Source organism: Helianthus annuus, chromosome 7 (genome assembly GCF_002127325.2).
Source record: "Helianthus annuus cultivar XRQ/B chromosome 7, HanXRQr2.0-SUNRISE, whole genome shotgun sequence".
Lineage (NCBI taxonomy): Eukaryota > Viridiplantae > Streptophyta > Magnoliopsida > Asterales > Asteraceae > Helianthus > Helianthus annuus.
This window is the reverse complement of record NC_035439.2, coordinates 105,571,071-105,643,159: the sequence shown is the minus strand read 5'-3', so window position 1 is coordinate 105,643,159 and position 72,089 is coordinate 105,571,071. Positions and strand designations below refer to the sequence as shown.

The following is a 72,089-nucleotide window of genomic DNA, read 5'->3' as shown; positions in this document are numbered from 1 at the left end:
AGCGATGGATTTCGCTAAGTTAACCAAACTAGTGGAAATAACGAGATTACATTATTTCGAGTTGCATTAGTTCGTATGAATTACGTATATGCTTTATAACCAAAAAGATATTACCATACTTTTCTGGTAATACTAACAATTGGTTAAAGTATGAGTAATGCTTAAAAGATTACTCAGATCAAATGCATTGAGTTTAAAAATCAATGGATTATGTAAGAAAGGTTTCGAGAACGAAACCTCTTTAAGGGGGTAGACTTGTAACACCCCGAAAACGGGTTTGGTAATCAAACCACGTTAATACTACAAGACGGGTAAATTACCGTTAGTGGTAAAAGTAACCCGGTGAATATTAGGATTTTTAAATAAATAAGCCTATTCTTAAATTAAAAGCTGAAAGAAAGCTTTTGAGAAAACAAAGTTTATAAAAGGTCCGAGTTAACGGGACTTAAATAAGTTATAAATACCCCGAACCCACTAAGTTAACTAGAAATGTTTAACCTAGTTAAGAAGCGAAAATATTGTTAGAAATAAGTAGGTTGTGGCCTACTTAATAACTAACTAAACAGAGGGACCAAATTCGGATAACTTGAAAGTTGTATTATAAAAAGGAAATAACAAATTAAAACACACATGGTGTGTGTGTTCTGGGTTTTCTGATCGAACCCAGGAAGCTCCTAGGAGCGAAAAACCCTAATTCTTGCTAAATCATCAAATTGAAAGGCCAAATGACTCCCAAATTCATAATTGAACGTGAATTAATGATCACCCAAGCTAGGGGATCATAAGGTATGTCAAATTTCGATGATTTGTGAAGTTGTGAAATTTGAATAATCATCATAATCGCGAATTATTAACGAATTATTGAAGCTATGATTGAATTAGTGATGTATACTTGCTTAGAAACAAAACCCTAAGTAAAAATTATACATATGATGCTATGAATTGAATGATTTGATGAATTACCACACTAGAATAAGTGGGTATTAATCATATGATGAATTTGATGATATAATTATGATTAGAATCATCATATCTGATAGTAATCAGGAAATACTTGAACAAATAGTGTGTTTGAGTACATGATTATACTTGCTAGGAAATGAATTTGTATGATAAAATCAAAATGATGATATATTATGATCAAAATGATGTTTGATATCATCATGTGTTGATCCAATGAAATTCGATTACAATAACTTGATTTCATAAGTAGTTAAAACGGTAGCATAATAAGGATGCTTACCGTATAGTGGCAAAGTAATAAAACGAGTAGTTAAGCTACATTTTGTAATTACTTTTATCAATAGGCAGATTGACTTTTTAAAGCCAAAATGACCTTTTATATGATCGAATGATAATTTCGACATAAAGATCATAAGATGGAATAGTCGTGAATGATTATAACTAGTCTAACCATCTTACAACTCAATGATAGTTTGACGCTTGACAAGCTAGGTGAAAGCTTGGGAAGGAAGCGAGTCAAACGGAGCAAGAATTAAGGAAAAGCATAATCTGGATGCTAGGTAAGTAAAGCTTACACCTTTTATTTAATACCTATTGGTTTTATAGGTTATGAATAATAGAAAGTCATCTTTGAACTATAATGTTCCGACACGACATGTGCGGTCGGAACAAAAGAAAATGATAATAAACCATCTTTAATGGTTAAAACGGACTAAGACGATAATTTGGTCATGCAATGACTAATAGATATTAAATTTCGAGTGGTTACCTTATAGGGTAAACCAACATAAATAATAAGGGCAAAACGGTAAATTGGTCACACGTTGACAATAACCGTTAGTTTTAAAAATACTTTGTGGCGTAAACCATAATGGGTCAAAAGTATTAAGAAATAGTTTATAATTAAAATGATCGTACGGTGTAAACCGGAGCGAGTCGTGTAGACGAGATGATAATAAATACCATCTCGCAAAGATACACGGTCATTTAGACCAAACGGGTCAAAAGGTGAAAATATCACCCTTTGACAATATCGACTAATGATTTTGTCGAATTATATGATTACAGAAGTAAATATAGAATGGATAACTTGCATCGCTAATAAGTAGCGATTATTAAAGCAAAGGTATTAAAACGGCTCAATATATTGATCCAAGTCAGGTATGTGTAATAGGTTAAATACTCATTTTGAATGAAAGATTCATTGAGAGTTAAATGAAGTCAAAATAGACATTTGGTTACTTCAATAACTAAACAGAATGGTTCAAATGATGGTCATTGTGATTTGAGAACATAATGACTTCTCAAACAAAATCATAACTAAAAAGAGGGATTTTGGGTTAAACATGCTTTCAAAAGTCCTTCATCGTAAATGAAAGGCTAAAATGGACCAAACGCCCTTGTAAGCTAAATTTACCGGACGACTTCTAAAGGTTGTTTGGAAACGAGTTTTATGATTAAATAAATACTGATAATAAGTATAAAAACAGAAAGATGTAAGTCTTTGGTCAAATGACTGTATAGGAGTTTTTGCCAGAAAATACTGATCCGAGGGGTAAACTCGGAATTTATAAATTACCACATTAAATCTTCCACAAATATAGTTGTGTAGGAAGATTATTTGATAAGAAATGTGGTAATATAATGCTAGAAATGAAAGAAAGTGATTCGTGTTTAAAATATGATTAAAATCCCCTTAACGGGTCAAAATAAGCATATGAGCGAAAACGAGTTTAAAATACTTATAAAATCCATGATTTGAACTTAATAAGATAGACAATATTGAACTTGTGAAGTTCATAAGAAATTGGGATCAAACACACATGTTTGTTTGATTAATACACGAACGGGTCAAAAGTTCATAATTACATTTTTAAGCCAAAGGCTTAAAAGTCTAAATTTTTTTAATCCGGATGTTGGATGTTAACTCCATATGATGGAGAATTCAATTACGATCACGAAGGAAGAAACGTGAGTCAAATCGGATAAAAAATGAGCAAGTTATGCACGTTTTCGTAAAAATGGGAGTATATTCTAAGGTGGTACACACGAATAAGTTTAAGTCCATTAAAACTCTAATTTCGTATCTCGAAACAGTTGAACTTTGTGTGAAAATTTAAGTGGATCAGTATACTGACAATCTAAGTGAATCGTTTAGAACTTAAAATGTTTAAAACTTAATGGTGTTAGTGATTTGTCTCAAAAGCTGATATGATCCTCTTACACAAACTCACAAAAATATTGTCTGTAAATATTTCTTTACAAACTTTCCTTTAAAAACAAAAATCCAAAAAGATTTTCAGAGTGTTTTAGCATAAATATTTGAAAATACAAAAAGATTTTTGACAACTGATGTTGGAAAGCTGATTTTTAAAATTCCGAGTGCTAAACATGAAGAACAACAGGTTTGGGAGAGTGTGTTTGAAAATTGATATTCTTACAAGAGATCATCTAAGATTATAAATGTTAAATCATTTTGGATGATATCTACAAGTGATGTTGTGAGATTGTTTTTACAAGTGATAAGCAAAGATTTAAATTTATGAAAATCTTACTTTGAGGTAGAGATTGTGCAGGCGGAAGCAGCCAGGTTTCGACTCCTGAAAGATATGCAAAAGCCAGGTTCCGATTCCTGTGGACTTTCAGCATGAGGATATGCAGATTTAAGCCAGGTTCCAGATCCTGTTGTTACGGAGAACCAGGAGACGGTTCTGAACCTATGAAAGCTGCAAAGCGTGATGAGCAGAGTTTGAGCCAGGTTTCCGATGAAGATTGTGAATTCCAAACAGTGATCCCAACTTATCGAAAGGGGGAGTCTGAAGTCATAAGAGCCAGATACAGATTACGAATCAACATTCAAGGGGAAGTTTGAATGGTAAAGAGCCAGGTTTGAATCCTGCTGTTCACGCAAGCTGCTAATGCTAAAGAACTTAAAGAATCAAGATCTGATCAAGAGAAGATAGAGACAGGTTGAGATTCTGTAAGAGAGAGAGAGAAGAAGAAATAGAGATTGAAGGATGCTTACAATGGAGAATACTTTAGAGAAAGCGAGAAGACTGATCAAGACTAAAGACTTGTCATTTTGAAGACTCGACACCTAAGACTTTGTCAACATCCAAGGGGGAGTCTGTTGGTGCATATGTCTGTCAACTTTGTCTTGTATCGAGTCTTGTAATAGGTTTGATAGATAAGGTCACATAGAACGAGAAAACTGAGAAATATGTGGGATATAGCCTTTTCGCACGAAATGGTCTTGCCATTTCGCACGAATTGGCACTGGCCAATTCGCATGAGCCATTCCATGCGAAATGGGCTTCCCTATATATACATGACTTGAGATTTCATTTGTTACTTTCTGATTCCGGTGCCGAGGTGTTGCCGAAGTGTCTCCAGCCTGTAAAACGTTGTGAAATCAATATAAGAGACAATTAATGTGATTCTAGTGTGTATACAGCTGAAATAACTCTGATACGTCTGTTTCCGCCTTTCGTATTGGACGAGATCTCTTCTGAACGACTCATATAGGTCGAATCTCGATCCTACACCTTCTCTCTCAAATGCAACAACATACAAAGAGACGACTGCAAAGAAAGAGAAGCAAAGCCAAATTCAAAAAAAAAAAAGAGAAAAAAGAAATAGGGCAAACCCCAAATCTTACTTTTATCGCCTTCCGTATACACCGGCTTCTCTTCCCGATTCATCTTCCAATTCAGACTCATGCTGGCACCAACAAGGGCTTTCTCTGGCAAAGCAATAGACGGAACGTCTTTCAAATTCTGGTACCAATTTTCATCGACAGGAGTCTGAATAGTCTCAGTGGGGACATCCTCTTTTCCCCTAAACATCATCCTCATCAGAATAACCCTGTAACGCCTCGTAATTTACTATTTCTATTTTAGACAATTCATATTCGTACCATGATTCGAGGCGTTAATCACAATGAAATATATATATATATATATATAAGGGGCTGCTAGAATGAGAACCACCCCGAGTTGTAAGAACCGCGAGAACTACACCCCACGGAGCGCCGTTCGCCATGATTTTTTTTTACAAGTAGATGTGTGTATTATAAACACAGCCGTAAAAAAATCATCGCGAACGGCGCTCCGTGGGGTGTAGTTTTTTACACCACAAGTTTGGTGTTTTTTAATTTTTTTTCTTTTTTCTTTTTTTTTTTTCACCAAACTTGTGGTGTAAAAAACTACACCCCACGGAGCGCCGTTCGCCATGATTTTTTACGGCTGTGTTTACAATATACACATCTACTTGTAAAAAAAATCATGGCGAACGGCGCTCCGTGGGGTATAGTTCTCGCGGTTCTTACAACTCGAGGTGGTTCTCATTCTAGCGCCTCCCTATATATATATATATATATATATATATATATTATCACCTATTCGTTATTCGTACGATCGATCATCTAAATAAGTGATTTATGCACTAACCAGTGCTTTTCGGTTTGCAATTACGCGTTCAACGTCAATTACCGACCCTACTCGACATATTTTTCATCCTAAAACAAAATAATACGACATGCTACGGCGATCAGGTTTATAAAACGAATGCGTAGCAACTTTCAGGCCGCTTAAACACGCGAGATGGGCTTGTGGGCCTTGGGCCCAAGCCTAAAGCCCACTAACTAAATAAACCCTACGAATATAAGACTAGACCCTAATTCTTATCAAAAGGCAGCCGTTATCATCCATGGTTTCCTCTCAAAAACTCTTGTCTGCAACTCAAAACATCACACACAAAAGTCACGGATCAAACAAAACGCAAACAAACATCATCATCTTCACTCCCTTTTCCTCTCCATAACTGACCGGGGAGCACAGGGAAGTCCGACTGGACATCGGTGACGAGACCAGCAGATTTACCGGTCGACCAAACACACCAGCTCCCCCCTTGACTCCCTGACCATACGCGATGGCGGCCGGCGGTGACGGCGGTGGTGGTGCTTATCTCCGACGCGGTTCACCGGTAAATCCCCACTCCTTCCTTCTCTTTTCCTTTCAATAGATCCGATGCAGGTTTTGTTTTGATTATTCTCAATTTAAATTCCGGTCAGTTGTTCTCGGTTCGGTTTAGGCTCGTCTCGGGACTATGCAATATTCATCAAGCACATCAGTGGTTTCGGGTCAGATTCTGGACCAATACGAGTCAGGTTGCGGGCCTTATTTCGGGTGCTCAGGTTTCAGCTTAACGCGGCGTAACTCGGGTCAGTTTCTGGTTACGACAGAACTAGACGCGAGCCGCCGTTTCGTCGCCGGAACTGAATGGAGATCGACGGGAAGCCTTACGACTCGTTTCGGTACACATTTCTCATGCCTTTGTTTTGTTCGTTAATGCTCCGTTGAAATAAAATGAATCTTCATTCAAATGAATTGAAAAAAAAATATGGAACCTTGTATAACAGTCCGATGGGTACTTTGTTGAAGAAGATGACCAAGCATATTTTTTTTAATTGAACTCTCTTCTTGCAAGTTACATAGTCCAATGCGTTCATAATTGTAGTAGTCTTATTTTAATCTTTCAACATGGTTCCCGTATGGAAATACAAGTCAGTAGATTGACTACATTTTTTTATGCCATGGCACTAATGGTAATGATTTTATATGATATGCATTAGAAATTTAAGATAAAAAAATGATAAAAAAATATAAATAAAAGAAAGAAAGAAAGAAGCATATGGATGCACCATTACGTAGTAACTGGTGTAATAATATTCATAAATTTAATTCTTGAATTTTATGATAATCCACTTTTGCATACTATAATGTTTAGTTATCTAAATATTATGTGTCACACCCCCAAAAATCCACACGCGGAGTACCACCGCTTGGAGGCGTGACATGACCAGGATCAAGCCACCAATCATATTGAACGTAGTATATAAATAATAAAAGTAATCAATTCAACCCATCACAATATAACTGGTGTTTAACAAAACATAATTTGAGTAGCGGAAGCATAAGTATGTAAAACCCAAAGTGATTCATAAGTTCAAATGTTTTAACGTTTAACATGGCGTCCACGATCCATGTCCCACAACGACCTGCTCCTCCCTGTGCAAGCTCCATAAGTACCTAAGGTCCTGCAAGCCATGCAGCAGAGAGTCAACAACTAGTTGAGCGAGTTCACAGAAAGTAAGTTCGTAATAACAAATAGTATGATCATTTAGTGGGGGCTTCCCATGTAGGTACTACTAGAGGGGGGGTGTTCCCATGATTATATTTACTACTAGTGGGGGCTTCCCATGGTTATCCTTACGAATGGGGGCTACCCATATTTATACTTACTAGTAGTGGGGGCTTCCCATATTTATACTTACTAGACTATTTGCAACCATGTTCTCTTCTTAGCCCGAGAACAGGAATACGTACAAGGTCACGTAGGTTTTACGTGAGTGCCCTTCCCCGAGGACAGTGTTACGCGTGGGGTTTACGTAGGTTTTACGTAAGTGTCCTTCCGACCCGGAAGACAGTAGTAGGTATGAGTTTACGTAGGTTTTACGTAAGTGTCCTCCCAACCCGGGAGACAGTGGTAGATACTAAGTTACGTAGGTTTTACGTAAGTGTCCTGACTAACCTGAGGACGATGGTATATAGTCTAGCAATAGCGTAAATACGAGTAATTATCCAATTCAAATCTTTCAACCCAACTCCCAACCCGGGAATCCCATGCCTTGGCTGTATGAACTCACCTTGGTTTGCTCGGCAGATACACAGAAAAGTTCAATCAAGCTATAGGGTGATCAACCACGTCCTACCATGGTTACCATACAAGTCAGGTTCATATTCAAGTAGTGCACATATATTCTACACGTATTGGTTACAAGTGTGGATCATGTTAGTTCACAGCAACAGGGCATGTATGAGGTTAACAGTACAATTCACGTAGTCAAAACAAAGTCCAAATAACATGGCCTAATAGCTTAGGCCCGTGGCAGTGTATAAGTCCAACAGTGTATACGTGCTTACGGTCTCGAGTCGAGACTAGGGATCTCGAGTAGAGGTCTTGGTCTTCTCGAGTCGAAATCAAGAAGGTCTCGACTTGTGCATATAATACTCGAGACAGGGTGGTCTCGAGTCAGGTCTCGAGTCGCAACAGGACTCGCAAATGCTGGTCTCGAGTTGTGCTGTTTTGTGTCGGTATGGTGGTCTCGAGTCGAGACAGTGAGATCTCGACTCGCAATCTGTGTCGCAACTGAACATGTAACAGATTCCTAATTTACAGCTCATTAATTCTGTAACAATTGCTAACAATTTTTGGCAGTTTCAACTTGGATCAAATCAACGATTATTCAGCATTCAATCATATTCATATCACCGTAATCATCATCAATTCGAGAACAATTAATCAATCTTATACAGAACATATGATCGGATCATGTGATAAACAAATTCATAGACTATCATGCAACCTAAATCATTCCAAACTGATTTCTTAAACACGATCATATGCATACAACCGATTATACATATCCATTCGGTTCTAATCATGCAATCCGATTTATAAAAACATCACCACATATCACTTAGTTCTAAACCAACACATAATATCATCGATAAGCATCACTAGCATGAAACCCTAGTTCGTAACATGACATCAAACATAGCAAGCAATCAAGAAGTAACACTAACCAGAAAACCGAGAAGCCTAGATTGCTCGAGATGGTTGGTTTCGGTTGGGGCTGCCGTTCGGTTCCAAGGAAAACGAGAGAGAGAGAGAGAGAGATAGAGCTCCTAGGGTTTGTGTGTGTGAAAAGTGTTTTGCAAGTAATTAGAAACTACACCCCCTGTGGTTCATGTATGCGTACAAGGGGTGGGTGGGTCGAACCCATCATTGGGCCGCCCTTGGGGTCTCGGGTTGGGTAAGTGGTTGCGAGTGAGGTTGGGCCGAGTAAAAGGTGTGCGGTCCAAATGGCTTATGCGATCGGGTGATGGTTGTTGTGCGATCGGATCAAACAAGCATATACACATAACATAACATTCGTACATTACACAATTTACACAAGGCACGTATAACATGTTATTCAAATAAAGTTCACATAATCACGTAACGTTACACAAGTAGGTTCGAATTACGAGTTGTCACACTATCCCCAACTTAAAAGAAATTTCGTCCCGAAATTTGGTACGTACTCACTGAGGAAGCTAGGTAAGTTGTATCGTTTACTGGTTTTCCTGGGGTGTCACATCCTCCCCCCGTTGATCTGGAATTTCGTCCCGAAATTCCGTGGTAGCTTCAGCCTCAGTAGTGTTTGTACTGTTCGCGAACAATTGGGGGTACTTCTCTTTCATCTGATCTTCGCGTTCCCAGGTGAACTCTGGGCCACGACGGGAGTTCCAACGAACTCGAACAAGAGGGATTCTCTTGTTCTTGAGGACCTTGACATCGCGGTCCGTGATTTCAACTGGTTCTTCGACGAAACGCAACTGCTCGTCGATAGTGAGCTCCTTCAGAGGAACTATGAGGGTCTCATCTGACAGGCACTTCTTCAGATTCGACACGTGGAAAACGTTGTGAACTGCACCGAGTTCAGCTGGTAGGTTTAGTCTGTAGGCTACTTTGCCTAATCTTTCTATGATTTCGAACGGTCCGACATACCACGGATTGAGCTTGCCCCGTTTGCCAAAACGAACCACACCCTTCCAGGGTGAGGCTTTGAGTAAAACCCGGTCCCCGACCTGAAATTCCAATGGCTTCCTACGCTTATCAGCGTAACTTTTCTGACGGTCGCGAGCTGCCGCCATGCGTTGTCGTATTTGTGCAATCTTTTCCGTGGTGTCCACTATAAGTTCTGGACCCGTGATCTGACTATCCCCCACCTCTGCCCAACAGAGAGGTGACCGGCATTTACGCCCGTACAATGCCTCGAATGGAGCGGCTTGGATGCTGGTGTGATAACTGTTATTATACGAGAACTCCACCAAAGGGAGATGCTTTTCCCAGCCGTTGCCGAAATCGATAACACATGCCCGAAGCATGTCTTCTAGAGTTTGTATCGTGCGTTCAGACTGTCCATCCGTCTGAGGGTGATAAGCCGTGCTCATGTCTAGCTGTGAGCCAAAAGCTTTGTGCATTGCTTGCCATAGTTCTGAAGTGAATCGTGCATCGCGATCCGAAATGATAGAGGTGGGCACCCCGTGCCTTGAGACTACTTCCTTCAAGTATATGTCTGCTAGTGTGGAAAACTTGTCCGTTTCTTTGGTTGCCAGGAAATGAGCAGACTTGGTGAGTCGATCCACGATCACCCAAATAGTATCGTTCCCACGCTGGGATCTAGGTAGGCTTGTAACAAAATCCATGGAAATTTCCTACCATTTCCACTGTGGTATCTTTGGTTGCTGAAGTAAGCCCGCTGGTTTCTGGTACTCTGCCTTGACTCTTGCACAAGTCAAGCACTTGCTGACATAGGTAGCGATGTGGGCCTTCATGCTTGGCCACCAATAAGTAGTCCTGATGTCGTGGTACATTTTATCCGACCCTGGATGTACCGAGTAGCGAGACTTGTGAGCTTCATCCATCACTAGCTCACGCAAGTTGCCATAAAGTGGGACCCAAATATGCCCTGTTACATAGTAGGCGCCGTCTTCCTTCTGTTCTAGTCATTGCCTTGAGCCGCGTAAGGATTCAGCCCTTACGTTTTCTGGTTTCAATGCTTCTACCTGAGCATCTCGTATCTGTGTAGGAAGACTGGACTGAATGGTGAGCTGCAATGCTCGTACGCGCCTAGGTGTAGTATCTTTCCGACTGAGGGCATCAGCCACAACATTGGCTTTGCCTGGATGGTACTTGATGGCACATTCGTAATCATTCAGTAGCTCGACCCATCGACGTTGACGCGTGTTCAATTCCTTCTACTTGAAGATATGCTCAAGACTCCTGTGATCGGTGTAGATAGTGCACTTGGTACCGTACAGGTAGTGTCGCCATATCTTAAGCGCAAAAATAACAGCTCCCAGCTCTAAGTCGTGCGTCGTGTAGTTCCGTTCGTGAACCTTGAGTTGGCGCGAAGCGTAAGCAATGACCTTGTCGCGCTGCATTAACACACATCCAAGTCCCTGGATGGATGCATCACAGTAAACCACGAAGTCGTCTGTGCCCTCTGGCAATGAGAGGATAGGTGCACTGCAAAGTCTATCCTTTAAGTGCTGAAAAGCGGTTTCCTGAGTATTACCCCAACGGTAGGTGACACCCTTCTATGTCAGTAGCGTAAGCGGCTGTGCGATCTTTGAAAAGTCCTTGATAAACCGTCTGTAGTATCCCGCCAAACCCAAGAATTGGCGTATTTCCGTTGGTGTACGCGGTGCAGGCCAGTTCCTGATCGAATCTGCCTTGGATGGATCAACATGGATCCCATCCTTGTTTACCACGTGGCCTAGAAAATGGACTTCACGAAGCCAGAAGTCACATTTTGAAAACTTGGCGTACAACTGTTCCTTTCGTAGAAGTTCCAAGATAAGTCATAGATGCTGCTCGTGCTCCTCCTGACTCTTGGAGTAGATCAGAATGTCGTCGATGAATACAATCACAAACTTGTCTAGATAGGGTTTGCACACCCTGTTCATAAGGTCCATAAAAACTGTCGGTGCGTTCGTTAGCCCGAAAGGCATGACTAGGAACTCGTAGTGGCCGTAGCGAGTTCTAAATGTTGTTTTGGAGACGTCCTCATCCTGGACTCTCAGCTGATGGTAACCTGACCTCAAGTCTATCTTGGAGTAGTAGCTCGCCCTTGCAACTGGTCGAATAAGTCGTCAATACGCGGAAGAGGATAACGGTTCTTCACCGTCACCTTGTTCAGTTCACGGTAGTCAATGCACATACGGAAGGTACCATCCTTCTTCTTCACAAATAGTACTGGGGCTCCCCAAGGCGAAGAGCTAGGACGAATAAAGCCCTTTTCCAAGAGATCTTGTAGCTGCCTTGATAGTTCTTCCAATTCTGTTGGAGCTAGTCGATACGGTGCACGAGCTATTGGTGCTGCTCCAGGAGCTAGCTCGATTTGAAACTCGACCTGGCGATGAGGCGGTAAGTCGGGTAATTCTTTAGGGAACACCTGAGGAAAGTCGCGAACTATTGGAATGTCCTCCAATTTCTTTTCCTTTGCTGATGCTTCGGTGACAAGTGCCAGAATGGCAGTGTGGCCCTTTCGCAAACACTTCTGAGCCTTTAGAAAGGAGATGATGCCAACCACAGCACCACTCTTGTCGCCTTGAACTTCGAGAGGTTCCTGACCAGAACGAGGGATACGAACAATCTTCTCTTTGCACAAGATCTCTGCGTGATGTTGGGATAACCAGTCCATACCAATGACGATGTCGAAACTACCCAAAACTATGGGAATGAGATCGATGGAGAAAGTCTGACCCGCGAGGATAAGATTACAACCCTGAACTATGTGCGTGGCCTCTAGACTCTTACCATTAACTAACTCTACGACGTGTTTGGTGTTTAGGGGAGTTGGTGCACGTTTTAACAGTTGGCTAACTTTCAAAGATATATAACTTGTATCCGCACCCGAATCAAACAAAACAGTAACGTAAAATTCGTCGAGAAGAAACTTACCCATGACCACGTTAGGATCGTTCCTTGCGTCACCTCGACCCAGCACAAAAGCACGACCCCTAGCTTCATTGCCATTATTGTTCCCACCGTTGTTACCATTGCCTTGATTGTTGTTGTTGTTGCGATTCTGGTTTATTTGGGGGCAATCCCGCTTGAAATGGCCTTCAGCACCACACTGAAAGCATCCCCTGTTGCCTCGCTGTTGCTGTTGTTGTTGGTTCTGTGGAGCTGGTAGTTGCGGTTGCTGGTTTTGATTTGCAGGCCGTGGGCTCCTACAGTCTTTGGCCTCGTGGCCCATCTTGAGACACCTTTGGCAACGACCCTTGTTGCACTGGCCGCTGTGGTGCCTGTTACAGTTGTGGCACTTTGGGAGATTTCCTTGATACCTTCTCTGCCCACGACTACCAGAAGGCTGCTGACTAGGACTCTGGTAGTGGTCAGTCTTCTGTTGCTGAGCTTGAGACTGAAATGTTGCTGAACCTTTGCTAGAATCCCCTTCCCACTTTCTTTTGTTGTCACTGGGGGTAGCAGGAGTAGCGGCTGATGTGGTAGCAGTAGTAGCGCTGATACGTTTCGGTAGTTTGTCGTGATCCACTGCCTGATCAGTGAGATGATGAGCTAGGCGTTGAACATCCTGGATGTTGTTATGATTAGCCGATGTCACGTGGCTCTGAATCTCTGGCGCTAATCCCTTGAGATATAACTCAATTCGCCTGATAGGTGGGTCCACCATAGTTGGACACAGAACGGCCAGCTCATTCGACCACTTGATGTAGGCCTCGATCTCCGACCCCGTCATCTTTAGATTGAAAAACTCCACCTCTAACTTGTGGATGTCGTCACGTGAGCAGTATTCCCTTTTAATGAGTTCCTTAAAATCGTTCCAAGGGGTGGCGTTAGCAGCTGCCAACCCTAGGAGTTGAACTTGTGTGTTCCACCAAGTTAGCGCAATTCCTTCTAACGTGCCAGTGGCGTACTTGACCCTGCGAGCCTCAGGGCATTCACACATCTCGAACACTGACTCGAGCTTCTCAAACCAATGGAGTAGTCCCACTGCTCCTTCCGTGCCACTGAATGTGCCTGGACGACAGTCCATGAAGTTCTTGAAAGTGCAAACTGGTTGCGGTGCGGGTTGACCTATTGTGTACGAATAGGGCAAAGTTAAACACAAGAGTTGGTTTAGGAGTGTAGGACCTAAAGATCCTAGTGCGAGTTATGACTACAGGATATACCTCCTGCTTGTGCGGCTGCAAGTGCCGCAGCAACTTGTTCGTTAATGAGAGCCGTCAACTGGGCTTGAGTCATGTTAACACATCCAGACATGATCTTCATAGTAAAAGTAGCATAAGCGAGAATGGTTCGCGAGTAGTGCGATGACAGAAGAGTGTAAGCACATAGGTATTCTCATGTAATAGTGTCATGTGTATCTAAGCATACTACGAGCAAAGTTCTATGTAATCGAGCAAGTAGGTAATAAACATAAACCATATTACCTAGGATGTTGAGTCTTGCACGTGGAGCGAAGCGTCGTTGTGGATCGTTGAGAGCACTGTTCTGGTTATAGTCTGGTTTTAATAAAAACATTTTTCCCATATTAAAACCAAGTTCTCAATAACCAATGGCTCTGATACCAATCTGTCACACCCCCAAAAATCCACACGCGGAGTACCACCGCTTGGAGGCGTGACATGACCAGGATCAAGCCACCAATCATATTGAACGTAGTATATAAATAATTAAAGTAATCAATTCAACCCATCACAATATAACTGGTGTTTAACAAAACATAATTTGAGTAGCGGAAGCATAAGTATGTAAAACCCAAAGTGATTCATAAGTTCAAATGTTTTAACGTTTAACATGGCGTCCACGATCCATGTCCCACAACGACCTGCTCCTCCCTGTGCAAGCTCCATAAGTACCTAAGGTCCTGCAAGGCATGCAGCAGAGAGTCAACAACTAGTTGAGCGAGTTCACAGAAAGTAAGTTCGTAATAACAAATAGTATGATCATTTAGTGGGGGTTTCCCATGTATGTACTACTAGAGGGGGGGGGGGGGTTCCCATGATTATATTTACTACTAGTGGGGGCTTCCCATGGTTATCCTTACGAATGGGGGCTTCCCATATTTACACTTACAAGTAGTGGGGGCTTCCCATATTTATACTTACTAGACTATTTGCAACCATGTGTTCTTCTTAGCCCGAGAACAGGAATACGTACAAGGTCACGTAGGTTTTACGTGAGTGCCCTTTCCCGGGGACAGTGGTACGCGTGGGGTTTACGTAGGTTTTACGTAAGTGTCCTTCCGACCCGGAAGACAGTACTAGGTATGAGTTTACGTAGGTTTTACGTAAGTGTCCTCCCGACCCGGGAGACAGTGGTAGATACTAAGTTACGTAGGTTTTACGTAAGTGTCCTGACTAACCTGAGGACGATGGTATATAGTCTAGCAATAGCGTAAGTACGAGTAATTATCCAATTCAAATCTTTCAGCCCAACTCCCAACCCGGGAATCCCATGCCTTGGCTGTGTGAACTCACCTTGGTTTGCTCGGCAGATACACAGAAAAGTTCAATCAAGCTATAGGGTGGTTAACCACGTCCTACCATGGTTACCATACAAGTCAGGTTCATATTCAAGTAGTGCACATATATTCTACACGTATTGGTTACAAGTGTGGATCATGTTAGTTCACAGCAACAGGGCATGTATGAGGTTAACAGTACAATTCACGTAGTCAATTCAAAGTCCAAATAACATGGCCCAATAGCTTAGGCCCGTGGCAGCGTATAAGTCCAACAGTGTATACGTGCTTACGGTCTCGAGTCGAGACTAGGGATCTCAAGTAGAGGTCTTGGTGTTCTCGAGTCGAAATCAAGAAGGTCTCGACTTGTGCATATAATACTCGAGACAGGGTGGTCTCGAGTCAGGTCTCGAGTCGCAACAGGACTCGCAAATGCTGGTCTCGAGTTGTGCTGTTTTGTGTCGGTATGGTGGTCTCGAGTCGAGACAGTGAGATCTCGACTCGCAATCTGTGTCGCAACTGAACATGTAACAGATTCCTAATTTACAGCTCATTAATTCCGTAACAATTGCTAACAATTTTTGGCAGTTTCAACTTGGATCAAATCAACGATTATTCAGCATTCAATCATATTCATATCACCGTAATCATCATCAATTCGAGAACAATTAATCAATCTTATACAGAACATATGATCGGATCATGTGATAAACAAATTCATAGACTATCATGCAACCTAAATCATTCCAAACTGATTTCTTAAACACGATCATATGCATACAGCCGATTATATATATCCATTCGGTTCTAATCATGCAATCCGATTTATAAAAACATCACCACATATCACTTAGTTCTAAACCAACATATAATATCATCGATAAGCATCACTAGCATGAAACCCTAGTTCGTAACATGACATCAAACATAGCAAGCAATCAAGAAGTAACACTAACCAAAAAACCGAGAAGCCTAGATTGCTCGAGATGGTTGGTTTCGGGTGGGGCTGCCGTCCGGTTCCAAGGAAAAACGAGAGAGAGAGAGAGAGAGAGAGAGAGAGAGAGAGAGATAGAGCTCCTAGGGTTTGTGTGTGTGAAAAGTGTTTTGCAAGTAATTAGAAACTACACCCCCTATGGTTCATGTATGCGTACAAGGGGTGGGTGGGCCGAACCCATCATTGGGCCGCCCTTGGGGTCTCGGGTTGGGTAAGTGGTTGCGAGTGAGGTTGGGCCGAGTAAAAGGTGTGCGGTCCAAATGGCTTATGCGATCGGGTGATGGTTGTTGTGCGATCGGATCAAACAAGCATATACACATAACATAACATTCGTACATTACACAATTTACACAAGGCACGTATAACATGTTATTCAAATAAAGTTCACATAATCACGTAACGTTACACAAGTAGGTTCGAATTACGAGTTGTCACATTATGTATGCTTAAATACACACTTTGCTACGTACTACAATTTTAGCTAGTCATATAACCTTTTGTTATAAAGCTAGAAACTAAGTTTTATAAATAATAAATGGATTCGTTATTTATAAATTTGATATCTGAATGTTATAATGTAAGTATAGTCTTGGCTCACAATAATCTATTTGACACTAAATGTTATAACGAGATAAATTCTAACGTTAAACTAATCGATTTGAGAACCATTAAACATTAGGAATATCATTTATTAATGAGATCGTTATGTGCCATTTCAAATATCTAAGTCAAACCCTCTCGTTCGTTCTCTTGAATTGTTCCAATCTTTACTCGTGCGTTATTTCACTAGGAGTCTCAATAGCAACCACTCATAAACTCGAGACTTCGGTGTTCCTTCCTCCTAACCTCTTACGCTCGTCAACACTTGGATAATCGGAAGACTTAGCAATTTTGTGAGTATACTCGCAACCCCCTTTTTATGTTTACCACTTTTTGGGGTGTAACATGTTTTACTATTAAACTACACTTAAACTTATTCTTTATGCAATGCACAAAACAATCCTTATACATGAATACTATGCTATGATACTTGATGCTTACGTGGACCATACTTATGTGATATGTTTTAGTCATTAGCTCTCACGAGCCTCCCTTCGACATGTATAGCGCTATAGGAGTAACGCACCGCCCCCTTAAACTTGGGTCATGTTGAATTAATTAAACTTTCTTGCGTAAACAGAGGTTGGATAGAAATATTGCATGCCGCGTTAGGTTGATCTCGTATAGACTAAGTTGCCATGTGGATTCATTTTAAACTTTTAAACTTATACTTATACTTATGCTTAAACTTGTATACTCGCCTTTGCTTTTGCATTGAATTGTATTTTAAACATGTTACAGGTTGATGATGATGATGCTAGGAAAAGAAGTAGCGTTGATGCCTAGATACACATATAGACGTTTAGGTTTAATATGTTGTATCAATTTTGCTTATATTGTTATGTACTTCTTTGAACTTGATGTATTTGAATTTCTTGTAATGTTGGCAATTTACTTCATGAAATGAAATCGGTTTATTAAATATTGTCACAAATAACGTTATGAAGTCTCTTGCAATCTTCATTCTTCGTCCCATCCCGATGTTTCCGCCATTGGTTGGGGTGTGACAGATTGGTATCAGAGCCATAACTATAGGGAATTAGGAAGAGTAGGAATGCTTTAACCTAGTCTATAGTTTTAGAGCTTTATTATCGTGTATTGCTTGAAACTACTTGCACGCTACTTTACTCGCTTCTCATTTATTCGCTTTGACTTTTTAAACATATAAGTCGCTTGTGTGTTAATACTTGACGTGCTATTCTTATGTGTCAATACTTGTCTTACTATGTGTCGATACTTGATTTATTGATCTATTCTTTGTGTGTTATTCTCGACATGCCTTTTATGTGCTTATACTTGTTCGTTATTTCCTTTAACATACGCCTTTTTCCAAGGCATTTTACTCGATTTTTCTTAAACTCGAAAACACTCATATTATACAAACGAGACGAGTTTACCAAAATAGGCGTGAAACCCACAATTTGGTAAACGACTCTCATCCCGCTTAATTCTATTTTTCGCACGAAATTCACCATTAAGTTAGGCGTGAAATCCACATCTTAACGGAAATTTCAAATTTAAATTCTAGTGGACGCTCATCAATGTGTCGAAATTTAATTTGACCCGACGAGTGCCAGCTACACTTAGGGTACGCAGTCTTCAAGTTAGGGGTGAAACCCGCACCTTGTCGACTAGTCCCGCTCCTTGATTTTCAAAAAATCCCGCCAAATCTCGAATTTTCGATTGATTTGGAACATGTAGTAACCGGAAGGGTAAATATCGTTAACCGATGTGTCGGCGAGAGTATTTCACCTATTAGGCCAAAGCATGCTCTCAAATTCAAAAGACTCTTCGACCACTTTGGTTAGTCAACGTTCAGTTTTGGAACCATCCGAGTTTCTTTTATCAAACTTATGCTTTATTATTCCGATCTTTCATAATGAAACTCTCTTTTGTCAAGTTTGAACCATTTCGAGATTTCACTTTTGCGCATACATCATACTATTACTTTTCATACGATCATACATTATTAGCATACATAAGTTTACGAAATTTTATTTACACTTCTTGCAACAACAAATGGAGACATGTCATCAAGATAGGAGTGATTCCCTTACCTTGACGACTTACTCCGTTTTATTTCTCACCTTACAACGACCTCACCAACGAGTTAGGGGTGATTCCCTTACCTAGGTGATCGTTACCAACGCTTTCTTTTAATAGGCTATATTATGTAAACACGATCATGTTTATACCTAAATCATTTATCATGTATTTCAAAATGCTTCATTTATTTAAACGTACCTCTTATTCTATAATCTATTTTCACATCATTCGCATACACAAAAATTTTAATGTTACCATAAACGCTTGTTCCTCGATTTTCAAAATTTCATGAAATACTACTTGTCAGCCTAGTCGGTCTAATAAATCCATTGCCCACAAATTCACCAATCAACGTAAATATTGAAACACGCTCCTCTCACACCATTAAACTAGAGATTGTTATTTTCAATTGAGAATCAAATCAACTTTGTCGCGCATACCTATAAAATATTACCAATATTATTCAATCATTTACTAAAATTCCTTTTCAAAACCAATGAAACATTTTTCAACAATCACTAAGTTCATGTACCAAATTCCTTTTTCTAAGGATCAACTTTTTCACAAGAAGCTGTAAGCTTCAAAATTTTCTAACACAAAGTTACTTAAAACGATGCAAACTTATTAATCTCTAGAACTTTTTCAAAACCTCACTCGATACGTCAATTAAATTCAAAACACGTGGGCAAGGAAACTTCATAAGAACCGACAAATTTTCAACTTATGTAAACTCTTTTAAAACCGAAGTAGCATTTCCATTCCTTTACAAAGTGATTTCCACATAACAGATGTTTTATACTCTCTTACATTCACAAACTAGAGTCTATATTTCGTGACAACTCAATCTATTTTAACTTCACATTTTGCGCAAACCACTATATATGCATATCATTTTACACGTTTCAGTCAATATCTCACAACAATCTCATGCGTGTCACTCGTTCCCTTTTTCTTTCTTACTCAAAACTTTTAAACCTTTTACGCACATAAACTCATGTATTGCGATTTATACTATAAACAAAATCATTATTTCCTACGTCCATACTTATACATTTTGTGCCTTCACTTATGCTCACACTTACACATTTATGTTATACTAGTGATTCAAAAGTCATACGTTTTACGTTTATGCATACACATACACTCACAACTATACATTTACGTTGTACTTACATCCATGTTTATACTACATTCATATTCATATTCATATTTATATTCATGTTCCTGCATTTTATGTTTTCAAATACACTTAAACAACTTTGTTTACACTTATATTCATACACATATATCTTATTCATACTTAAACCTTCATGTTTTACACCTATATTCACGTTCATATCTATGCTCATACATCTTATGTTCACACTTATACTCGTATTCATACTTATACGCTTTGTGTTTGTACCTATACTCATGGTTGTATTCACATTTTATACTCACTTTCATACACGTTATGCTTATACTTGTGCTCACTCTTATCATACATTTTGTGTTTATGCTCACATACGTATTCATATTTAAACTTATACTATGCTCATGTTTTTTACTCAACATTTATACTTTCGCGCCTATACGCGAGTGAAACCCGAGGGATTTGCTTACGTTGACCTTATACTATTTCGAACGCAAACATGCTTATATGCTACATTTCTATACGCACACAATCTTATTTTTTCTCAAAATTTATGTATACCTTGATTCATACGCAACTGGTACAAGCTATGCGGATCATGCGATGATTGGTATAATCGCGGGTGCACACGGTATTATAGTAATAAGCGCATGAGAATCATAGAGTGTACTACTGTGTATGGTAAGACACGGAACGTAACATGACACCGAATACGAGACAGACGTAATGTGGTCAAAACATGGTGGATACGCCCCTGGTACTTCCTATATATAAGTGTTTCCACCATGTTACCAAACTTTCGTAAAACGTGCCATGAGAAATTCAGTGTTTTGCAGACCTATTTAGACTTAATGCAACTTTAAACAACTCACAAACGCATTATATCCGATTATGCACGACGAGGCTTCATTCTTAACACGCTACTTTCATCTATCCGATACTTATGCTATTCTTATAATCATAATCGTTATTAGATCAATCGTTCACCTATACCTCCATTATTCTTCGCTGTCCTTCTTACAAGCCTTAATTTTTTTAAACAATCCTCTGCTGTATGCCATCCTTCCCAAGGTCTTCCTCTTAAATAAATTTCGGGACGAAATTTCCTAAAGGAGGGGAGACTGTAACGCCTCGTAAATTACTATTTCTATTTTAGACAATTCATATTCGTACCATGATTCGAGGCGTTAATCACAATGAAATATATATATATATATATATATATATTATCACCTATTCGTTATTCGTACGATCGATCATCTAAATAAGTGATTTATGCACTAACCAGTGCTTTTCGGTTTGCAATTACGCGTTCAACGTCAATTACCGACCCTACTCGACATATTTTTCATCCTAAAACAAAATAATACGACATGCTACGGCGATCGGATTTATAAAACGAATTCGTAGCAACTTTCGGGTCGCTTAAACACGCGAGATGGGCTTGTGGGCCTTGGGCCCAAGCCTAAAGCCCACTAACTAAATAAACCCTACGAATATAAGACTAGACCTTAATTCTTATCAAAAGGCAGCCGTTATCATCCATGGTTTCCTCTCAAAAACTCTTGTCTGCAACTCAAAACATCACACACAAAAGTCACGGATCAAACAAAACGCAAACAAACATCATCATCTTCACTCCCTCTTCCCCTCCATAACTGACCGGGGAGCACAGGGAAGTCCGACTGGACTTCGGTGACGAGACCAGCAGATTTACCGGTCGACCAAACACACCAGCTCCCCCCTTGACTCCCTGACCATACGCGACGGCGGCCGGCGGTGACGGCGGTGGTGGTGCTTATCTCCGACGCGGTTCACCGGTAAATCCCCACTCCTTCCTTCTCTTTTCCTTTCAATAGATCCGATGCAGGTTTTGTTTTGATTATTCTCAATTTAAATTCCGGTCAGTTGTTCTCGGTTCGGTTTAGGCTCGTCTCGGGACTATGCAATATTCATCAAGCACATCAGTGGTTTCGGGTCAGATTCTGGACCAATACGAGTCAGGTTGCGGGCCTTATTTCGGGTGCTCGGGTTTCAGCTCAACGCGGCGTAACTCGGGTCAGTTTCGGGTTACGACAGAACTAGATGCGAGCCGCCGTTTCGTCACCGGAACTGAATGGAGATCGACGGGAAGCCTTACGACTCGTTTCGGTACACATTTCTCATGCCTTTGTTTTGTTCGTTAATGCTCCGTTGAAATAAAATGAATCTTCATTCAAATGAATTGAAAAAAAATATGGAACCTTGTATAACAGTCCGATGGGTACTTTGTTGAAGAAGATGACCAAGCATATTTTTTTTTAATTGAACTCTCTTCTTGCAAGTTACATAGTCCAATGCGTTCATAATTGTAGTAGTCTTATTTTAATCTTTCAACATGGTTCCCGTATGGAAATACAAGTCAGTAGATTGACTACATTTTTTTATGCCATGGCACTAATGGTAATGATTTTATATGATATGCATTAGAAATTTAAGATAAAAAAATGAAAAAAAAATATAAATAAAAGAAAGAAAGAAGCATATGGATGCACCATTACGTATAACTGGTGTAATAATATTCATAAATTTAATTCTTGAATTTTATGATAATCCACTTTTGCATACTATAATGTTTAGTTATCTAAATATTATGTATGCTTAAATACACACTTTGCTACGTACTACAATTTTAGCTAGTCATATAACCTTTTGTTATAAAGCTAGAAACTAAGTTTTATAAATAATAAATGGATTCGTTATTTATAAATTTGATATCTGAATGTTATAATGTAAGTATAGTCTTGGCTCACAATAATCTATTTGACACTAAATGTTATAACGAGATAAATTCTAACGTTATACTAATCGATTTGAGAACCATTAAACATTAGGAATATCATTTATTAATGAGATCGTTATGTGCCATTTCAAATATCTAAGTCAAACCCTCTCGTTCGTTCTCTTGAATTGTTCCAATCTTTACTCGTGCGTTATTTCACTAGAAGTCTCAATAGCAACCACTCATAAACTCGAGACTTCGGTGTTCCTTCCTCCTAATCTCTTACGCTCGTCAACACTTGGATAATCGGAAGACTTAGCAATTTTGTGAGTATGCTCGCAACCCCCTTTTTATGTTTACCACTTTTTGGGGTGTAACATGTTTTACTATTAAACTACACTTAAACTTTTTCTTTATGCAATGCACAAAACAATCCTTATACATTAGTACTATGCTATGATACTTGATGCTTACGTAGACCATACTTATGTGATATGTTTTAGTCATTAGCTCTCACGAGCCTCCCTTCGACATGTATAGCGCTATAGGAGTAACGCACCGCCCCCCTTAAACTTGGGTCATGTTGAATTAATTAAACTTTCTTGCGTAAACAGAGGTTGGCTAGAAATATTGCATGCCGCGTTAGTTTGATCTCGTATAGACTAAGTTGCCATGTGGATTCATTTTAAACTTTTAAACTTATACTTATACTTATGCTTAAACTTGTATACTCGCCTTTGCTTTTGCATTGAATTGTATTTTAAACATGTTACAGGGTGATGATGACGATGCTAAGAAAAGAAGTAGCGTTGATGCCTAGATACACATATAGACGTTTAGGTTTAATATGTTGTATCAATTTTGCTTATATTGTTATGTACTTCTTTGAACTTGATGTATTTGAATTTCTTGTAATGTTGGCAATTTACTTCATGAAATGAAATCGGTTTATTAAATATTGTCACAAATAACGTTATGAAGTCTCTTGCAATCTTCATTCTTCGTCTCATCCCGATGTTTCCGCCATTGCTTGGGATGTGACAAACCCCTACCTTGATAAAAAATAATTTTTGTTTCCAATCATGGAAAGATTTCGGGGTTTGAAGCAAAATCTTCTTCGCAGACGCTCTTTGCACAAAGGAATAGAACCCTTGAGAGCAATGCATTTGATGGAACACCCGAAATCGAGGAACAATTGGTTCAATGTGCATCGTACGACACACAAATTCAAAGTGACGAACCCTAACCATACCAATAGGGTGCATCTGGGAGATGTGAAACTTGTAATAATCAAGAATTTCAAGGAAGAACTTCGTTGCAGGCAGACGGAAGTTGCCTGCAGAAAAGAAATCCCAGAATAAGGTTATGTACCCAGCCGGAGCGTCCGCCGCCGTCTGACCCTCGTTAGGGTATCGCGCACCCCAATTTTCCGAAAACCTGAAATTCTGAATCAGACCATCAAACGTCGCCCTGGACCTCTTCAACGGTGGAAGTTCGGCAGCCATTTCTTTAGTAGAGTCTTCTTGATGATCCCCGGTTGACATAAGAAAGGAAAATTGCAAATTCTTTCTGAATAACTGACAAAGAAGGCGAAGAAGAAAGGGGTTTTTAAGAAAGTAATGATTACCGAAAATAGGTAACTAAAAACACTTATATACTCACCGCCATAAATAGCATAGATAACTGTGATAACACCTTTTTCGGGATAGCACGGTTATCCAAGCGTCAGGGGCGAGTGGGAAAGAGAACAAACGCGAGTTCACACGCGCGTGCGAACACGGTCAGTAACGTACAACTGACAATGACAGCTGTCACACGTCAACAATCATTACTACACCTTTTCATAGACCCAAGGTCAAGATTTTCAAAATCAGAATAATGAACAAGAGTATCTTCTCCTAGAAGATTCTCCACTTTTGCGCCACAAACTTTGCAGCAAAAAGCACATCTCTCTCATAGTCCAGTGCTCCACTTATTTGCATAAGAGCAACACTAGACTGGGGGGACTTGAAGGGGTAAGGTCCCAAAAACCTCGCTTTAAGTACTTGGGACCATACCACAACCTCATCTTTTAACCCTCTTTAGACTTTGCGCAGCCGCGCACTGGTCCTACAAAGAGAACTTAGAACAGAAACAGCAAGCAACACAAGCGCGCCAAAAGGGAACTAATAAATCCTTGTGCCTCTCTCTATAACAGACATGGATAAAAATCCCAGTAAGCACTCCCGCTTAAATAATACCGAGACTTGGGTATTATTTACTTCACTGATACCACACGATAAGGAGTCACACTGGATTACGGCTGTAATCTTCTAGAAGACTCAATCGTGCACCACCAGACAGTTATAACCGTCTGGCCACGTGTCATCATCCCGGGCTCCCTTGAAGTCACAATGATGGTATGGAATTGAAGAGAAATCTCCACTTGCCCACTTTCCACGTGGCAATACCCCAGCCGTTGATCTAGATCGCGATCCATGTGCACTCACATCCGATTAAGAGAATTAACGGAGGGAAAAATAACCGCTTACGGAGTTAGGATCTTCCGTCAATATTTCAATAACAGGTTTTCCCGCCCAAACTTCGGCTATAAATAGAAGGATAATTCGGGTATAATCTTCAAGTTACAATCACTTCACATATACTTCTTCTTCTTCATATACCGATACTTATTCTCACGCCGGAGGGTGGTCACGAAGAGAACCCCCATTCTCCCCGTGGCGAGTCTGACGGTGTCTGTTTTGCAGCTATCGAGAAAAAGGGAAGATCTGTTCCCCTGAACCGAACGAGAAGAAACCAACCCTTTTATACAGAACCTAACCCCCTGGTTTATCTGATTCCGGTCATTTAACCAGTGTTTCGTCATCCTCCTACCTCTATGCATGACTTCTATGACAATCCTTGATATACTTGTTGGACTATACTTCTGAAATATACTATATAGAATATATAAAATATATAAACTGAACCCTTGATGATAATCAAGTGATTACTTGACATGGTACTAAGTTGCATCGTCGAAGTACTTAAACTCACGTTACGATTCTAATGGGTATTTTAACCCATGAAATCATTCAAACCCTAAGGATTTTATAGTGTCAAGAACGAGTATTAGGTACTAGAGGATTATTTTCTTGTATACTTACTTTCGTATATTTAAACTCTGAATCCTATTCCTCCATTAATCATCCAAATACTCATACACCTATGTTCCTCATGTAGAAGGACTCGGTGTTCTACCTACAAACTAACAACTCTTCACGGACTAACAAGTGGAAGCTTGCAAAACCATGAGTATACTCGAACCCATTTTACTTTTAATCACTTTTGGGTGCAACATGTATGTTATACAAAAACGCACTTCACATGAAACTATTTTAATCACACTCTATCCATGCTTTAACATGAGACTGTATGATGCTTGTTAGACTTGTATGCTATGTTAACTATTTGTGTCGATATATGCTCATTAACTTTGCTAGCCTACCTTAACAATTATAGCGCTATAGGATTAATGCACCGCCCACGAAACTTGGGGTATTGTTAAGTTAAACATCTTAACCTCCCGTTACTCTTTGGGATAGGCAAAATTAACGCGTTGTATTCTTGGGTTTGAACATATAGTACACCGTTTCAGCATATTAGTAACTTGCATAATATTATTCATGTTGGATATGAGCCTTTAAACAATTTTATTCTATATTATACTATGTATGAAAACTTGTATACTCGCCAAATTTTTGTTGATATATTTTAATACATGTTGCAGGTTGATAGACGAGATGATGTTATGAGAAGAAACGCAATTTAGGTGGACTTAGAAACACACCTAGATTAAATTGTTATTTCAACGTATTGTTTGAAATAATGTTGTCTTTTATTTGGATCTTTCTATGACATTTTTAGTCTTGATATAAAATTTGAGTTTAAATTATATTGTCACATAGTATTATGAAGTTTTGAGCAATTTGTTCGTCTCATCCCGATGTTTCCGCCATCGGTTGGGGTGTGACAAAAGGAGTGTCAGAACTCTCAAGGGTGATTTCTGAGAGCATGAGACCAGGATTCTATGCACACGTCAACATTATTCAAAGTTGGGGCATATCCTGAACTATGAAGAAAGATACAAGGCTCCAGAATCACCCTCAAGATTATTTTGCACACAAATAATGCTGGTAACTCTTTTGCTATATTTAATTAATGCAATTATATTATGAATTTGTTTTATTGTTAAAAATGTGGTTCCTCAAAATTACAGAATGCGCCCGCGTATACAAAGACAGCGTGTTATTGATACAAAGAATTCAACAACAACATGGAACTGGTTTTGAAACTCTCCTGTTTCAAAGAAGATCGGAAAGATAGAAAGATAAATGAATATGATCTAGTCTTCCTGATGTGTGTAAAATGCAACATATAAATTACATCAAATGAGGCATAAAACTAACCCTTTTTTAGTACTAATGCTGGAAAAAGTGTGTTTTTGTCTTCCTTTTGTATTTTCAGGACCAAATGAGCTTAAATGAACAGAAGGAACAAATATGCAGCAAAATATAACATAAATACAAAGAAAAGGAATAGACGTTGCATGCCCGACCCCTCGACAACATCTTCTCAAGCAAAAACAAGAAACAGAAGGCTGACCACGGCCACGTGTCCAGCGAACACGAGGGCGTGGCCAGGTGTATGCAGAAGTGACAAAGTTATAGAAGCTTCTGTTCCCAGCACGGGGGCGTGCCCAGCTCAACACGAGCCGTGGTCAACGCTAAGATTTGCAGAATCTTGCAAATCTTGATAGTACATATACGCTTCTGCACACGGGGTCGTGCCCAGCGAACACGGGGGCATGTGGAGCCTAATGCAGACAATTGTAATTAATGAAGAAAGAGAAAGAGGATGGCCACGGGGCCGTGTCCGGGCTTCTGTACAGGCTATAAATAGGGGTGCTTGGTTCACTTCAAAGGCATCCCTTGGCAAACCACATCTCTCCCACTTCACCACCACTCCACCACCAATACAACACCCACATCCACCACCATCATCCATCATCCATCTTAGAGTATGTGTAGTAGTCTCGGAATCCAAGATTGATCGTAAGAGTTCTTGACAATCAAAGGCCATGTTTGCTTAAGTCTCTTACATCACTTGGTGAAGACAAACATTTAATGTAATACTTTTCATTTTTAATCTTTTCGCACTTTTTATTTGGTTTTGTATTAATGGTTTTAATAACTAGTTTCTTATGTTGAAGGTGAAACTTCCTTATCATTTGTCCGTGGTGTCTTGGCGTTATTTTACTGTCTATATAAAATAAAAGATTTTCACCATTCATATCTCTACGGTCTATATAGAGATATGTTGGCTACCTGGTCAGGGTTAAGGGAATGGTTTGGTAAGGTTCTTGCCTTGTTCAGTGTATAGATCCTGCGATGATCTGGGTCAAGCTTACTAGGACCTCCTTCAATACCCACTGGTATTGGATGGCGGGGGTGCGAATGGCTTGATCCCCTCATACGTAAACTACTATTAATACATTAACCTGGCTACTTGGGATTGTATCCCTGCTGACTCAAACCACTTAGCCAAGGGTAACGTCACCTTCAAAAGAGGGGCCTACCACATTACGCATTAATAACTTAATTAATTATCTTTCAATATTCCGACCCTTTGGGATTGTATCCTTGCTGACTCAAACCACTGGGTTGAGGGTAACGTCACCTTCAAAAGAGGGGCCTACTACTATAACTAAGATAATCTCTTAAAAATTGAAAAAGTGCGGAAATCATCAAAGGTTACGTTAAAGGCGAGTCGGATCCAAGTGATTCATCTTGCCTATATATTTTTATTTTATTTTTATTTTTCAGCATTTTTAGTTTTTATTTTCATGTTTAAAACCTTTTCTAAAAAGTTTGATTTGATTAGACGTTGAGGATAAACCGGTACTAAAAACTCTTGTGTCCTTGGACGACCTCGGTATCTTACCAACGCTATACTACGTTCACGATGGGTGCACTTGCCCATATGTGTGTTTAGTGTTAGTAGAATATCGTGTTTTATAAATTTAAAACTTGATTAATGTGTTAAAAAGGGCTTAAAATATAAACAAAAATATATAACGCTACAAACGTATCACTTCCTGCCAATAATATGGCAAAAACATTTATATGTTGTCTGCTTCAATCTAAAACACAGTAGAGTTGATGTATTGGATAACAGCGCTGGAGGGGATAAACTCAGCATAAAAAAGTATGATGGATGGGTGGAAAGTTGGTGCTTTGTATGTAGAAACTATGTTGAAAAAACGTCATACTAATATTTGCAAAAATGTGAAACTACAGCAAGATGCTTTTGCAAACTACATGCTTATTCAAAAACACCCAATGGCTAAGATCATGAAGACGACGCCTAGACAAAAGATGGATTGGAGGACAGAGTCTAATGGGATCGACTATGGGATTTTTGCAATGAGGCATATGGAAACATATATGGGGTAGTTGGCTGCTTGGGAATGTGGTCTGGCAAAAGAAAATGCCCCAAATGACCTACAACAAAAACATCTAAATGACCTCAGGATCAAATACATTGAAAAAATCCTGCTGAATAACCAAAATGAAAACAGAAGAAAACTGGTCAAATCTTTAAATAAATTCTGGAATTAGGAGCAGCAAAAATTACTGAATTGTATTAAACAGGGTACAAGAGAATAAATGAAAGGATGAAGGAATATGTAGATTAACTTAAACGCCATGAATTGATTTCATTTTATAATTTTCATGTTAACTAATGTATTTGGTTTAGACTATCGCATCTACTTGTTTCTTAATAAAACATATTAATGAAAACGCCATGATGAATACGCCATAATGAAAACGCCATTAGTTGAATAATAAACAATAAAAAGAACTGATGTTATTGTTTTCCTAAAACATGTTAATAAAAACGCCATAAGTTGAATAATTAACAAATAGTAACAACTGATGTTTACAAATTAACGCCAATATTCACAACCAATCAGATATACGTAACCAGGTGTAAAACGCCACTGATCGTAAAATATAAGCATATATTAGAACCCAAACAACAATTAACATTAATAATGAAAACGCCAAATATTGAATATATGAAGAACGCCATTGAAACGTAAACGCCATTTTCAAATATTACATGGAAAAATGCCATTGAAACAAGCATAAAGAACAAAATGCCATATCTGTTGGAATTTTGAAACGAAATTATCACGCCATTTATTGTGGGGGACTTGGACAATGACAATTGTGCCCCTGCATATCATTTAGCACCCCCTAGTCCCCTACCACGTGTTCGACCATGATTCGTTCTCACCGTTTTCACACTTTCAACCGTTTTCTCCTAATCCTGTTTATATATATATATATAAAATCTGTCTATCACATTTTGATAAATATGGACAATTCCATTTTGATATGTATAATATGTGATCACATTTTGATAAATATTGATCATGGTGTAGTCTATAATCACAGGTTAATGATCACAGTTTGATCATTGTCAGAGATGGTTTGATGATATACAGGTCTAAGTTACGATGCATTGTGTATTTGTGCATTGCATGTAGTCTAGGTCATTAGGCAATTGATTTAGTCACATATTGCAGTAGGCTTCAGGCAAAGGTTGATCACAGGCCAGGGAGGATTTGAGGGGATTTGATGACATAGTACAGGTTTATGCATTAGGCATTGTTTGTTGATCTAGTCCAGGTTTGGTAAGAAATTACATTGGGCAGTTTTTGTGCTGGTTTGATAAAATGGTCATTAGGCAAGTTTAGTAAAGGTTTGATCATTAGGCATTGTTTGTTTACTTGTCATGGGATCACATAGTACAGGTTTGTGAATTAGGCATTGTTTGTTAATAGAGTGCAGGTCAGTTGTGAATTAGGCATTATTTGTTCATAGAGTACGGGTCAGGTTTGATGATTGATAATTGTATTAAGTAACATATTGCATTTGTTTTGATTTGATTTTGGTTCACAGGCTTGGTTCATTAGGTGACTAAAAGTCATAGTTGGTTCACAGATAGGCAGTTGGTTTAGTGTGGGTCATTAGGCAGTTGGTTTAGTGCAGAGAGGCAGTTGGTTTAGTGGAGATAACCTAATTAAATTCAAATGATTTTAGTCACATTTTTTGTTCATTATTTTTGACTAATTAAAGTCAAAGCTTAATTTTGGTTTGATTTCTACTACAACTTTGATTGGGTTTAATTTAATAAAGTCAAACCATTGTGACATTACGTTGATTTGTTTGACTAATTAAGGTGAAACCTACAAACGTTGTTTGATATGTTTAAAGCGGGTAACAAATTTAGATTTTGGATGGAGTTTCAAAGCATTATCGTGATAAAACTACTGGGTGGTATAATGCAATTGTAAAAGGGTAGGATTGCCTTTTCACGTGGTTTTTAAACAGGCATTAATGGTTGGATGTCAATGTGTGATTGAATGTCCACCACAGGATGTCATTTGGCAAAAATTGGAAGATAGGGTGTTAATATGCAATCTGGATCAAACCATACAGTGTCAAATTACACTTTACTCTATTTTGTTTGATTTCAGTCGGGTTAGCACATCCTCTTCAGTGTATTCAAGAAAATTAACTTCTATAAACAATTTCACCAACCTTGTTCATTTATATACATTATTACAAGGTGAAGCTCTTTAAATGATCTCAATCGTAGGATTGAAACCGGGTTGTAACCTTATATCTTGAAATCTATTTGAACTTGGTCAAACCCAACCCGATCAAACCCAATCCTTTGACTCTATATAACACGGTTCCAAACCAAACTGGTTCCAAAAAAGATTGGTTTTGACTTTTGTTGATCCAAACCGAAACTGTTTTCAACCGAAACAAGTTTGGCCATAAACCATTTTGTATACCTCTAGTTAAATAATAGCCCTTAAATTAAAAAAAGTTAAATGTCATTTTAGTCTCTGTGATTTGGGCCATTGTGGCAGTTTAGTCCAAATGTTTTATTTTTGGCATGTGGGTCCAAAAAGGTTTCACTATTGCCATCTTAGTCCATTGGGTTAACTTCATCCATTTTTTTTGTTAACGAGAAGAGCAATTCGGTCATTTTATATGGCCGAATTGCCCTTCTAGTTAACAGAATTACATATAAAATGACCGAATTGCCCTTCTCGTTAACAGAAAAATGGATGAAATTAACCTAATGGATTAAAATGACAACGGTGAAATCTTTTTAGACCCTCATATAGAAAATGAAATATTTAGACTAAACTGCCAAAATAGACAAACCACATGAACTAAAATGATATTTAACTCAATTAAAAACTGCCTAACCTTTAGCTTCAATTAAATCAATTTAGTAAATTAAACTAGGGAACAACTGTATTTGAATTTGGCAACTCTATATATGAGAATATGACATACCCCTAGAAGCTATGGACCCTATGGTATTTCCAAAATATAAACAGTTCGTATTTGAAATTTTACCAAAATAATAGAAGTTTAATAAAATAAACAAATAAAAAGAATTTAAAGAAATCAGTGTTTGTTCCCACAAGCGTAACAGTGCGATTATAATAACCTAAGGTGAAGTGTCTCCTTGTTGAACGAACCGTCAGAACTGTTGATTCTCCGGCACACCGTCGTTTTCCGGCAGAACAATGTCACCATAAAATGCCATATACTCCGGCGACCAAACAAATCTCCCAGTTATCCCTCTCTGACGTGTCCATACCCTGGTCCCCTTGTGGAGTCGTGTCAGGACCAACTCGTTAGACTTACCAATCTAGGCACGGACATAGGGTCACCAAAAATCAAGGGCCTCCAATTTTTAGTAAAGTTTTATATATAGTATATATATGTATCAGACCCAAATAAAAACAAAACTAAACCATGTTTTTTTAATATAGTTACACAAATAAAAATTGTTTAGGAAAAAAAACTCACATTCAAGACCCAGTTTCGAAATTAAACCGCAGACATAACTACACTATCGCAACCATCGACCACTCGACCTCATCCGAATTCAGCGAATTAGTGCCTAAAATCCCTAAAATTGAGCCGCAGTCAACGTTCCCACTTCCCATCGCAACCTACTCTTTCGATTTTCTAGGTTATCAGCTATAATACAACGGTAATCACTCATGGCGTCGGGTCCGCCGGGTTTGGAGGAGAATTTATGGGCAAAATTAGGGCTAATTACTCAACGTAGGTTAACTTTAGCGACTAATTTTTATATTAATCTATGTAAGTATCCAAAGGGGCCTCCACTTCGTAGTCCGCTTAAGGTCTACAAAAACGTTGGAATGGCCCTGAGTCGTGTCCAGTCCCGACGGTAATCTGACGTGGCGGCTGACGTGACATGTTTTCATCGGTTACCATTCACCACCAGTGGAGAACCTTTTAAGCGGCAAAGGGTGCATCCGCCCCCGCCAACGTTTCTGTTAGTGGTGTAATTTTTCCGATTTTTTGTTTGAAATTTTTAAAATTAAATAGGTCTGTCCCCGCCAATTATTTTACCTAAAAGTTCTCTGCCCTACCAAATTTATTGTCCAAAAAATTTATACATATTTTCGTATTGAGTTAAAAAAGTGAAGAACAAGGCTATTAGTAATTTTTTTTTATAATTGTCTTAATCGAAAGATGTTTAAACAAAAAAAGAGTAAAATACCAAAATGGTCTCTGAGTTTAAGCCACTTTAGCTCAAAAAATGAAACTTTTCGTATCTGAGTCTCTAAGATTTCATTTTTGTTGTCATTTTCATCCAATTGGTAAATTGGGTTAAAAATTTCTGTTAACTTTTCCCATTTTTGTCATTTTACTCATCTAAATGAAGGGTACAATCGTCATTTTATGCCATAATATAATTTAATATAATGAGGAAAACGATAAAAAAGGGAGAAGTTATCAGAAAATTCTAACCCGGTTTGCAAATTGGATGAAAACGACAATAAAAATGAAACATTAGGGACTCATATACAAAAGGTTCCATTTTTAGACTGAAGTGACATAACCTAAGGGACTATTTTAGCATTTTACTAAAAAAACCATACGCGAGGATAGAGCCGTCACATCTGTGTTATTCAACTTCAATAGAAGAAAAAAAGAGTTTTGTGTTCTCAGGGTTCTTGTAGCCTTCAAATTATTCAACTTCAATAGAAGAAAAAAAGAGTTTTGTGTTCTCAGGGTTCTTGTAGCCTTCAAATCTTCAATCTTTTATACATATTTTCGCATCATTACAAATATTTTGGTTCTTTGTTTGTTAAACAATATTTAGTTTTTTTATATTTAAGAACGGGTCTTTTGAATAATTTTTTTTTTAGTTTTATTTAGAGTTATTATTGTTAGACTCGACCTGAATCGAATAGCTGGCCCGAACATATAACCTGAAATATAGCGATAAGGAAAAAGTTTTTTGGGTCCCATGACTTTCTGTCCCTGTGGAACTTTTGGTCAAGCTCCGCCACTGTTCACCACCCTTGTATTCTTTTTTACTGATATATTAAAGAGCTTATAGTCCAATGGTATCAAGGTGTGATGGAAAGGACTCATTTGTGAGGCTGGGGGTTCTAGTTTCGAGGTGGACGCTGGCGTATATTAGGAGGGTAAATGGGCTGAGACGCTCGTGAGCTACTCGAGATTGGCTCGTTAAAAACCTGAACCGAGCTGAACTTAAACAAGTTCAAGGTTATATTAAGGCTCATTTAATAAATGAACTTAGGCCCAAGATTTATATATCGGGCTCGAGTCAGCTCCCCAGTCTAAACAAGCTTATTATTTGTATAACTATTAGTAATACATGTACTATTTTTATATGATAACTATTATATTATAATTATTGTATACAAACCTAGCATAAAATTAATTAAATAATATATAATTATGAAAATATATAAATAAGGGAGTTAATATACCCATACCTTAAAATTTTATTTTCAGACCCTCTATACGAGTCGTATAGAATTATACGCCTCATATAGAATATCCTGACATGACAAATATCGAGTCGTATAATGCTATATCAGGTCCTATAACATTCTATACAACTGGTCACCATTTGCTCACCACCCTTATATATACCACCTACAAAGCACACATCAAACACACTCATTCCACGATTCCCTTTCTCACTTCAAACCATGACCGTCGATTTAGTAACATCGTCGCCGCTGGGACCGGCGGCAACAGATCAAGACGCTAAAGCACTCCAGTTCATTGAAGACATGACCAAAAACTGTGACTCCATTCAGAAAAATGTTTTGAGTGAAATTCTAACTCAAAATGCCAAGACTGAATACATCCAAAAATGGAACCTCAAAGGCGCCACTGACCAGAAAACTTTCAAGTCGAAAGTTCCAGTCGTGTCGTATGAGGATCTCCAGCCGTATATCCAGCGTATCGCCGATGGTGATCGGTCTCCCATCCTCTCCTCCCACCCGATTTCCGAATTCCTTACAAGGTTACATTTTGTCATTATTAATGTTTTATTTTATTAATTTGTATCAATACTAGCAAACTAATATATCGGGACAGAAGGCAAACGGGCAACATACTAGTCCTTTTTCGAATAACAAAACTAAGTGTTTTAAGAGTGTAACTTGTTGAAGGTGTGGATTGATATTGCAGTTCTGGGACATCTGCCGGAGAAAGAAAACTTATGCCGACCATTGCGGCGGAGATGGACCGCCGGCAGAAGCTGTATAGTCTTCTCATGCCTGTCATGAACCTGTACGTAATTTTAGTAATATAATCAACCCTCTCATCTTCCTCATAACCTCATTAATATAAAGTATCTGAATATAATATGCATGATAAACTGATAGTGACTAGAGTGACGGAAACCATTTAAAATCTTGCACCTAAGGTTTTTTTTTTAATTATTTTTTAATCATTATTGTTGTTTTGTTTGATATAAACATATGATTATTTTAGATGGCTAAGAAGGTATTATTAAATAAAATAAATAAATATAATTGCTTATCGTAATTTAAAATATTAATTTCGTGTTTTACTTCTGGAAAAGGAGAAAACAAAATAAGTTAAACCGTGTTTTACTTCTGGAAAAGGAGAAAACAAAATAAGTTAAACAAAATAAGTTTATATTAAGTATTATATTTTCGAGTATTTGATACAGGTGACAATCGTGTCACCTGGGTGGTTTGTGTTGCCAGGTTAAGTTTGATGGTATCGCAAACCATCTATGATCTATATATTTATTTTTGTAAAAATAAATCATGTAATCAAAACACTAATTATGTACCCATTTAATAAGATGAGCCCAATGGTCTGTAATCGGGTTGATCGGTTGTAAACGAGTTGATGAGCCCATTTAGATTTGTTCATTTTTTAAAACTGAATAAGGAAATATCACCCCTGTTACTTACTAGTAGCATATTTTCTAAAAAAAAAAAATTAAATTAAAATAATAAAACACTAAATTTCTAAAAATAATGAACTTTTATAATTGATGAATGAATTATTTTGTTATAATATTGCAGTTACGTGCCCGGTTTAGACAAAGGAAAGGGTCTATACTTCCTCTTCATAAAAGCCGAGACCAAAACCCCAAGTGGTTTAGTGGCCCGGCCCGTTCTCACCAGTTACTACAAAAGCCCACAATTCAAAACCCGGCCCAATGACCCATACAACATCTACACCAGCCCAAATGAAACCATCCTTTGTGTCGATTCCTTCCAAAGCATGTACTCCCAAATGCTCTGTGGTCTCATATACCATCAACAAGTCCTCCGTTGCGGTGCGGTTTTCGCTTCCGGTCTGGTTCGGGCCATCAAGTTCCTCACAATAAACTGGAAACAACTTGCCCTTGATATCGAAACCGGGTTCCTGAACCCGAAAATCACCGACCCGGATATCCGGGTATGCATGTCGAAGATTCTGAAGCCCGACCCGGACCTGGCCCGGTTCGTTACGGCCCAGTGTTGTGAAGGGAAATGGGAAGGGATTATAACCCGGATTTGGCCCAATACCAAGTACCTTGACGTCATTGTTACCGGAGCCATGGCCCAATACATTCCTATTCTTGATTTTTACAGCGGTAATTTACCTCAAACTTGTACAATGTATGCTTCCTCTGAGTGTTACTTTGGGTTAAATTTAACCCCTATGGTTAAACCCTCTGAGGTTTCTTATACCATTATGCCTAATATGGGTTACTTTGAGTTCATCCCACACGACTCGGTCAACTCGGTGTCCAACTCGGATGACTCGCCGCCTCAACTCATTGACCTTGCGGACCTCGAACTCGGAAGGGAGTATGAACTCGTGATCTCGACCTACTCGGGTCTCTGTCGTTATCGGGTCGGAGACATTTTACGGGTCACGGGTTTCCACAATTCCGCCCCGCAGTTCAAGTTCATTAGAAGGAAGAATGTTTTACTAAGTATCGATGCGGATAAGACCGATGAAACTGAGTTGCAAAACGCGGTTGAAAAGGCTTCGGAGCTATTGAAGGCATTCAACACTGCGGTTGTGGAGTACACGAGTTACGGGGACACGAAAACAATACCGGGTCATTATGTTATTTACTGGGAGTTGTTGGTGAAAGATCCGGGTTATGGGCCGAGCCAGGAGGTGTTGGATCAGTGTTGTTTGGCAATGGAAGATTCCTTGAATTCGGTTTATCGACAGAGTCGAGTTGCGGATAATTCTATTGGTCCGTTGGAGATTCGTGTTGTGAAGAATGGTACGTTTGAGGAGTTAATGGATTATGCAATATCCCGAGGTGCATCTATAAATCAGTACAAAGTCCCGAGATGTGTTAGTTTTACACCTATCATGGAACTTTTGGATTCTAGGGTCGTATCGACCCATTTTAGCCCAAGTGCACCACACTGGGTCCCGGAACGACGTTTCTAATATGCAAATGTTCGTGTCGAAAGTGATGGGCGTAATGTGAAGTTTCTGGAAGTGATGGATCTAATATGTAGGTTTCGAAAGTGAAGGGGGCAATGTGCAAATTTCGAAAGTGAAGGGTGCAATGTGTAGGTTTCAAAATGAAGGGTGTAATGTGTAGGTTCAGAAAGTGAAGGGTTCGTAGGTTTAGTAAGTGTTGTAAGAATTTGTGATTGTTAAAAAGGCGATTTTGTATCTTGCTTTTAGCTTAGTAAGTGTTGTAAAAATTTGTGATTCACTTGTTTTTAGTTGTTGGTGTTTTGGAGGGAGGTTGTTGCTAGGTAGCATTCTTTAAGGACTTTTATTGTAAACAAGTATTGTGTCCGCATCGCGTACATAAAACCACAAAAGAAATTAACGTCCTTAAAATGAAATCGTAAATATTCTAAAATACTTTATAAAAAGGGAACGGTATATTATTACTCACTCTATGAGAGAAATTACACGTCAAAACATTGGAAATGTAGTTTTCTGTGGGTTAAAAATCATTCAAAGGATCCAACAATAATTTGGGAAAACTAGAGGAAGTTCAATCAATTTCGCTGAGTTTTGTGTTTAGTTTTCATTTGTTCCCACTTTGTTCTGGGTTGTTGGTGTGCCATGCGGTGGTGGTTATGTATATTTGGCGTAACACTTGCTAAAAAATAAAAATAATAAAGCGTCTTGTCGGCTGTTCAAAAAAAAAGTTTATGATAGTTACCGAATATATGTGTAATTAACACTCATGTCATCAATCAAAGTGACTCAAATTAGAAGTTTAAGGAACCAATATATAATTATATAATAAATTAACATAAGAATTAACTTATTGGGTATTTTAATAAACATTAAATCTTATTTACCTTAATTAGTATGAGATTCCAATTATTGTCACGTGTCACTCTCTTCTTCAACCTTACAATTTAGACATATATTTTATTTAAAAATATTTTTTAATCCTTATCCTTACTAATATAATAAATTTAATTTAAATATGTTAATAACCATATTATGATGCACTATGTAATTAATTTTATAGATAAATACAATGTATTTTATTATATCTTATCGTAAAATAAAATAATACAATAATTAGATCTTTTTTACTAAACCATCCTTGTATTAATACCAATCGGAAAAACGCAATAATTAGATTATACCATTTTTACATTTATTTTAACTATATGATCAGTATTATATAGAAGTATGATTTACATTTTTTTTATTTTACGTGCGTAATAGACGGGTTTGTAATACTTATAAATTAAAATATTATTCAATCTAAGTTTTTTATATTTAATTCGTGTAATATATAGGTTTATAAACTAGTGGATAATATGATCTTAAGTTCACTAAGCGAAATGACAGCGAAGAGTTTTAAAGTTTTGGGAGCATGTAATGATCACTAAATCCGAATATAGTATTATATTATCTTGTGCTTATTGACTTCTTTATTTAGACAATGGGGTATGGTGGGGCGGAGGTTTGGAGCATGGGTTGATACTAGGGGTGTTCAAAACCGGATATAAATTTCGGATATCCGAAATTTTCGGATACTAGATTTCACTATCCGAATCCGTATCCAAAATTTCGGATCCGAAATTTTGGATACGGATTCGGATAGTGAATCGGATATCCGAAAATCCAACTTTTTATTTAATTTTTATTTTTTTATTATTTTTTTTACATTCGGAAACGGATATTTTGGATAGTTTCGGATATCCGAATATAAGTTTTCGGATATTTTTCGGATATTTTTCGGATATTTTCGGATATTTTGGATATTTTCGGATATTTGGATATCCGAAAAAAATGAAAATTAAATTTTCGGATATTTCGGATATCAGAAATATCCGAAAATTTTGAAAATCACTATCCGAATCCGAATCCGAAAAATCCGGATATCCGAATTTCGGATATCCGTTTTTCAGATATTTCGGATTCGGATATCGGATATTTCGGATCGGATTTTCGGATACGGATACTTTTGAACACCCCTAGTTGATACGTGGACTTCGACGGGCACCGATGATCAGTTACATGTTGGGTCGGTATGGCGGGGCGTGGCTAGCCCGCGTAGGTTGGCCACGTGTTATAATTTTTTTTTCAATTATTATAAAAATACACACAAATTAAAAAAAAATAGCCTAGCCAACCCAGTCAATGAGAGCCAGCCACGGAAGACCGCTAGGCCCGCCCAACATCCGGGCTGAAACCCCCGCTCAAAGGGTCACGCCGAAGCCCAAGCCCACCCGAAGTGACATGGGCGTTTGTACCCAACCCACACCCCAACCCCCGCCTCATACGTCATAGTCTTAATGAAAGGAAAAACTTCTGTTGCATAACTTTGAGGTGTCAAGAATCTATTTGTTGGTATTATGCAGTAGTTGAAGAATATGATGTGACTACGACTCATAAGGCTAAAGGGTATGGGAATGGCCATCCCCATGAGGATGGGCCGCCATGTAGAACGCTAAATCACCATCCTTCATGGGATGATCCTTCTAACAAAATGAAGGGGTGGAGGATGGGCCTACCCCACACCAATTATTTTTAATTTTTTAACTTTTTTTTTTTGTTAACTTGATAAAAACATCTTAAAAATTAAATAAAATTAAAACATAAAACAACATAATTAAATCCATTACATAACATAAAGAAAAATTACATATCCTAAAAAATAAAATTACCAATCCTAGAAAAGGAAAACGTAAAAGTTAGCTTGATTCGGGTTCGGGTTGGGATTGTTCAGGTTGAACGGATTCATGATTTTATAAAAAGATGGAGTTTTTTTATAAAAATGGATGAGAGAAGGGAGAAGTTCGGAGATTTTGGATAGAATTAATTTATAAAAATGGTTGAGGTAGGGTGTTTATTTAGGGTATGTTTGGCAAAAGTAGCTGGAAGCTGGTAGCTGGTGGCTGGAAGCTGGTAGCTGGTGGCTGGAAGCTGGTAGCTGGTGGCTGGAAGCTGGTAGCTGTAGCTGGTAGCTAGTAGCTGGTAGCTAGTAGCTGTAGCTTTTTAGATATACTTGGTGTTTGGTAGAGTAGCTGGAGCTTTTAATAAAATGTATAAAATGACCAAAATGGACATAACTAAAAATTTAGAAAGTTGGTGCATTAAAAAGTTCCTTATTTTTAGTGGTTAAAATAGTCATTTTTTCCCTAAAAGCTTGTAGCTCCTTCTAAACGCTACTAGTAGTAGCGTTCAACCAAAAGCTTCAAGCTCCTAACCTAAAAGCTTAAAGCTCCTTCAACCAAACAAGACTTTTTATTGAGTAAGAGCTTTTTCTTAAAAGCTTAAAGCTAGAAGCTTCTAAAAGCTCCATGCCAAACAAACCCTTAAAGTGAAAAAATCTTTTTTTTTAAATATAGCCGTTGTTCAACGGCATAATTTCAAAAACGAGGCCCGTCGCAGGCGTCCTTGGGCCGACGGAGAAGACGGGACGGGGCAAGGGGGCGGTGTGGGGGTGCGGCGTCGGCGCTCGCCGGGGCAGGGCCGACCACCATACCGGGTAGTCTAACGGACCAAAATAGTTCGTGTGTAGGGGTGTTCATGATTATATCTCCTCAATATTATTAATTTTTAATAATTAATATTAGCTATCTACTTACCTATACTTTAATAAATAAAAACATATCCGTCACTATTTGACGTAACCAAAAATTTAAAACCTCATTATGTTTATAATTTATTATTATCGTTTTCACAAATGCTAAAGAATTTTATCAAAATGCCATGTGACAATTTATTATACTACATCAGCTATAATAAATAATAATAATAATAATAATAACTAAATTAATATAAATACCATTCTCCACCTTAATAGATAATTTTTTTATGCATTATCTCGCTTAAAAGAAATTGATATGCCATGATTCTTGGGTTACTAAATTATACAATATGATATATAGATAAAAATATAAGAATTACTTTATCTCTTGAATATACTTATTTTACATATTAAAGATCAAGATTATCTTCACCTCTATGACATACGATAAAGGGTTATTATATTTTTTTAATATGTTTGTATTTAATATGAATATCCTTTAAAAAAATAAATAGTTTTCGGATATCGGATAATCGCATTATCCGAAATTTTTGAAATTCATATCCGAATCCGAAAATTCGGATTATCCGGTTTTCAGATATCCGAATTTTTGGATGTCTGAAATTTCGGATATTTCGGATACGGATTTTCGGATATATCGGATTCAGTTTCAGATCCGGATTTTTTTAAACACCCCTATTCGTGTGTGTTTGTTTAATTTTAACCGACAAAAGAATATTTGTTTTAAATGTGTTATTTTAGATAGTAAACGAGCATAATTAAATAGATGAACACACAAAAAAAGTATTTGTATTTGTATTTCTATATGTTTGATTTTGTTTACTTATAAATGCAATTACACCGTGGTTCTCTAAATAAGGCTAAGAGTTGACTAAAAATTTCAAATAAAAAAGAGTAAAAAGTCACAGAACACTAAAATGTCAACCATAAAACATATTCAAAACCCACAAATAACAAAATGAAGATTATTAAAAATCATATATGTGGGTAATGTTTTGTGTTTTGAATGATAAGGCTCTCATTATCAAATGACAAACATTATTGTGTTTTATGTTGATTAGCATGTTGTGTTTTATATTCATAATTTTACGATTATGTGTTTGAAATTTTAATGGACTATTATGTTTTGAATATGATGTTTTAGTAATCTTCATTCTGTTATTTGTGGATTTTAGGTGTGTTTAATGACTGAAGTTATAGTGTCATGACTTTTTACACTTTTTAATAAATTTGGACTTTGTAGCCAAAATAATATGTGTGTACTACGATGTAAAACATATGAAGTAACATAAACATACTTTTACACACAAATTAGCAAAATTCTAAGAAAAAAGATTAAATGAACGAGAGATTCTTTCATGTTCATTATATAAAACAACATAAAAGTAAATTAATGTTACTTCATTCGGTAAACAAGTGAATATTAACAAATTCCAATCAATGGATTCGTTGAACATTCACTTACATAAACAAATTTTCATTATCATATGACAGTTCACACAACTAACTTGAATTTGTCACAAAAACTGACATATGTTAATTAGCAACACAACACTGAAATACCATGACAACCCGTGTATTACGTAGGTTGAATACTGAAAAACATGTACTACACAAATATATATATATATATATATATATATATATATATATATATATATATATATATATATATATATATAGGGTAAGGATAGTGTAAAAAGGGCTTAAAGTATGAGAAGTGTATTATAACACTATATATAATACTATATAATACCATATAAACACCGTATAACAATATGTAACACCATATAATACCATATAACACTATGTAACACTATATAACATTATATAACAAATATAACACTAGTGGAGAGTTCAAATGAGAAGAAATTTTTTGTAAGAAGAAAAAAGAACAAATTGCAACCAATAAGAATGCTTTATTTTACTTCATTTAATATAAGTATTTAATGTTACTATAAGGGTACATTGGTAAATCTACATAGGTCATTAATTTGTAGTCTTTCTAATTAATAGCTAATACATTAAATTTTTTGTAACTTATCTTCAAAATATATATATTTTAAAAAAAATAAAATAAAATAATTTAAAGTGTAGGATAAATTAGAAGTTGTGTAGGATAAATTACGACTTGTGTAAGATAAATTTCAACGTGTAGGATGAATTTCGAAATATGTAGGACAACTTTTTGATGTGTGTAGGCAAAAAAAGTTAGTGTGAAAGATAATAGTCTTTATGACTAATTAATTAGTCAAAAATGATAATAAATGAGATAAGTGGAAAAACTCTTTAATGTTTTACAAAATTACCCTTTGTTCTTTTTCTTCTCAATTAATTTTTCTTCTCAAATGAACCTTCCCCTATAACACTATACATCTATCATAGACATGCTATCAGACAAACTATAGTGTTATATTTGTTATATAATGTTATATAGTGTTACATAGTGTTATATGGTATTATATGGTGTTACATATTGTTATACGGTGTTTATATGGTGTTATATAGTATTATATATAGTGTTATAATACACTTCTCACATTTTGAGCACTTTTTACAGGATCCTCTACATATATATATATAGGGGAAGGTTCATTTGAGAAGAAAATTTTATTGAGAAGAAAAAGAATAAAAGGGTATAATTGTAAAACATTAAATAGTTTTTTTTCTCATCTTATTTATTATTATGTTTGACTAATTAATTAGTGATTAAGACTATAATCCTCCACACTAAATATTTTTGCCTACATACATCAAAAGTTATCCTACACATTTCGAAATTTATCCTACACATATTGAAATTTATCCTACACAACTCATAATTTATCCTACACGCCTCGTATTTATCCTACACTATAAATCAATTTTTATTTTTATTTTTTATGAAAAATATATATTTTAAAAATAAGTTACAAATTTAATATAGTTAGTTATTAAAGATGAAACTACCGATTAATAATGTATGTAAGTTTACTAATATACCCTTATAGTTACATTAAGTACAAATATTAAATGAAGTCTAATGAAGCATTTCTATTGGTTGAAATTTCTTCTTTTTTCTTCTTACAAAGAATTTCTTCTCATTTGAACCCTCCACTATATATATATTGGACTTTCTAGCCAACTCCTAGCCTATGGGGTTCGGCTAGAAAGTCCAAATTTCCTAAAAAGTGTAAAAAGTCATAAAACACTCTAATTTCAGCCATAAAACACACCTAAAACCCACAAATAAGAGAGTGAAAATTACTAAAACACCATATTCAAACCATAATAGTTCATAAAAACTTAAAACACACAATCGTAGAACTATGAATATAAAACACAACATGCTAATCAACATAAAACACAATATTTGTTATTCGATAATCAGAGCCTTATCATCCAAAACACAAAACAGAACCCACATATATGATGTTTTATTAATCTTCATTTTGTTATTTGTGGGTTTTTGGTGTGTTTTATGGTTGACAATTTGGTGTTTTATGATTTTCTACACTTTTTAGGAAATTTGGACTTTCTAGCCAACTCCTAGCCTATATATATATATATATATATATATATATATATATATATATATATATATATATCATATGAATGAAATTACGAATTACGTCACATATAGTAGTGTATAAAATAATATTAATTTTTATTATAGTGTATATTTTAAATATAACTTTTATTTAAAATAAATCTCTAAGGTATTAACATAATTAGATTTGTTATTTTTCTCTTTACTGGTAAAAAGCCAAATTTATTGGTAAAAAGTCAAATTTATTGGTATAACATAAATTAGATTTGTTATTCTTACTGATAATTGTTGTACAGATTTAATTAATAATTATTTATTATAAAGTTATGATATACATTAAACATTTATATATGATGAATAAAATCTTTTCATTATTAAAGGTTAACTTACTATGGTTACAAATGGGTAAAAAAGAAAATTAATAATATTAAAAGATAATTAAGTTACAATTTTCTACTTTATAAAACATACCTTTATTTAGGGTTACAAAGGGACTTTTTTTTGGGGGAGGGGAGGAATTGGTGTGATTATATATATTTGTTATGTCTGTAACTATGTAGGTGTGTATGAGCCAATGTGGGTCTTGCCCGCTTGGTATAGAAACATATGCCTCTTGGAGAGGAGATCTCAGATTCAAACATGAGCAAAATGAGTATTTTAGTATAATTAGTATGAAACAGAGTAGAAGTACCATTTGCCATTAACAAAGGTACCCCAAAACATTATAGAGAATGTTAATGTTTTATCGTACCATTTTTGCATATTTGGTGTGAAATAGAGTATGAGTATCATTTACCTGTTAAAAAAGTTGGAAATATATTGAATATTTTTTAACTTTATTAAACTAAAAACACTTTTATTTATCACAAATCGGTGTGGCTAAAAAACCTTAATATTCTCTCCTCTATAAATTGAAATGTCTCACATCTCTATAACTTCAAACCATTAAATTCTCCCGTCTATAATTTTAAAACAGGTTTCAATAAATTTTAGTCTTTTTGCCAGATGTCCTCCCATTAGTTGCTCTTTTTAGCTTTTATTCATACACTAGATAAACTCATATATCGATTTTATATATAATCTAATAAGCTTTTTGTAATTTAAACTATTTTATTTTAAGAAGTATTAAAATAATAGGTTTTAACTATAGATCGTTTATGTATTTATTTAATCATAAATTAGAACTAGTGGGAATGCCCGCGCGTTGCGATGGGTGTTCCGACTTATATCAAATTTATATATGATGTCTATTACGAACGACAACCCATTCCGGGTTTCTAACATTTTATCTCATTCAACAAAAAATAGTCATCGTAAAATCTCGCTTGATGAGAGCTTGGTTTGCGCTTAGGCGTAAGGCGCGCTGAGGTGCAAGTCTGAGCGCCTTATGTAGCCTAAGGCACACTCTATACATGAAGCACAACCTGAAGTGTACTTTTTGGTGGAAAATCCACCCTGAGGCGCGCACACAAACGCGTATGCCCACCCATAGCTACTGCGAATCGCACCCCAAAATCCAAACACACATACACACACACACCAAAGGATATCAAACAAGTCCTAAAGATAACCCCAAAACTAAAAATTAAGCCACTACTGAGCATCTTAAAAACTTCTCCGAAGCACTGAGACATATTCCATCACTGAAATAACCAGTATAAACCAGACGAATAGATATGTATGTATGTATGTATGTATATATTCCAAGCATAATTACATAAACATCCAATTAATCGACCGCTAAACTGCTAAAACAAGTCTATGTGGCTGACCCACCAGACCCGACATGGGTTTAGGTTGTAGTTTTCTGAAACTGTAGCTGGTGGTTTGGTCTAAACTTTTTGTTGAAACCAGATGAACCAAACAATAAAACTCAGTATGGTTTAATTTTAAAAATTTATATATGCATTAGCAATAAAAACATGGACAAAAACATGTGCTCACCAGTCAGTACTGGTGTCAACTCTCTTGAGCTTTTCCCTTGCAGCTTCAAACTCTTCTTCGGTAGGCTCTGAAGACGGTTCACCTCCGCCATATTTACTCACCAAAGACAAAAACATCTCGTCTACCCGTTCTTTCCTTTCACTTTGCATTTGTGAAATAATAGCATATAAATCATCCGACTCTTTCTTTGGCCTGCATTTAGTCAAATGTCAGAATTCAAAACAACATAACAAGCCTAACGAGACCCAATTCACAATATATATATATATATATATATATATATATATAGTAGAGGGTTCAAATGAGAACAAATTTTTTTGTAAGAATAAAAAAGAACAAATTTCAACCAATAAGAATCCTTTATTTTACTTCATTTAATTTTTGTATTTAATATTAATGTAAGGGTATATTGGTAAACTTAGATAGATCATTAATTGTTAGTCTTCCTTTTTAATAACTAGTAAATTAAATTTGTAACTTATTTTCAAAAAAAAAAAAAAATTTCAAAGAAGAAGAACAATTAATTTAAAATGTAGGATAAATTACGAGGTGTGTAGGATTAATTACGAGTTGTGTAGGATAAATTTCAATATATGTAGGATAAATTTTCAAAACGTGTAGGATAAATTTTGATGTGTGTAGGCAAAAAATTTAGTGTGAAGGACAATAGTCTTTATGACTAATTAATTAGTCAAATATAATAATAAATGAGATGTAAGAAATACTATTTAATGTTTTACAATTGTACCCTTTGTTCTTTTTCTTCTCAATTTAATTATCTTCTCAAATGAAGTCCCCTATATATATATATATATGACTCACTTTCCCCTACGCTTCAACAGGTTTGTGGGTGGTTTTGTTTCAGAAACTTTTTTACCCCATTTTTGATAAGCTTTGGTTGACTTCAATTCTCCTACAGGGTAAGACTAATGTAAGTATCTATAGAAAACCCACTTTAATTTAGAAAACCCGGGAAACTCAAAGCTCCCGATGTTTTTTTTTTCTTGAAAAAATTTACACATGTTATATACATGTTTTTAAGGGTTTTGGGCAAAAAAAATCAAAAAAGCGCCGAGTAGATATTTTTAAAAAAATAAACAAGTTTTGGTGTAACACATGTTACAAATATGTCAGATGAATGTAACATGTGTTACACCAAAACTTGTTTATTTTTTTAAAAAATATCTACTCGACGCTTTTTTGATTTTTTTTGCCCAAAACCCTTAAAAACATGTATATAACATGTGTAAATTTTTTCAAGAAAAAAAAACATCGGGAGCTTTGAGTTTCCCGGGTTTTCTAAATTAAAGTAGGTTTTCTATACATCCTTCCCCTATATGTATATATATATATATATATATATATATATATATATATATATATATATATATATATATATATATATAGAGTAGGGTTCGCACGGAAAGTGTGTTTTTCCTAGAAAGTCTAGGAAGCGATCTGGTCCATCCGATTGGTGTGTTTAAGGGTTTAGATTAAATCAATGGCAATCTTGTAATATTTGAGTTTAATTAATTGATTGTTTTAAATGAGTAGGGGCAATTTTGTCAATGACCGTGTTTTAAATCAATTGATAACCGCCCAGTTCCTAAATTCAAGCGATTTTCCCTCTCTCTCTCTCCAAACCCATCTTGGAAACCCCAATCTCTACCAAAAATAACTACAATCATGGAAGAAGATAACTTTAGAAACGATGGAGAGCACCGGATCAAAATAAAACACTTCTCCATCTCCGAGTTCATCATCACCATTCAAATATTGTTCTTATCATCTCCGTTTTCTTGACGATGTGTTTTAACAGCAAGCAAATTAATACAGTTGTGTTTTAGCAGCAAGCAGATTCATACAGTTGTGGTTTAGCATCCAGATTCATACATATGTGTTTTAACAGCAAGCAGATTCATACAGTTGTGTTTTAGCATTCAGATTCATACAGATGCGTTTAACAGCAAACAGATTCATACAGTTGTGTTTTAACAGCAACCAGATTCATACAAATGTGTTTTAACAGCAAGCAGATTCATACAGATGTGTTTTAACATCCAGATTCATACAGATGTGTTTTAACAGCAAGCAGATTTATACAGTTGTGTTTTAACAACAAGCAGATTCATACATATGTGTTTTAACATCCAGATTCATACAGATGTGTTTTAACAGCAAGCGGATTCATACAGATGTGTTTTAACAGCAAGCAGATTCATACAGTTGTGTTTTAGCATTCAGATTCATACAGTTGTGTTTTAACAGCAAACACATTCATACAGTTGTGTTTTAACAGCAAGCAGATTCATACACTTGTGTTTTAGCATTCAGATTCATACAGTTGTGTTTTAACAGCAATCAGATTCATACAGTTGTGTTTTAGCATTCAGATTCATACAGTTGTGTTTTAACAGCAATCAGATTCATACCCTGTGTTTTACCATCTTTATATTGTGGGATCTATAAAAAAAATTGACTTTAGCCCTGTAAACTGTTAAAACACAGCACCAAGAACATGCTGATAAATTCCAGTAATCTTCTGAACAATGGAATATACGATGTAATGTGATATGGAATTTTAGTTAATGAACACATTGACTTCCAGATTTGAATTCAAAAATAATAAAAATTCCGAAAATCATGGAATTTTAGTTAATGAAGATACATTCCAAAAATAAAATTAAAATGTGAAATTACATGATAGCCCTTCTACTTAAAATCCCTCAATGACACATGTCCAATTCTTATTCCTTCCTAGACTTTCTAGGAAAAATAGACTTTCCACCCAACTCCTACTCTATATATATATATATATATATATATATATATATGACTCACTTTCCCCTACGCTTCAACAGGTTTGTGGGTGGTTTTGTTTCAGAAACTTTTTTACCCCATTTTTTATAAGCTTTGGTTGACTTCAATTCTCCTACAGGGTAAGACTAATGTTACAAAACCTACATCTTTTTGTGGGAAATTTGGCATCTTAAACTTACCAAAAGAAATTGCCTCATCGAGTATAATTTTGAAACGATGTGAATCAAGCTTAGGATCTGAGCATAGCATGGAACAGAAGAGCCTGTGGAAAATTATAGAAGTTAGAAAAACGAATCTCAAAACGAAAGGGACCATTGGTTTAAAAATGATTTTACATATGTACCTGTCCATACGACCTTTGTACTTCTTGTAAAGATCAATCAAATCGTTTTTCTCAGACTCGGATCATCTGTAATTGGATTCAAACTCCTCAATATCAGCTTCGCGTTTCAATCTTATATACAAATTAATGAAACATAGTAGCATTTATATATGTTTTGGAAAGTCTTGACAGACCTTTTTATACATAGTTCGAAAGAAATCCTTCAAATTTTGAACCATATCCCCAGCAAGATCCTGTTAGAGAATAGAATAAAATAAAATTATATAAAACGAATCGAATCAAATCAACAAAACTGATAATTATTACTTCAGAACACCTTCACCATTACATAACCAACGAAGATAATTAAAAACCTAATTGAAAACATGTTGAAAACAAGATACTATAGTCTAATTCATTCAATTAACTAACTGATAATTATTACTTCAAAAACCATAAATATTATAAGATCATTTGCTAAAACAAAGGATACTCGAAACAATATCTACTCGGAATCTGATAAACCAAAAATATCGGGAAACAAATCAAAGAAACATGGATAGAAATAAAAGAGGTTAAATAATACTTTTGTCAGCTTTCAACCCGTTTGACCCGTTTCATACTAAGGGAAGTGTTAATATTTGACCCATTCGACCATTAAAGATAACGTTTAACCCATATTGATCTATTTTTAAGTGAAAGTGTTAAAACCGTAATAGCAAAAAAAAATAAAATCTTGAAGCTGATTAAACCTCAAACCGGGTCATTTTGCAAGTCGGCATCATCATTCTTAAATATCAACTTTTCGGTATTCAGTAATTTCCTAGGGTGCTCTGGCAATAATTCTGATTCTCCTCTCTTGAATTCTAACGAAAAGCTAGCGGGTATCTTGTATATAGTGTATTATCTATATTTACTATATTATAAAGCATTTCCTCAGGGACTTCTTAAAATGTAAGAGATACATGTAGAAATGCTTAATGTATAACACACAATGCATCTATTAACTACTTTTTAAGGGTAAATTTGTCTAAAAACCAACCTATTTAATCCAAAGAAACTCAAAAGTTAAGAGGTATTTTTAAGAGTTAATGACATTCCAGTCAAGAAGTCAATGTTTTAAGTTATTAATATATAAAAATAATTAAGTGCATAGGAAATAAATTAATTAAATAATAGCAAACGAAAATTGATTGTCATAATTCTTCCTTTATGAATTATTATATCATGTGTTTCTATTTCCATTGGTTTTCTTTTGAATGACCCTACAGTTAATTATCTGTCTAATTGAGTATCTGATATAGTTTCTAATTATATTGATTTGTTTTAAATGGATTATAATAATATGAATCCGAGAGGACTATAACTGCTGGCCTTTCATATGTTGTAACCGGTATTCGTCAAAAATGGGAATAAAAAAAGTCTTTCGTTCAGTGTATAAAACCCTATGTTAATCTAGACGTCTTTGATTAGAATGCAAGTCATTGCACGACACACATTCAAAGTTTTAGAAACAACGTACAGGTCTCGTTGGAACTCCCGTTTGTCTGCATTTTTGATTTCGTTGATCCGCAGCTTGCATTAAAAATTAAGGTAACCAATCCACCTCGTAACTTCGTTTCACTTATTAAAAAAACACTAACTTTTATTTGTTTGAATTGTTTGAAAAGTCGATAAATTTTCTCGTGATGGCCCTTTCAAACGATGAAGATCGCCTTCAGTTACCCCCTTAGGAGGCATTCCAAGACTTTTTACCATCATGTCTGGTGTATCATCTGGATCATTTTAGACAAAGAACCACCACCCTGAATCCACCGTCAACAGTCACGGAAGCACCACCACTAGAAACCAACGCCCTACCAGTAACCCGAACACGTACTTTGAAGCTTAAATTTCATCCACGTCAGTCTCAAGAGTGACATATCTATAAAAGCCACACCAATGTAGATCGATAGTACAATGAACTTGTATCTCTCTTGATAATTATTTAATGAATAAAAAAACTTAGTTTGGATATCTGGCTAGATCCAGATGATAGAGCAGCATGGTATATTATTTTTTATTTTTTTATTGTTGGCTTCTTTTTATTTACAACTCAAGGGATGACTTAGAAACTTTTTCTTCATTTTTCAAGTAGCTGCTTTGTCATTGAGTCTTCTGGCCTTGCCACTATCCTTTGCTCTTCAGTTTTGCCCCATAGAGACAGACCAATTATTATCAACACTGCCCCTAACAATCTATGGCATAATGCTACTCAAGTTGAAGAATAACTAATGTCACAAAAGAATTTATATATTTTATAAGTGATCTTGCATTTGTGGTGTTAACACTTAATATATGATGTTTTACACCTTATTCATTGGTAGTTTTCTGTTCTTGAATAATCTTATATGCAAGCTTAATTAGTATTTTCTTTATAATTATTACTTTATAAGTTATTGTGTAAATCAAGAAGAATCAATATCATAATCAAAGTTTATGTTTATTGAAAGTGAAACTTGGTTATGATAAAAAAAAATAAGTAAATAAGAAAGGCATCACTAATCATTAATATTTGAAATAATTAACATTTTTTGAAGTTGAAAAGTAGTTCCTTTGGCTTAAAAAGTCAAAGTCTGCCTCTTTGTTTAGAACGAGTTCAAACACTAATGTGTTACCTAACATCATAGAACGTAAAAATATGTGTTACCTAAGTTATATTAATCATTTGAAGAGGTGTTAAGAATCACTCACAATATCCAATAGTCAACTACATACAAAAAAGGAATACATACGATCCATCAAAAATCAAAAAATCCAACTGGTTTGTTTGGCCCTACACCGAACCGAACCGTCCTATACACATCCTTGTTTGTCATCCCGCCGCATCGCGCGGGCCCTCCAGTAGTAATTAGTTTTTTTACAAGACACACACGCATACACAAATGATGTTTAATCTACCTACAGAAGCAGGATATGATATCTTGACTTCATAGCATGTCTTCGGTCTTAGCCCTTGAAGTTGGTAGATTCGCGACCCATTTTGTAACGGCATAGTTTCCTTCTTTAGTTCCTCACCAACATTCAAAATGTTTCCATAAGCCCTGTAACATTTACAACATAAAAAACAAGAATTTTGAAAACCGTCTATTAATCAATAACAAATAATGCTGGCGCAAGTAGTGAACGAAGATGAGTTCAGTAAACGAGTATATGCAAGAAAGTACCTTCATATGACTTGTAGTGTAATCAAGCAAAGCAGAAAGCAACAATCTTGAGTACTTGCACTCACCATTCTACTGCATTCAAAATTATATGTTTTCAATTCAAATCCAACTTATTGGTATTCAGAAACTTTCACTTTTCTTTAGATCAGTTTTCAACTTTAGTGAATGTGATCATACCCAAGAGGCTAATTAGAAAGAATATACACCTGCAACTTTATGCTATTGATAGCAAAATCAACCAAACACATCAATCCAACAGAAAATGCAAACAAGTTAAATGATTTTGCCTACAGAATCAATGGAGATCCACTCTAGATTTATGTATATTGACCCTAAATAAATGAATCTATGCATCTGTCGAAAAACACACAAAAATTAAAAAAACTCAAAACATATCAGGAGGAAGAAAAGCATGAATCTTGAAACAAACCCACAAACGATTGATCAAGAAATTGGTTTAATCAATGTGTGTGCTATCAAAATCGCAAATATGCGAGTGTTTGCAGGGATACTAATTAACCCAATATAACCCATCAGGTTATAAAAAAACGCCCATTTAGACCCATAAATAAGAGTCGGGGTGAATCGATGGCTCTTGGAGTCCTGGTGTTGTGATTATCGCCAGTTTATATCAGAGATAGAAGTAAAACTGACAACAACAACTGTTTCCGGCTAGGAACCAGCGTGCGAGACCGCCGTTGATTGACCGGCTCGGCCTTTTCTCTTGCGCTCTCCCTCTTTCTTTAAACTCTGTCATAAACTCTCCCTCTCTCTCTTTTGAAGAAGCGTGAATGAAGACACACATTCATGGCCGATCAATTCCGCTCCCCATCATAAGCCGACAGTTGGGATTCTGGATCATAAAGAATGAAATCCCCCAATTACCCCTCTAGTGTCTTAAAACTTTGAGTGAAATACACATTTAACCCCTCTAAAATAGCTTACACATCCTTGTACATGGTGCTTCATAACTTGTAAGCATGATAAAATTACAATCTTGTCCATCACATTTGCTTTATATAATACTAGGTTATTGGCCCGTGTGACACACTGGGAGTAACAAATAATATTTGTATAAAGTTTAAAGCTATAACTAAGTGAGATTTAGTATTAATGCAAATAACATCCTTAATATTTATAAACTTTTAACTATTTATTTGTATATAACATTGGAGGTTTTATTTAATTCTCCATCACTGTCTAAGATTATAAGTTTGAAACCTTCATGCTTTTAACTCTTGAGAGTGCCACATATAGCCCGCCCATGAGTGAAAGCCAGTTGCCTCAAGAATAAGCAACCCCTTGATAATAGTGATTGTCAGTGCAAAACAAACACAGAGTGTGAATTATCTTCTTTGTAACTTGAAAAGAATTCGCTCGCACAAGGTGTAAGAGATTAATACTCTATATACCATTAGAAAAGGTATTAAAATAATTTATTTTTTAATAAACTTGTCAATATAATACACTATTGACCTATTGTTAATCAATTTTTGGACAAATGTACAATCCCATACAATTTGAAAGAAAAGCCATTTTGACCCATAGAACCCAACAATTTTACACCAAGCCAACAAAAGGGGATTATTTATTGACATGGTATTTCTCATACACACACATTAGGTGCTGTGAAGTTATCTCTAAACATGGTGCTATAAAGTTAGTAGCTCTTGAAATTAATAATAATAATAACAAAAACAATAACAACATGGCCGATGCACCTCGCCTGCGCCTTGTGTCTTTGACAGCATAGATAAACAGTTGGATATACCGATAGACTACCAGAAAATAGAAAGCCAGTAAGCCAAAAACAATTCGCAAATACGATCCCAATACGATTGCAAATACGATCCCAATGATAAAACGGGTCAAAATTGGCCACCTTTACCCATTATCCCATGAGATATTAAAACTAAGTACTCCACAAAAATCTTCAGGAACTAAGACAATATGCTAACATCACGTTCAATTCCAAAACATGTTATCCCTCCCATAAGGTATTGTTAGCATCCAAATTAAATTAATTAAGTTTATCTTAAATTCCCTAAATTTACGGATTCGAGTCTTTAATATAACAACTTAACAGAAGTAAAAAGGTTCTAGATTATAAATATAGGTTACTGGCTATTGAACTCCCCAAAAAGTAGTAGATTCCACTTACTTGTACTAGCTTTCCGCTCTCCTTGTTTTACCTTGTTTTTTTGGATTTGGAATTCTGAAAAAGGTTTGAAAGGACGTCTTTTGTTGTAGTGTTGGACTCCATAGTTGAATTGTTTTTTGCTTTAATGGGATCTGATGCTTGTCATTTCATAAGACCAGCATAACGCCTTTTCTACTTAAGTAGTTTCATCCTGTACCAGCATAACGTCTTAAATCTGCTGTCTGCATTAATTTAATTGAATACGAATTAAATTCTTCCTACCTTAAAACCATAAAGCCTCTAGAATCATGTTTGGTAGCTCTATATTTCCCAAATAAAAAGTAGGAGGAAATGAAAATTATTCATGTTTAATGTCAATTGGTGTCTATACTATAATTTTGAATATTATAATCTTATTCATATATAAGATTAAAGTGTCGCCAATATCTTTGCAAACCAACCATCTCTAGTTTGTTCAAAGCAATATTCTATAAAAACAAATTACATGTAACAATAGCCTAAATATATATCAAATAAAAAAAGGTTAATAATGCAAAACAATACCAGTAAGAAAATGAGATACCTGAAGTTCAACTCATTGTCCCATAAAAACTTTTGGCTCAAACTGTAGTGGCTTCACCAGCCACTTGCCAAATTATGGGCTTTCATCAAATACTTTCAAGGCTGAATTATTTTTCCTGTAGAACAATTCAAAGCATTGAAAAGACAAATATAATAGCTAAAATCAGCCATTAAAATATTTACTTTTCATCTCTAATATATATGAGGTTTCATTTGATGCAAAATGGGCTAAACATCGACTCAATGACAATTGACAAGGACTCCAACATTCTCTTCCTGATTTGTTAAACAAAAATTATGTTAGACAAATAATTGAAAATTGCATAAAGTGAAGATTATAGTTCGTTTCTCTCTAACAAAACCTTGAGAATAGAGAGTATTACAAAGCCTCCAACAAAAAAAGGCAAATAAATTCGTAAAACAGAGCATATAACAACCATTAAGCATTAGATCAAACACATCTCGCTCTCTGAATCCGAATCCACCCCGACAATGCCAGTAAACACCAAGCCAAACAAACATTCACACATATTACGTTCCTTTTTTCCGGATCAAATAATTTGAATGGCCATTCAACAATACTTCCCAATTCTAAATTCATAAGTGGATTTTAAGGAACAAATATTGGAAATAATATAACTGATCTTAATAGTTGTATAACAAAATCAGAATATCAAAACAGTCCTAAAATCATTAGTAACACATAAAATACGTTGGAGAAGCCATAACCAAGAAATCTAAATACTAACCCAATAATCTTTAAGTTGCAACTTGCAAGTGTAATCTGTGACTATTCACATTCAATTAGATATTTGGGTTTATTTTATTTAAGGTTTGGCTAAAAACCTCACAAAGATGAAACGGGAAAAACAAAAAAAGAATAGAGTTAATCTAATAAATCAAAGAATAAGATGAGTTAATGTTATAATTTAACCTAATCTGTATAATCTTACCATATATTGGATCGATCGGAACCAACTGGCTTTCAGAAAAGATGAATTCCAAAGATGAATTCCAGTGATTTTTTGCATAGACGATTTTGGCATCAAAAATATGGCGAACAGTTGATCCGAAACCCCTCCTGTGAAAGTTCGCCAGAGGGAGAAGAAAACTTACGGCTTCAGAATCAAGATGGATAGCCAAATAGGCAGATGAGGATTGTGAAGAACTGCAGATATGGATTTGGGTAGAGATGATGTTGCATAGATGATTCTGCCATCAAAGGAAACAAATGATAGGGTTTCTGAAAAGCAACAAAGGGATAAAGGACGGGTCGGGTTTATGTCAGTTGATCCGCGAGTAACACTATGGCGGGAAACCTGAATAAAGATTGCACCATAGAAAGCCACGTGTCCCATATAAGGTTTCTTTTATTATATAGATAGATTATATAGATTAGATATTATATTATATAATTAATATATTATTAAAGAATTAAATGATTTTATAAAATAAGAGAATGCCATGTGGCATTTATTGGACTTTATAAAATAAGAGAATGCCAAGTGTCATTTATTGGATTCTTTTATTAGTATTAGACTAGGTTATCACCCGCGAACTTCGCAGGTAGGAAAATTTACTTTATATTAATCAAACTATGTCAGAAAGTTGTTTTATAATTGTTTTGAATTGAAAGTTGTAGTCATTAGGGTTGCGAATAAACTTGTTTTATAATTGTTTTGAATTGAAAGTTGTAGTCGTTAGGGTTGCGAGTAAGGTCAGAAACTTTGGGCAAGAACCGGAGCCAGAAATTTGCCTCACTGAATGACCCACGACAAAAAAAAACTTTTATTTATTACAGATTATTAGAACTTTATTAATATTTTGTCCATTCTTTATTATAACACTTAACATGTACAAAAAAAAAAAAAAAAAAAAACTATAATGAATTCTCCAAGGCTTTAACACCACCATTGTCACCAACCTTTGAAACACACAAACACAATATCTTTTGATATGCACAATCACATTGGTTGAGTACCACACATATAGGCCAAACAGGTTGAAAGTTGACTGTACTGCAATCTAAATTTCAAATGCATAGTTTTCAAATGTATTTATTATTGTTATAATATTATTTACGTAACTATATTTGACCTATTAATTATTATTTACAAAACATACTAAAAGTGGTTTTTGAAACTTTAAAAGTTAAACATATGAGGTAAAATCTTACTTCACAATAATAGATTGTCAATTTGTAAACAAAATTATTACCTCAAAATTATAAAATAAATCTATCTATGGAGTATGCATTGGTAAACATACACGACATTCTCAAAATTACAGAGACAAATTTCAATAGTTTGTTTGATTTACAAAATATTTTATAAATTGATATTAACAAACGGGAAAAAATAAAGATAAAATATAAATTATTAATGTTTAGTTTATTAACAAATTCGAAACCTTAAATTTTTACCTACTTTGATTTTAAAAATATAAGAAAGTACTCACGGTTACGTCACTGATGGTTTTAAATTCAATTTGTTTGTTTTTAAAAATAAATTAATTTGGAAATTCAAATTGTTTGTGTAAAAAAATATTCATGTGTCTTTATTGATCAAATAAAACATTGTATCCAAATGACTTGTTTTTGTATAATAAAACATAAATGATATTATTTTGTATTGATACAAAAATTTCCATGATCACAACATCAAACGGAATTTGATCCATTATACGAAACACCTAGTAAAATGGAAACGTATAATAAAACATAAATGATATTAGTTTGTATTGATACATGAAAAAGAGATTGTGTATTACTTAAGAATTTTGCAAAATACCTGGTTGAAGAAACCAAAGAATAGAATGAAAGTTGATATGTAATGAAGATGTATGTTGTAATTTATATAAAATGATATTATAAATGGAATGTTCTTTTATGATGGGAAATTTAATCAGATACATTTTTAAATCTTAGACTTAATAAGATACCTTTTTAGGTTTTAACAGCACCAAAATGAACAGATTTGACAACATAGGCTTCAAGATCTTGACTAAGCATGTATGAACACATGTCCTTCGCATAATCATCCCAAAGAGTTAAATCAACCTCAACATCTCTAAAAAAGAATATAGGCAATTAATTTTAGATTAACAAAATTAGGTAATATTTATAAAATATAAAGGAAAAAAATAATGTAAATTGTATTACTCGAGATCTTGAAGCTTAAGATTGAGGCGTTTTCAAATGCAGATTAAATTTTCAGACCCGTGAAGTTCGCGGGTGAATTTGAGTACTGGTTTGATGATTAAAGACTGAAAGCTCGAAAATTTTATTTCCAACCATTGAAAAGACAAAGATAGATCGCCTGTCTAAGGCAAGATCGTTTACCATCTCAGAACATCTATGAGTAAAAACACAGCTGTCAGTTAATCCGCCCATCTTAACGTTCCAAAATCTATCTCCTAAATAAAGAGTTGATTGACCACCTTTGAAAATTTTCCCATAAAATTGCCTCCAAAATTCATCAGCCATGACCTGTATAGGCAGTGATAATTAAAAAATAATTTAAAAACCAATATACAGAAAGAAAACATTATTCATCATACTGATTGTATAATATACTACTTACAATAACGTCTTCGTCAGGTGTGATTTTGGATATAAAGCAGTATTGATGAACAAATGATTTAAACACCATTAGAAAGAATGATGATTGTCCAAATGACTGAAACATAAGATAGTTATTTTTTCTTATACAACTATCCCGAACAACTTTGGTGAAGCCATTAGCAAGAACAGGGCCAACATCAGTTTTTTTTCAGTCTTACAAACCATAACTTGTTGCCATCAACAATCTTAACTGAATCTTTGTAAGGTGGTTGGTCTCCCCAAATCATTGAAGCAAAGTCATTAGGTATTTGCTATGAGTTTAAAACAAAATAAAAAAAAGACAAACATCAGTTTACTAAAAATTTGATTAGTATTTAGAATACCAATAACCGTACCAAAAATATCGGGTCATCTTCCTCAATAAGCTTTAAAAATGAAGGACTGTTGTTCATGGGATCCATATCTGAAAATTAAATATGAAGGTTTTTTACAAAATTAAACGGTAAAGTATTTATAGAAACACAACCAATATTTCTCAATAAGCTTTAAAACTTATCTCAATAGTTTTGTTATTACCGATTCACCCACTATTATTGGTAGGGTAGCCAATGCAGATGCAGCCTGTATTCTTATCTTGAAAATAGAAGAATTACTGAGCGAAGTAAAAGAATACAAAAAACTGAAGGAGCCCTATGCAGAGCAAAGTAAACACAAAATCCAAACACCTATTAGTTCATCAAAGCACTTATTCTGCAATCCAAATAAAAAAACTCGGTAAAATAAGTTTAAAATATACCTTCACATTATGTTTTATATCCAAGTCAAAAACTCGGTAAAATAAGTTTAAAATATACCTTCACATTAGTTTTGTGACAAAATAATACATTGAAAGAAATTATAAAGCAAGAGAATTCAAGTAATAGAAATATAGAATTTTGATGTTAATTACCTTAGCGCCATCCCCTGTAAGCGGAAGAGAATAATCAATTAATAAAGAAACCTTCTTATATCACTCCATCAATTCTGTCACATTAAAGATGAATTAAGTTAATTGAAAAAGGAATGGCTAAATGGATGAAACACATTAATGGTTTACTTCCAAATTTAAATTTAAGAAAATGATTGACTTCCAAATTTAAAATCAAACACATTAATGACAAACTTCAAAATTTAAATTTAAGATAATAATTGACTTCGAAATTAAAAATTTAAAATCACACACAATAATGGTTTACTTCAAAATATAAATTTAAAATAATAATTGACTATCATTATACCGGATCAAAAAAACACCAAAAAACGATAAAATTAAATTTACCTCTTGTGTTCGAAAAAGATTCAGACACCTGTAGTTGCATAAGTCATCATCAATAAGTTCAAGACATTGACCATATGGAACTTTTCCTTCCCACAATAAGCTTGCAAAATCATACGGTATTTCCTATGAATCGAAACAAAAAACATATAAGCTTAAAATTTAATTTTAATGATTTAAAACATATATGTAACAACCAATAAATATTTTTAATATGATTGTTGAATAATTTGAATCTAATTAGCTATATAGAAATCAATAATTGTTGATTAAAGTTTATTAAAAATTAGGATAATTAACAATTATAAAAAATGAATATATTCAACTTCTATTTTAGGTAACTTTATTTAAAAATAAGTCAAGTATAATTTAAATTTAAAAATACTATAATATGTTGGAAGATTTAATCAAAATTATATATAGAATTTTAAATTTTAAACCACTAACATGTCTTTGTACATTGAACCCACCTAAAAAGGAAATCCAATTAATGTTATTAACTCCAAATCGTTTTACTTCCATAATATCCTCCAATTCAAAATTTTGAATTTTAAATCAAGTTATTATCTATCATCTAAATAAGGAAATTATCAGCCAAATAAGCTTGCAAAATCATATGGTATTTCCTATGAATCGAAACAAAAAACATATAAGCTTAAAATTTAATTTTAATGATTTAAAACATATATGTAACAACCAATAAATATTTTTCATATGATTGTTGAATAATTTGAATTTAATTAGCTATATAGAAACCAATAATTGTTGATTAAAGTTTATTAAAAATTAGGATAATTAGCAATTATAAAAAATGAATGTAGTCAACTTCTATTTCAGGTAACTTTATTTAAAAATAAATCAAATATAATTTAAATTTAAAATGACTATAATATGTTGGAAGAATTTAATCAAAATTATATATAAAACTCTAAATTTTAAACCATTAACATGTCTAGGTACATTGAACCCACCTAAAAAGGAAATCCAATTAATGTTATTAACTACAAATCGTTTACTTCCATATTATACTCCAAATCAAAATTTGAATTTAAAATCAAGTTATTATATATCCTCTAAATAAGGAAATAAAAATTAACAATAATAATTTTGGAACAAACGGATGGATAGCACCGAACCGTTATCATGATCCGAAATTCAATTGTCAAACATCAAGGATCAAACCATTAAACTCCAAGAACAAATATGATATTCAATCAAGCTTCAAACAAAACAATAGAAACGTGGAGCAAAGATTCTGACATGAAACAATAAGAATCAAGCTTTAAAAATTCAAAACTTTCAATTCAAAACAATTACTAATCGTGGAGCAAGGTCCAAATTTTAGATATTAATCATTATTTCTATAGTAGAAAAACATACCCAACTCATTTCAAGCATATTGAGTTACGATCCACAATAAGACATACATCTCGAACCTGAAACTATACTCAAACCTATCAGTAACATTCATGAAAAAACATGAACCGGTGACATGACATCATGAATCATTATTTACATAAATCAACAAAATGAAGAAAATCACATTTCAGTTTCACTGCAATTTATTTAATGTAAAAAAGATTAATTGATGAAAGCAAGCCTAATTTTATAATTTTAATAAACATCAAAAAGACGCATAAATGCAACAATAATGAACAAATACTTGTGAGTGTACTTTCAAGCAAATAACAATCACAATAATGAAAAAAAAAACCCTAAACAATCAATTTTTTGAAAAACAAAAAAACGATAAACCAGACAATACAAATCAATTCCTATTTCATTGATCCACAATCAACAATCGACTATGCAATTTGACCATGAAAAATTTTATTTTAGTGGATCCCATTTAGTGGCGATTGGGCGTATCGATTACTCACAAAAAAAAATAAAAAATAAAATCAGATTCATAACATGGTAAATCATGAACAAAACGTAAATCGTATGATCTAAATGGATAGCCAAAGCTCTAATTCACACTAAAGCTTCAAACAAACAGTTCACAAGTTGGAAAAGAAGCTAAAACCTGAATTCTAATGGGATATTTCCCCTAATCCTTTTAAATCAATACATGAATCAACAGTATTCTAAATAACAAAATAAAAAAAATAAAAAGGATTCCGCGATCCTTTTACCATTGTTGAACAGATTCAAAAGGATTCCGCGATCGAGCATTGTTCATAGTAAATCATTGCCGCGAATCCAAAACCGAACAAAAATTCCCAAATCAAAAAAGATTCGATTATAAAATCTTTAAATACCTGACTGAAAAAGGAAGAGATTAACACTAAAAATCATAGATGAATGAAATTTAGAACATAGATTTGCAAAGAAGAGAGATAAAGGAAAGATTGAAGGGTGCTATTGATTGTGTAATTAGGGTTTGTCTTACTGAATGATTGAACAACATACATGTGATTATCAAGATCAATCGAAGGAACAAAAGAAGCATATTTTGGATTTTGATGAAAGATACTTGAACGAAAGAACATGATGATGAAGCATATTGGGTGATACCAGAAGATAAAGTTGCCTACAAAATAAAAAAAAGCTCTTCCAATCGAGAAGAACAACTAAACAAAAATAAAGATTACCTGATGGTTTGATTTACAGACGACGATTGAAGAAGAGGATTCAATAAGACGAATGAAGAAGGAGATGATGTTGTCGGCTAGGGTTTAGAGAGAATAGATGAAGAGTTCTGATGGAATGAAATTAGGATATAAAGGATCCATTTGGATCATGTGGTCGAACCGAATTCTATTCGGATCCCTTGTCCAATATGATTTCCCTCCTAAACTAAAAAAAATGAGTTGCCACATCAGCAAAATTGTCCCAAATCCAATGCCACCTAGCCCAAATCACATCTCATTTATATATATATATATATATAAATTAGATTAGATTAGATTAGATTAGATAATAAATTAACATAAGAATTAACTTATTGGGTATTTTATGAGTCACATATTTACATTAAAGTTATTTAAATAGCTTGTAACCGTGGCTTATATGTCAACTCATATAAATTAGTTTGTTATGTTTGCCTACTAATAAGAGTGACACTTATTCAATCCAAATTCATCGTGTATTATTTAGTTGGATTGTTAATCAGGGCTTGACATTAGACTTTGCGATGATTTGCTTCACGTTCATAGGCTCATATAAATTTTTGGGTCGAGTTAAGCTGATTGTACAATAATCTTTAATCAAGCTTATTTGGTTTGACTAACTTGATCGTTGGCTCGTATAAATATTAGTGTTTACTTTTATTTAAACCCTCAATTAAATATAAAATACATAATCAATAAAATTGAGAAGAAAAAAAAAACAAGGGAACCCGTTAAACCACAAGCTAACTCGATCTATAGGTAAACCGTAAAATCAATAAAAAAAAAACTAGTTTCTTACATATATATAAAAAAAAAAAAAAAAAAAACGCAACACTTTCTTAGGCCGTTCGAATTCCGGAAACAGTAAATAACCTAACATCAACTTAAAACCACGAGTAACAGAAAAGATGCTTCTGTTACACACATGAACGTCCTCTTCATTCTTCAACAAATTCAAATCACAACGAAAAACCTTCTGTAACCGCCTTAAAACCCTAGCTAACCGTCGCCGATCACTTAATCGGAGCTCTCACCGGACCGGAAAATTTCACCACATCTCTCTCATCATCGTACAGTTCCACCTCTAGAACTTCAATTCTCCTGAAAAAGTGCAACACACACGTAAGTTTCGATCAGATTCCGTTACTTTCTCGATCTCCATACATTTATGCATTCGCAGCAGATCGGTTATCTTCCTATTATGTCGCGATTTGTCTACGCGCCGTCGCCGTTTCCGGCGTCGGTATCCGCTACTGCCGGTGCCGTGATTGTGTGGATTATTGTTCTGTTTAGTTGTAATACGTTGTCGTTTGCTTCTGCTTCCGTCGTTGAGCCGACAACGGTTACGCTTCTTCCTCCGCATGCTAGTGGTAATTTTGGCGCCATATTTGTACCGCTTTATCCGTATCTTCCTAATTCCTCTGGTGACGGAACATCTCGGAGGCACCGCCGGACGTTTGATGTTCCTTACGCGAACGCGCGGATGGATCTGTATGATGATTTACTTATCACCGGGTACTGTATCGTTTTCTCGATCTATATATGATTATTACTCGCCGCACATGATTATGATATGCATGTTGTGTTTGTTTGGGGAAAGTTGTGATTATTGAGTAGTGTAGCTGAATTTACTATGATGACTTTGATATTTCAAGCTGATATGGATATCTGACATTTTATATGGATTATGTATGTAGATTTTGTGTTTATTTGGGGAAGATATGATCAATGAGTAGTGTAACTGAATTTACTGTGATCATTTTGAATTCTCAAGTTATAGTCACATGATAATGAATGAGTATCTGACATTTTTTATGGATTTTGTATGTACATTTTGTGTTTATTAGGGGAAAGTTATGGTTATTTAGCGTAACGGAATATATTGTGATGAGTTTGATATTTCGATTTGTAGTCAGGTTCCTGTTACATTTCAATTTCAGATGTAAGTTTTAATTGAAGTTAACGATGATTATTAGGTATTACTCAACGAGACTGTGGATTGGGACTCCACCGCAGAAGTTTGCTCTTATAGTTGACACAGGGAGTAGTGTTACTTATGTTCCATGCTCTACTTGTGTACACTGTGGCAAGCATCAGGTACTCTCTTGCTTTGTTGTATAGTAAAATAAGTTCATAAGAGAACTGAAATACATTCAGTTTTTTTTGGTTTGTTTTAGAACAACTCTTTAAGAAGCATTTATTCTATTTGTGACTGAGGTAATGTTTCAAGTTTCTCTTAAGAGCTTCTTTTGTCTTGTGTTCTGCTTTGTTCTCAGAGCACATGTTTAACTGCTAAGGAGATTATGACTAATCTGTTTGTAGGATAATCTTTTTCCTTAATATGTAGTTGGCTGCATTAAATTCAGATCATACCAGCTATTTTATTTAAATTCTTGAAGGAGAATGTGTAACAAATCATATCTTAATATTAGCCTGCAAACTGTTTAGGGAAATAGATCATGCATTGCAATAATTTAATTGGGTTTTTGTGATATTACCTTAGTGTTATACAGTTTGTTGCATTTAACATGTAAGGGTGGTTTATACTTTCTTCTATTCTTAATTATTATGGTTCTGAATTTAAATTGTTGATCTCACCAGAATCCTAAGTTTGATCCAGATTCATCGAGCACGTATCAACCAGTGAAATGCACTGTTGATTGCACTTGTGACAATAGCATGACGCAATGCACATACGCAAGGGAATATGCCGAAATGAGTTCTAGCAGTGGTGTCCTTGGTGAGGACATCATATCATTCGGTGACCAAAGTGATATTTCACCTCAACGAGCCACTTTCGGTTGCGAAAATTCTGAAAGTGGCGATCTCTACACTCAACGTGCTGACGGAATACTGGGTTTGGGCCGTGGTGACTTAAGTCTAGTTGACCAGCTTTTTCACCGAGCTATGATACACGATTCGTTTTCTTTATGTTACGGTGGAATGGATGTTGGTGGTGGTGCCATGGTTCTTGGTGGTTTAATCGCTCCCTCGGGGACTGTGTATGCCTACTCAAACCCTGGACGCAGGTATGTTTTGTATCTATCTTTCTTATAGATACAAAACTTTACGTATTGTTGTAACAAAATACATTTGATTCATCTCACACGTACATTTACTCTAGTTTCGGGGTGGCAACAGCCCATATTACAATGTTGACCTGAAGGAGGTACTTGTTGCTGGGAAGCGGTTGCCTTTAGATCCGAGCGTTTTTGATGGCAAACATGGAACAGTTTTAGACAGTGGAACCACATATGCATACATACCTGAAGCAGCTTTTCTTGCATTTAAGGATGCTGTAAGATTTGGTTTTCTTAACACCTTTGGATCTCGGTTTTTATTAGCTTATTACTGTATTGCTCACTAGAAGTAGGCATGTAAACAAACCGAACGTTCATGAATTGTTCGTGAACTTGTTCGGCGGGAAGTTTGTTTATGCTCGTTTATTAATAAACGAACGAACATGAACACAATTGTTTGTTCATTTAGTTAAACGAATGAACATGAACACATGTTTTGTTCATGAATGTCCGTTTATGTTCGGTCATTTATGCTTCGTTTATTTACCTTTGTTTATGTTTGTTTGTTCGTTTATGTTCGTTTCAATTTAAATTGGTAATTGCGCTTTGTAGTAATAAAAATGGGTTTTGCAATGGAATTTATCGTAATTAATCACTAATTTATTTAAAAAAAATTACTTTATGTTCGATTATGTTAGTCAATGATCTTCAGTTGTGTTCATTTATGTTTGTTAAAATATGTTTATTTGTATATTAAATGGTGTTCATCTAAATTTGTTTGTTTATGTTCATTTACGTTCGTGAACTGTTCGTTTAGGTTTTCAACAAACACAAACATGCCCATTTTCTTAATAAACGGACATGAGCGAAAAAAGAGGTTCGATTATATGTTTGTGCTCATTTGGTTCATTTACAGGACTAACTAGAAGGAAAATGTAATCTTGATTATTTACAATACCTAAGTGCATGATCTAAAAGCAATTAGCATTAATTTTTCAATCTTGCATGCAGATCATGAAAGAACTCCACTCTTTAAAACAGATCAAAGGTCCGGATCCAAACTATAAGGACATTTGCTTCTCTGGTGCCGGAAGGTATTCTTTGTTAACCATGGATATGTAATAATAATAATCACATAATTTAATTATTCGGTTCAAATAGGAAGTTGCATTAAATGTTTGTTCCATCAGTGATGTTTCAAAGCTGCCAGAAAACTTCCCATCAGTTGAAATGGTTTTCGGGAAAGGACATAAGCTGTTACTATCCCCCGAGAACTACTTGTTCAGGGTAAGCATTTATGTCAATTTCCATTTTTCTTTGAATCATATTTTATTTTATTTCCAAGTTTGTTTCTGTTTTCTTTTTCATTCCCATTTGTTTCTTCTTATATTAAAAGCACTCAAGGGTGAGTGGAGCATATTGCCTGGGGATTTTTCAGAACCCCAAGGAACCAACAACTATTTTAGGAGGTATGAAACAAAATTGTTCACTTCTTTTCTTTAAATGCTCAAATTTACATTTTTTTTATGAACAGAATTGTTTGAAAGCAGTATTGTGTCTTTTACAGGCATTATTGTCCGAAACATATTTGTTATGTATGAACGTGAAAATCACAGGATTGGATTTTGGAAAACTAATTGTTCTGAGCTATGGGCAAGACTTATTGCTTCTGCAACACCAGATAAACCGCATTCGAGTCCAGATATTTCTCCTCCAGCTCCATTGGCACCACCGTTTCATATTTCTCCAGGTACAATAAACCGCTATCTTTTAAGTGACATCCTAAATCTACTATCATGCCATACAACTAGTAAATTGCCGCGGCGTCCCGAAAAAATTTACGTCAAAACATGGACCAAACATGGACCAACTGAAAACATACATAATAAATAATCACGAAAACGTATTATATTTGACCCGACTCATCTCCGTAAAAAAAATTTACGTCAAAATGTAGACCAACCGAAAACGTATAAAATAATAAGCATAAGAACATGTTATATTTGACCCAACTCATTTCTGGGAAAAATTTACTTCGAAACGTAAATCAACTTGAATTTATACCCATACGTACATAAAAATAAACACGTAAACTTGATTATAAAGCCTTTAGAAACTTAAGGGGTTGTAAGTGTCAGTACTGAAAGTTGAGGGGTAAAGTAAAAGTAAACAAAACGACAAAAAAGACAAAAATAAAATAAATTAGAGCAATCATTCAAAGTCACTGTTAACAAAAGTTCCTAATTGTAGTATATATAATAATATAATATAATAATATAATATAATAATATAATACATATTTCATATCATCTGTCCCTTGTATTGCATAATATCTCTATGATGGTTAAATACCTCTTGTTTTCGTTGCCACGCAGGGTCAAAAGTCGCAAGCATAATATTCTACATGTCACTAGACATCAAGTACCCTATGTTGGAATCCCACATCGCAGAGCTTACTCAGTTAATCGCCACGGAGTTGCATGTTAACAGTTCACAGGTATTTTCGTGGTTCAGTAGTTTACAGTAAGTTATTTTTTTTCCTTGCACAATAAGTTAAGTTATGGTTCCAGGTTTACTTGTCGGATCTTACATATGAGGGAAATGGTTCCCTTACAATATGGTCCATCACTCCACTAAAACCCGCTGAATATATGTCCAAAGCGACTGCATCTGTGAGTTATTTATATCATACTGTCGAGTCTTTAATGCTAATGCTATAAACGACACATTTATTACTTGTTATTGTCTGGTTGCAGGATATTATTGCTCGAATAGCTGAAGATGAGATTCACCTTCCTAAAAGCTTTGGAAAACATCGTATATCCAATTGGTATATTGAGGCGGTTCCAAATAGGTATACTGATTCTATTCTATTCTTGTCTAATTTCATTGCATAATTTTATAGTGGTTAAGACTAAAGTATTATTGTGATGAAATGATATGCAGAACTTGGTGGGAGAACTACAGGAATGTAATCATAATACTCATGGTCTTCATTATTGGATTTTTGGTTCTAACGACAGCGTGGCTTTGGAGATACCGACAGCGAACTAACATTCCCTACAGGCCAGTAGGTTCAGCCATGTCTCAACTAGAACTCCAGACAGTATTATCTTAAAGAAAGTACAAGCCAAAACCGCATAGTGATCACTGCCAACAAGGTGATTAAAATTTTGCTTAATAATGACGAGTTGACACTGAAAATAGATCATGTTAATGTTCAAAAAACTGGCTACAAATTTTCTAAGAGAACCGTGAACACCTTATAGTAATGGATGGAAATTTAAAAGATATGTGATGCTTGTTTTTGCATATTGTTGTCATTTGTCAACCATAATGCTTTTATGTGTGCTGGAAATCTAATGATTAATTAAGATGTTGATGTTGCCCTTTTGAAATACGGGGTCAGGCCGGTTAAACCAGGAACAGTAAGGAAGAAACTTATTCCAAGATTCGAACTTGAAAGTTTTGCTGAGCACATGTTTGTATTATATATGTAAACTAGCGGGTTATCACCCGTGCTCCATGGTGGATTAGAAATGTAGATAAAAAAAACAAATAGCGAAAGTGACGATATAAATACCACGTCGCCACGGTATAATTGAAGTGTCGTGTATGACAACCAATTTAAACATGGAAAAGAATAACTAAGTTGACCTAGGACCCGGGTGTTGCGACAAAGGTCGTTAAATGAGAAAAAACAGACGTAAAAACGTTGAACCATAGACGCACGTTGCAGCGTGTTAACTTGCAAAATTTAGACTGAATGTTCGAAATGTAAAACGAAAAATTCATAAAAGATGAAAGTATATATTGTTACAAATTTGTAAAAGATAAAAAGTGTGCGGGTTAAAACTTAAAAGTAACAAGAAAACTACAAAAAACACAAAATGACCAAATTGATAGTATTCCTAAGCAAAATGCTATCCTAGTATTTGGTAGCTTACAAAAACATTTGTTTTAATATCCGGTTTGGTTTTTAAAACATTAGATGAGATTACAATGGTAATATCATAGGTTTAGTAGAAATAATATGATCAGAAAAATCATCTGGTTCAATATCCAGTTTGGATTTTAAAACATTTGATGAGATTACAATGTTCTGTATTTGTATTGCTTGAGATCAATAAAAATATACTATTGACAACAAGCCTGTACATCGAAACTCAAGGTAGTGGTGAATCTAGAAATTTATGTGAATGAGGTCCAAAATGGATCCGTGAAAACGGGTTGGGTCAATACAATTAATATATTTAGCTTCGAGGTATTAGTGAAAGGATAGAACAAATATTTGATGTCAATGTAGCATTTATAGTAACACTTGTGACGAGAAAACAGGTGATATTAAATATGTTTAATTGTTTATTGTTTATATTTACGGTTAAAACAAATGCTAATAAACAAATATGTTTATTAGGCATGTTCCCTCCAGAATGTTTATGGGGTATGCAAACTCTTTCATCCACATGTTGGCGACTCCAATATATAGATGAAAATAAATTAGGACAAAATCAATCAATATGGTTAAGTAAATATTTCTAAAGTTAAAAGTTAACTTTAACGATAATAAAGTATTAAATCTGTTACCTGGTATATTGAACGGTTAATATAGACTATGTAGATTTTAATCTAAACGACGGTAAAAATAAGCAAGTAACACTATTAAGTAAACATGTCAACTGTCAAGATTTAAAATGTTAACTTTAATTACAATAAGTTAAATAAATAATAATTAAAATAAAAAAAAAAGAATTAAACTTATATAATAGATAAAAAAGCAAATATTTGTTAAAAAATAAATTTTATTAAACTTTAAGGAACGTATGATAACTTTATAATAAAAAAAATGTATTGAACTTAAAAAAAATAAAAGAACAAATATTTTTTTTTTTAAATTATAAGCTTTATTAAACTTCAAGGGTTGTATGATAACTCTATTGAATTTTAGGGGTCGAACATAAATCGTTTATAAAAAAAGATTTATTGTTAAACTTCTGTATATAAATCTATGAATTGCCAAAATCGTCTCTGAGTTTTGGGCAAGTTTGACATTTTCGTCTAAAATGACTTTTTTTTGTACCATTTTGCCTCCCACGTTTGGCATTTTTTTGTCATTTTCATCAAGATGACTAACTTAGTTAAAAAAAACACCGTTTAATGAGATGTATGTTTGAAAATTTACATTTATAAGTAGGGGTATTTTGGTCTTTTGACTTTATCATTTTATATTAATAAAAAAAACATTCTTCTTCATCCCTAGTCACCCCACCTGCACCTCCACCACCACCACCACCACCACCACCACCACCACCACCACCACCACTACCCCCACCAACCATTACCACCATTGCCAAATTTGAAACCCTACCACACCAGCCATAACCACCATTGTTGAATCTGAAACCCCACCCAATTCTGTCAAAATTCGTTCAACAAAATAACAACAATTCAATTTCCCGTAAAAAAACTGTTGACATCTCCTTGATTTGACTCAATTCTTGAACAAATCCAAAACGTATTGAGCCCTACTCGACTCAATTAAAACGAATTCTAAGGTTTCTAAAACAAAATCAACATGATAAATGAAACTGAAGCAAACGTAACACCGCTCCATCTTAGCAATTGGGTCAGTTTCTACCTCCTTCACGTCTCCCTTGAACACATCTTTACCAGAAGTCAGATCCACACCCGAACAGAACAACTGACCCAACCCGGACAGTATGATGACCCCCGCAGAGTCTTCGGAGTTTAGAGAATTGAATGCACGCGCCAGATCTGTCATCATCGGCTTCATCAACGACTTTGGGCAATGTTAGATAGGAATCCGGTGATGCCAGGTGGTTGGTGGAGGTGGAGGTGATGGGGGTGGTGGCTGATGACGATGATGGAGGTCGTGGCAGGTAGTGGCGGGGTAGTTGTCGGAGATAAGTTAGGTGGAGAAGTACTGTCTACGATGATGAACATTTGTACAA

The 72,089-nt window shown here is 35.3% G+C and overlaps 2 protein-coding genes, 2 long non-coding RNA genes and 1 pseudogene across 5 annotated transcripts; 2 read left to right on the top strand and 3 right to left on the bottom strand.

Annotated features, from left to right (window-relative positions):
* The first annotated feature begins 34,720 nt into the window (after positions 1-34,720).
* LOC110908831 (probable indole-3-acetic acid-amido synthetase GH3.1) lies at positions 34,721-37,757 on the top strand. Its single transcript, XM_022153818.2, has 3 exons — positions 34,721-35,056; positions 35,224-35,325; positions 36,096-37,757. The coding sequence occupies exons 1-3, from the start codon at positions 34,737-34,739 to the stop codon at positions 37,471-37,473; spliced, it is 1,800 nt and encodes a 599-aa protein (XP_022009510.1). The 5' UTR covers positions 34,721-34,736; the 3' UTR covers positions 37,474-37,757.
* Positions 37,758-46,534: 8,777 nt separating this feature from the next.
* LOC110907019 lies at positions 46,535-50,026 on the bottom strand (annotated as a pseudogene).
* A 2,390-nt stretch (positions 50,027-52,416) lies between these two features.
* LOC110908834 lies at positions 52,417-56,839 on the bottom strand. Of its 2 annotated transcripts, none has more exons than XR_004862311.1 (5): positions 56,562-56,839; positions 55,610-55,724; positions 55,048-55,268; positions 52,887-52,958; positions 52,417-52,763 (listed from the first exon to the last, which is right to left on the bottom strand). It is a non-coding gene; the product is annotated as an uncharacterized LOC110908834 (long non-coding RNA). The 2 variants fall into 2 exon arrangements; XR_004862312.1 differs by having other exon boundaries at positions 55,079-55,268.
* A 2,023-nt stretch (positions 56,840-58,862) lies between these two features.
* On the bottom strand, positions 58,863-59,634 carry LOC110908833. Its single transcript, XR_002574927.2, has 3 exons — positions 59,566-59,634; positions 59,190-59,481; positions 58,863-59,095 (listed from the first exon to the last, which is right to left on the bottom strand). It is a non-coding gene; the product is annotated as an uncharacterized LOC110908833 (long non-coding RNA).
* Positions 59,635-63,953: 4,319 nt separating this feature from the next.
* On the top strand, positions 63,954-69,429 carry LOC110908832 (protein ASPARTIC PROTEASE IN GUARD CELL 2). Its single transcript, XM_022153819.1, has 12 exons — positions 63,954-64,612; positions 65,074-65,194; positions 65,699-66,126; positions 66,239-66,395; positions 67,129-67,211; positions 67,308-67,404; positions 67,514-67,586; positions 67,685-67,867; positions 68,493-68,614; positions 68,688-68,789; positions 68,874-68,971; positions 69,064-69,429. The coding sequence occupies exons 1-12, from the start codon at positions 64,266-64,268 to the stop codon at positions 69,233-69,235; spliced, it is 1,983 nt and encodes a 660-aa protein (XP_022009511.1). The 5' UTR covers positions 63,954-64,265; the 3' UTR covers positions 69,236-69,429.
* Positions 69,430-72,089: the final 2,660 nt, after the last annotated feature.

Excerpts from the sequence above, each read along its gene's own strand:
- LOC110908831 (XM_022153818.2), top strand. The coding sequence starts at position 34,737 with ATGACCGTCGATTTAGTAACATCGTCGCCGCTGGGACCGGCGGCAACA. Across the intron at positions 35,057-35,223 it reads ATTTCCGAATTCCTTACAAG|TTCTGGGACATCTGCCGGAG; the intron begins GTTACATTTTGT and ends TTGATATTGCAG. Across the intron at positions 35,326-36,095 it reads CTCATGCCTGTCATGAACCT|TTACGTGCCCGGTTTAGACA; the intron begins GTACGTAATTTT and ends ATAATATTGCAG.
- LOC110908832 (XM_022153819.1), top strand. The coding sequence starts at position 64,266 with ATGCATTCGCAGCAGATCGGTTATCTTCCTATTATGTCGCGATTTGTC. Across the intron at positions 64,613-65,073 it reads GATGATTTACTTATCACCGG|GTATTACTCAACGAGACTGT; the intron begins GTACTGTATCGT and ends GATGATTATTAG. Across the intron at positions 67,405-67,513 it reads CCGAGAACTACTTGTTCAGG|CACTCAAGGGTGAGTGGAGC; the intron begins GTAAGCATTTAT and ends TTATATTAAAAG.